At 39.8% G+C, this 72,089-nt stretch overlaps 1 protein-coding gene across 3 annotated transcripts; it reads right to left on the bottom strand.

Moving 5' to 3' along the window:
- Window positions 1-30,222: 30,222 nt before the first annotated feature.
- On the bottom strand, window positions 30,223-60,650 carry LOC148023112 (uncharacterized). 3 transcript variants are annotated; one of them, XM_087696106.1, is made up of 4 exons: window positions 60,257-60,650; window positions 57,958-59,541; window positions 31,130-31,584; window positions 30,223-30,871 (listed from the first exon to the last, which is right to left on the bottom strand). In XM_087696106.1, the coding sequence occupies exons 2-4, from the start codon at window positions 59,522-59,524 to the stop codon at window positions 30,449-30,451; spliced, it is 2,445 nt and encodes an 814-aa protein (XP_087552232.1). In that variant the 5' UTR covers window positions 59,525-59,541; window positions 60,257-60,650; the 3' UTR covers window positions 30,223-30,448. The 3 variants fall into 3 exon arrangements, with proteins under 3 accessions (XP_087552232.1, XP_087552233.1, XP_087552234.1); XM_087696107.1 differs by lacking the exon at window positions 60,257-60,650 and adding an exon at window positions 60,097-60,226; XM_087696108.1 differs by lacking the exon at window positions 60,257-60,650 and adding an exon at window positions 59,853-59,976.
- Window positions 60,651-72,089: the final 11,439 nt, after the last annotated feature.

Here is a 72,089-nt window from a genome sequence, read left to right as displayed (position 1 = left end):
CACAAAATGATGAAACAACATGCACAGTACTAGCAATACTGCAAATAAAGACCAAAATGAACTCAAATAAAAAATTGATGACATTGAGCTCTTATAGAATTGCAATAATATTTATTAACTTGCATGAACACTTGTCAATGAACACTTATCAAATCTCATCCCAATCAAAGTTAATCAAGTGAAGGGTATTAATGGCTCTACCCAAGAGGTCGAAGCCTATATTGATATCAATTGTTGGATCTTAGATAACATGAATACAAGTACACAACTTAGACAAGATGAAAATTGAGAGAGCACAAAAATTATATTGAGAGGTATCAATACATGAGATTTACAAGACTAACTACACCCTAAAAGTGAGTATACATGTATACAAGGTCAAGGGAAAAAACCTTGTAAGAGAGGGAAAAAGGTACCCCGGTGGTCCTAAGTGTATCTCCACACATCACTATCAAAATATAGTAACAATGATTGATTCTTTGACCAAAAAACTTTTTCTTTGAGGGCATGTTAGAGGAGATATCCTCTCTAATGCTATTATTATTGAGGATCTCCTTAGTCATATTGAGGAGGATCCCTATCCAATTCTTATTGATTGTTTAGTGGATTTATCTCTTACATGTTTATCTTCAAAGGGGTTATCCATATATAGCTCTTATTCATAGGTTTATTTTCTAGACAACATGCCTATCAATCTCAATGAGACATTCTAAGTCTACCATTCCGATCCCAATCAAAGTCAACCATCTTCTTCCATCAAGATCCATAAGGGCCACCTACCTTCAAGGTATTAAGCAAACTTCATACTCCCATATGGGTTTCTTAGCTTTTTGGACAAGATTTTTGTGTTCCTACAACTTCCAATGTTTACAAAGGCCAACTTTCCAACCATCATGGAGAATTCTCTTTATTTCATTCCACTTCTACTATTGGAGATTTTTCTTGTTCCATTTACTCATGTGGAGGTTTCCTAAGTATAGAGTTCATAATCAAGGTTCCCAAGATCATCCCAACATATACATACTCACAATATCATCTCATCAATACCTACATCCATAGTTTAGACCTAGCTTGGTATTGACATTTGCAATGAATGATCTCACCAAGGCTTTATTCTTTAGCAATTTTCCAAGAAGAGTACTACTGGCTTTTTAGTTGTTATGCCGAGCCTTGCCCATGACTTTCTATGTATCTGTGTGATGAAAAGATAAGCTCTCTTCGACAAAGTAAATGTTAAACATCTATGACTATACCATTTCATTAGTCAAAGGGGAAAAAAAAAATTCCCTTTCTTAAACTTTACATATTTGTTTGTGAACCTCAACTCATTTCAGATTCTTCTTCCTCAATAAATCATCGAGGCTATTGAGTTTTGGTTTCTAGCTCCATATTGGACATCCACTACATTGAGTACTATGCACAATTGGCCCATTTTTAGGCATTTTAAAACATGTCATTGCAATGCCACCATTTATGTCTAGTTGGATATATTTTCCATATACATGGCTACCAAGTTCCACTAGTGTGGCATATCTATATGGCCTCCTAGCTATATACAATTTATTTCATTTGGCCATTATGCATGCTTGAGGTCCACAACCTTGGGATTTCAATATGTTCTACCTCTCCTATGCATTCTCTCTTTCCTTGATACCTCACCTTCATTGCATCTATATTTTTAACAAATTATTTGCACTTACTTCCAAGAAGTTGTCTACATAGAATGGGTATTCTATGCTTAATTCAAAATTTTATTCTAGTTTAAAACTATGAATACAAGTCCTTAATGAGCTTAATTCAAAACTAAGGCTAGCTTACCTTTTTCTTTTTGCAATAAAATATATGGTTAAGTATATTGCTCGAAAAAATATTACAAAGAAGTACCTGTGCTCAACAATCTAGATGGAGCTAGCTCAAAATCACAAAACAGTCAAATGTATGAGCCTTTCAAAGTAGTCTAGGGGATATGGGAGAGAGAAGCCACGAAGGGGGAATATATTGCCACCTAAGGCTACCTACATGCATGATGAACCAACCGTGGCCACCCCACATGAGTAAGAACTACTTGTGAAGCTCTTGAAGATCCCAAGACTTGCCTAACACCTAGTTTAAATAACCCCAAAAAGTGAGCGGATGATGGAGACCCGAAACTCTACCAAGTTCGTGTATGCCAAGGGGCTCTCACCACCAAAAGTCACTTGGCAACATGCCTTAAAACTGATTATGATGTCATGGGCTCCAATACTTGGCAAATAGGAAATGCATCTAAGCCAACCACATCACAAGAACCTATCTTCATCATGATTGCATCATGCATATCTACCTTATACAACAAGTTCTGGCCTTGACTAATTGATTGCTAGCAGAAGGCTCCCTAGGATGTACGTCCTAGGCTAGGTACCACTCAAGTCCAGAGAAGATGGCAAACTCCTCTCCACACTAGTTGTGCTATCTCCCAGGACCAAAGATAGTGCTTTGGCATCTCCAAGAACTACTACATGTGGCACTTGCAAGCTCCCTCCTACATCTAGCTAGCCAATTTTGACTACCATACCCTCATGTGCAAGAAGCCATATGAGTATGATACTCTCCTCGAGCACCAACTATCCCACAAAATGTCTAGTGAAAAGCATCCATGATGATGTGTTTCTCCCAATGTCTACTATCTATTGGGTGCCCAATGCATCTCCTCCTACATCAAAACATATCGACATATCGAGGCTATGTATGACCAACTAGAGTCACTCTCATGGATCCCACTCCACTTCATCTAGACACAATTGCAATCTATCTATGCAACATAGAAAAAATTGGAGGAGACTATGATCTTTAGACAAGTTGTGAGTCACGCTCCATCTAGGGCGTAGCTTTGATATTGGCTCCACTCCACCTTGCAAATAAATAGCTCATGGGTTGGGGAGATAATGCTAATGGGCCAAGGCATCTTCATGGTTCACCTCACCTTGGCAGATGCGACATAGAAGCTCATTTCTAGCTTCTTGATAGTATCTTTGAGGGGTGTTATTTATTTGGTTCCTTGATATATAGGTTTCACAGTTTCGAACTTCGCTCTTCATACGAGGTTTCCTAGATATCCCATTACCCTCATCTTCTTTGGGATAGCAGTGGAGTACCAATAGTTGGTGGAAGACTTAACATAGTGGCCAAGGTCTTGAAGGTATGGATGCTAGTATTGGACCCCAAGAAGATTTCAAAGTTCCTAGAGATTGAGGTAGGAAGTCATGTGTTCCAACAGCAAATCATAGTGACAAGATGGTCTAGATAGTGTATTCATTGCTAAGTTTGGGCATCAAGCTTCTGAGATTACACTAGTGACACAGGGGCAAGAGGAAGACATGCCCCTAGCAAGCCACACAATTCCAACAACCTCAATTAAGGATAGGTGGGCCTTATTGGGGTACCTCAATAGCTAGTCCCCTCCATAGGAATAGCCACCCCAACCACAGGAGCACAACCATGGCCCTCCATGTTGAGACTTCAAGCTCGTGTGTGTGATCATAGAGTCTTAGTTGTGTCCAACTATATCAACAAGTGTGGGACATTAAATAAGTTGATGGATTAAGGCTATGTGTGAAGTCTTACAAACCTTAGAGTGTTGTATTCACTTTTAGATATATGGATTATGGAATAAGAGAAATAGTGTGAGTGTGAGCATACGGCTCCTCTCAGTTTCTCCAACCCTTCTCTCTGTCTCTTTCTCTTCTAACATGGTATCAAAGCCATGAATGGGCTCTCTGGAGCAGGAGGTTGTGAAGAAGACGTGAAGAACTTGAAGGCCAAAGTATCTAAGAAGAGAAGCAGCCTACCATTGTTTCTTTATAGGTATGCATTGAGACATTGAGTTTGCCATTGCTCAAAAATTGTATGTGGCTTGTTGTTTGAGAGTGCACCAAGGCTCCATAGAGGTTTTATAAGTTGTCAATGAGCACCATGCACTGTTGGTTTGCTATAAACACAACCTATCAGGCTGCGTGAACTATGCCTGTTGCAAGCTGAACCTCAATTATTGCAAAGACACCACACAAAGTGGCTAGTAAGTGGTAAATGTTGGCCCATACAGAGCTAAAAAAAATGCATTTAAAGTGTCTTGGCTGGTTACAAGCAACGAATGCAATCCATGACATTGCTTCTTGAAGACAAAGTGTTTATGGTTGTATGAATTGTCATGTATTGACCCTAACACACTTGATCAAATGTATGAACCGATTAGAAGACATTTTGGAGCTGGATAAACCTTGCTTTGCTAAATATTTGTTGAATGTAATCTGTGAACTGGATTTTTGACACTTGTACTTACTAGTTATCACTAATTTGTGTCTGTATGGTCATATTTGGACTGCTATATGTAGTGGCAAATGTCAAAGATTGCATTTAATCGATTAGACTTGTTGGCTTGCAGGTAGTCATGCATTGTTTGCAAATGCAGACAGAACTGACAATATAACCCAGATAGTGGGGGAAAAGCTTGATAGCAATAATTATGCCATATGGAAGTTCCACATGGAGAATTTCCTAATAGGAAAAGGATATTGGGACTTGGTGGCAGGTGTTGAAGCTTAACCTAAAATTTCAGAGAGGAATCCTATAGTTGATCAAAGATGAGCACACCAAGCTTGGTTGGAAAGAGCTCATAAGGTGCTACACTGGTTATCTTTGTGTATCTCGGATGCTATGGTAATGCAGATCATGAACTGCCAGTCACCATCAGATGCATGGAACATATTGATCAGGTACTATGGCACAACTACTAGTGCCAGGAAGATACAATTAAAGCAGAAATTCAACAACATGGAGAGAAAAGGCAGATCTATACAGGATTATGTCATAAAGATTAAGACTATTGCGGATCAGCTGGCATCCATTAGCACACACGTTGAGGATGAAGACATGGTTATAGTGGCATTAAATGGCTTGGGATCTGAATATAAGTCATTTGATACTTCCATCTCTGTGCGGGCTAAAATGTCAAATTTCAATGAGCTGGTTGCATTGCTTATTCATGAAGAGCTTAAACTTGGAACTTAGATTGGCTACAGGTTCCAGCAGCTCCAAGAACAAGGATGTTGTATTTTATTCGAATCAAGGCAATCGTGGCAGCCATGGTAGAGGTTATGGTTCTGGCAGAGGAGGCCAGCAATATGTATCCTATGGTCATAATAACTAGCAGGCTTCAACTGCACGAGGAGGTGGAAATTTCAGAGGCAGGGGGAGATCTAGCCCTACAAGCAGAGGCTCCTAGCAGCAGCTGTGTCCATCTGGAAATCCTAATAAGGATAAGGATTGTCACTATTGTGGAAATCATATGACACCTCATGGTGACTGGTTTATAGATATGGTGCCTGAGAAGAATGGCTATGTATGCACAGGGGATGACACGTAGCATAGCATAGAACATAAAGGCAAAGTACCTTTGGTAATCCATGATGACAGGAAGAAGAACTTACATGATGTATTGCATGTCCCATCAATTGCTAAAAATCTATTGTCTGTGGGTCAGATGATTGAGCAGAATTTTCAAGTTCTATTTAACAAGCATGGATACTTTATTGAGAAGTTTGGTAATTAGCAATGTTTACCCATGGCTCTGGCACAGTTAAAGACTTGGAAATATGGCATAAGAAAGTGGGACATGTTAATCTTCAACGGTTGCAAATGATGCAGAAGAAACAACTTGTGACAAGTTTACCCAAGTTTCAATGTACAGATATTGGTCGTGTCTATGATGCTTGTCAGTTTGGTAAACAGTCAAGGTTGCCATTTGTCATGCATGTAAGAAATAGTACACGACTGTTGCAGTTAGTTCACTCTGATGTGTGGGGGCCAGCCCATAATGCATCTATGGGAGGCTCCAAGTACTATGTGACATTCATTGATTACTTCAGTCACTATACTTGGTTTTATATACTAAAAACAAAGGATGAGGTGTTTGCTCTTTTTCAATAGGTTGAAAAGGAATTTGATTGTTACATCTCTTACTTGAGATCTGATAGTGGTGGGAAGCATGTGTCAAATGAGTTCAATAGTTTTTTGGCTGAAAATGGCATATATAGGCAGCTTACATGCAGCTACACTCCACACAGCAGAATGGGGTAGCTGAACGAAAGAACACGGTATTGATGGAAGCTGCTCGGGCAATGATGAATGAGAAGAGTATGCCACTCTATTATTGGGTTGAGGCTGTTATGACAGCCATGTATATCTTGAACATGACTCCCACTGTAGGTATTCATGAGATGACACCATTTGAGAAGCTGAATGGCTACAAGCCTGATGTCAATCACATGAAAGCATTTGGCTGTCTTGCTTATGTGCACATACCTGATGAGAAATGGAAAAAGCTAGATCCGAAAGCACATAAGTGTGTCTTTATTGGGTATTCACAGGAGAAGAAGGCATACAAATGTTCTACTCAGGATACATTAGTGAGCAAAGATGTCATCTTTGATGAGATGGCCTCTTGGTATGCATCATCGACTACAATGCCATCGAATATACCTTCTACGCATGTTTATATAGTTGATTCGTAGTAGAGGACTACAGTGACATGCCCTAGTGGTACGACGGTATCTCCACGGATAGGGATATTGAGGAGCTCTCGCTCACCGTCCACTGACACCACTATGTCAGTGAACGAGAAGATATGATGTGGTGGACAACAAAGGAAAATAAAAAGTCATTGATGATACATCAGGTATGATGACACCTAGCAGGATGACTTTAGGTTATGACTCAGCTGATAGTCTAGACAATGAGCTTGGTATTCCAACAGTGTATACACTTGGTACTAGGCAGAACATATACATTCCGCCTCATGAAAGAGGGGAATCGAGTAGTGCACCACAACTTAGACGGTCGCAGAGAGTTGGGTACCTTGTGGATAGGAAGACTTACGATGGTTACGCTGCAAAGCATTTTGCTTATATTTGCTATATTTGCTATATTTGCTAAAGTTGTAATGGATAAAATTTGGTGCACATCTATGGATGAGGAGATAGATGCTTTGGCTGAAAATGGTACTTGGGATCTTGTGCCACTGCCAGAAGGAAAGAAGACCATTGGCTGCAAATGGGTCTACAAAATTAAATGCAAGTCGGATGGTAGTGTAGAGAGGTATAAATCCAGGCTAGTTGCTAAAGGATATGCTCAATAGTATAGGTTAGACTATGAGGAAACATTTAGCCATGTTGCCAATATGGCAACCATATGAACAATGATCGCATTGGCTGTTGTTAAAGGCTAGAAATTGCAACAGATGGACGTGAAAAATGCTTTCCTCAATGGTAACTTGGAAGAGAATGTTTATATGGATCAGTTGAAGGGTATATACACCTTGATTTTCAGCATTATGTATGCAAAGTGAAAAAAGCATTGTATGGGCTGAAGCAGGCTCCGAGAGCCTGTCATGCAAGGATCAGTAGTTACTTGCAGAGTTTGGAATTTACTATTGGCAGGGCTGATCATAGTCTGTTGACGAAAAAGGCAAACAAATTTTTGGTAGTGTTGGTTATCTATGTTGATGATTTGATAATCATAGGTGATGATGACTTTGGGATATAGCATATTATGCAGATGCTGAAACTTGAATTTGACATAAAAGACTTAGGTGAATTGAAGTATTTATTGGGTATTGAGGTAATCAAGGCTAAAAATGGTTTATGGCTAATGCAAAAACACTATGCCATGGAAATGATAAAGAAATATGGCATGGTTGAATGTAAACCACTGGATACACCTCTTGATCAGAATGTCAAGTTGGACATTAGCACTGGAGCTGAAATTGATGATGTGACTATGTACAAGCAGATGGTTGGAAGCTTGATATACTTAACCATCACAAGGCCTAATTTGAGTTATGCAATTGGGCTCATAAGTCAGTTCATGTAGACGCCCAGGAAGCCACACCTAGATCCTGTTAGATGAATTATGTGGTATGTAAAGTCCATTGTAGATCATGGGTTGTTCTATGAGAAGGATAAGGTCCTGAAACTCATTGGTTACACAGATGCGGATTGGGCTCATATGATTGTAGATCTACAAGTGGTTATGCTTTTGGATTTGGAAGTGGAATGATCAATTCGAGCAGTAAGAAGCAACCAATGGTTGCATTGTCTAGCACTGAGGCAGAGTACAGGGGTGTTGCATTGGCAGCATGTGAGATTGCATGGTTGCTCAAGCTTATGGCTGATTTGGACATACAAATGGATGTTCTAGTAACTTTGTTATACGACAATCTCAGTAGTGTACTCCTGGCAACGAGTCCCGTATACCATGCCAGAACTAAACGCATTGAGGTACACTACCATTTCATTAAAGAGATGGTTCTTGTAGGGAAAGTAGACCTTATGCATGTGAAGATTGATGAACAGGTTACATATATCTTTACCAAGTCTTTGGGTAAAGATAAGTTCAGTGTTTTTCAACAGCTACTTGGTGTGTAGAGGCTGTTTTGAGCTTGAGGGGGAGTGTTGAGACTTCAAGCTCGTGTGTGTGACTGGCAGAGTCTTAGCTGTGTCCAACTGTATCAGCAAGTGTGGGACATTAAATAAGGCTATGTGTGAATGGTCTTACAAACCTTAGAGTGTTGTATTCACTTTTAGATATATGGATTATGGAATAAGAGAAATAGTGTGAGTGTGAGCATATAGCTCCTCTCAGTTGCTCCAACCCTTCTCTCTTTCTCTCTCTCTTCTAGCACTCCACCTTCCCACCCACATCCATAGACCACCCCACCCCCCCACCCCCATCATGGGAGGATTGTGTCTTTGCATAGGAGCCCACGATGCCTAAAACGACTTGGCTTTTTGCTAATGGGATGGCCCTTTAGACTTCTATTGAGGGTAAGGAGGTATCCTACTTGAGTAAGTGGATAGATTATATATAGGGGAGTGGGGCTACATATGGGGAGGGTAGGTGGGTCAATTTGTAAGGACCACTATTTTTGCATGGTCTAGTTGTCACACTAGATACCTCTATTTTAGTCCTTGATCCCCGCTCTTATGGCATTCCAAACATAACCTACAAGTGGGAGGAGGTAAGGAGACATTATACAACTATGGACTAGGAAATAGAATGGAGGGACCGCAAAGAAGGCAATAACACCCTTGGGAGAGTCAAGCAGGGCTTGTTAAGAGCCAACCCTTCAAGATTCATGTGAGTACTATGTTGAGATGTCAAGCTCTACATGAGTTGGCATCCACTATGTGCCTTGGTGATGTGGTAAGATATTATTCGTTGGCATGTTAGGTGACTGACATGAGGATATGCTATTGATTCTACATCTACACTACACCCATGTAGTCCATCCTTGGTTGTGTCACATTCATTGTGTCACCTCTTCTTTCCTAGCGGGTTCACACTTAGTGACCACATGTACATACATTGTAATACTTTCATATTAGTCTTTTATCATGTTGTAGACTCAATTCTTTTGTGTGGAAGAAGAAGAAAGAAAAAGAGGAAGATTTCATCCCTATCTCCCTGTGTTCTCAAGTCTCCATTACTTTTGTGTGTGTGTGTGTGTGTGTGTGTGTGTGTGTGTGTGTGTGTGTGTGTGTGTGTGTGTGTGTGTGTGTGTGTGTGTGTGTGTGTGTGTGCGTGTGTGTGCTCTTGGGTGTTTCGCCTCTCTCTCCTCTTGCCTAATTTCATAATATCAAGAGTTGTCCCATGATTGTGCAGAGCTCAATTGAAGGCTAAGGTGAAGACATTAGAGCACAAAAGTAAGCAAACAAGCAACAAGTAAGAAACTCTTCCACCTTGCTTGATTTACCTTAGATTATAGCCACATGAGGCTCTTGAGGTTGGTAGGGTTGCAATGTTTGATTGTAATAAACCTTGGTGAGTAGAAAGAACAGTGTATATATTGTGAGTTGGCCCTTAAGGGCTTTCTTGTTCTGATTTTCAACATCTAAGGTATTAGTGTGGTAGTTGATGATGATGTTATGCATGCATGCTTAGATGGACTTGGAGATGAATACAAGAGCTTCAAGACATCTATGAATACAAGGGATAATATCCTTGATTATGTAGACTTGATTTCTATACTAATACTTGAGGAAAAGAACCTTGGCTTGGATTCCTCTTCTTCTCAAACCAAAAACAAGTCAAAACATGTATTTTACTCTGCTATAGCAGAGGTAGAGATCATAGCAGAGCCCAAGGTGGTGGTCGTGGTCTTGGTTATGATGCACAACAAAATACAAGAGGACATTCCCAAGGAAGAGGGATTCAAAGAGAACAAATTGCATATTCTAATAAGCAACATAATTCTAGTGATAGCAGAGAGTATTGGCATTATGGTTAAAAGTAAGGATTGCAAGTTCGATTCACATATGATAGTTGTTATGTAGAAGATCTTAAAAATGATTGCAGGTTGATTGCAAAAGAGAAACGTATTGACAGATTGTTTACTATTTATATTTGCACAAGGTTCATGTGTTGTGGCTAGTATTGAAATTTGACATAAGAAAATTGATCACAAACATACATTCCAAACAAATTTTGGATAGCTTGCCCAAGTTTAGGGTTGATGGGATACATAAGTATGTGAAGCATATCAATTTAGAAAGCAAGGCATGTATTTTCACATGAAAAGCATGTATGCAAAAAGCCACTTAAATTGATACATTTTAATGTGTGGGATCCTACAAAGATTGCAACTTTGAGTGGTTGCAGGTATTATGTTTCCTTCATTGACGAACATATTCCCAAAGTATGGCTTTACTTTATGTGTGAGAAAAGTGAGGTGTTCTCTCACTTTCAAAGCTTTAAGGCTTTGGTTAAGGAGACAAGGCTGCATATTAAATGTCTAAGGTCGGATGGAGAGGAAGAATATTTCTCCAATGAGTTTTTTTATTTTTTGCAAAAATAATGATATGCAAAGACAATATACATGTAGATGTACTCCGTAGGCAAAATGGAGTACTAAGCAAAACAACAAGCATATTGCATAGGTGGCTCATGCGCTGATGTCGAAAAGAAACTTGCATCATTACTATTGGGCTGAAGCAGTTGCTACTCCTGTATACATTATGGACAGAACACCCACTACTATTGTACATGGTATGACACTTGAAGAGAAGCTTACGAGTAGAAAGCCAAATTTGTTCCATCTGAAAGTATTTGATGTATTGATTGTATGCATATTCTTCATGAGTTGCGTAGTAAATTGGATCCCAAAGCAAAAAAATGTGTATTTATTGGATATTCTCTTGAGCAAAAGGGATATAGATGTTATAACCCTATTATACCTAAGCTTAGAGTTAGCAAGGATATTATTTTTTATGAAATGAGTAGTTGGTATAGTGATATGCAAAATACAGTTGGAGTTGATGAGTATGAGAGTGTGGCTGTGTAGAAAATAGATTAGCAATCATAGATATTAACTGGACCACAAGAGTCTCTTTGTCATAGTTATGTTGATAGACCTTTGAGTGGCAGATTGAGATTGTCGGTTACTCTACAAAATACATCACACATATCAAGAAAAGGTAAAGAGAAAGTTGGGGACTCACCTATTGAAACAAATATATCATCAAGTTCCTCTCATATTGATATTGATTCAAATGACTTTGAGCAAAGCTTAGATTAGGAGTTTGGGATTTTTTCTATTAAAACACATGGTATATGGAAGGCACAAGAGGATGCTAAAGCACCTGGTAGTGATTCAGGTCCAGGCAGGTCAGGTACATTGGGAAAGCTAACATAGTGATTGACATATTATAGTTGTATAGCTCATCACTATGCATACATGGCTAAGGTTGTGCAAGATGTGAAACCCACTTATTTTGAGAATGCAGTGAGTAATGAGTATTGGGGTCATGCTATGGATAAAGAAATGGCTGCATTTATGGATAATGATACATGGGAGTTAGTGCTTCACCTGAAGGCAAGAAAGCTACTGGCTGCAAATGGGTTTACAAGATCGAGCATAAGTCAGATGGATCTATTGAGCACTATAAGACATGACTAGTTGTCACGGGGTATGTGTAGACTCATTGTATTGATTATGAGACCTTTGCTCCAATGGCTAAAATGGCTACTATAAGGGATGTCATAGAAGTGGTTACATAAAAAGGTTAGATCATGCATCAAACAGATATTAGGAATGTCGTCTTGTAGAAGGAGTTGCAAGAGGAAGGTAATTTGAAGCAACCACCTGGTTATGTGAATGAGAATCATCTAGATTATGTATACACACTTTGTAAGGCCTCGTATGGATTGAAGCAAGCACCTAAGGCATGGCATTACAAGATTGCAAAATATATTGTAAGCATTGGATTACGCAAAGCACAAGAAGCTGATCACTCATTCTATGTATATAAGAGTGACATAAGTATTGTGATCATTACTATACATGTGGATGATTTGGTCATTATGGGTGAGGGATTGACAATGTGAAGGGTCTTCTCAAGACCAAATTTAAGATAAAGGATTTAGAAGAGTTGCATTATTTTCTCGACATAGAGATAATTAGGACTCCAAAGGATATATGGTTATCACAAACAGTATGTGTTAGATATATTGAAGAAGTATGATATGGCTAATTACAAGTATGTTTCTATACATTTGGATGTTAATGCTAAGCTTAGTGTACATAAGGGTAACTTGATTGAGGATGTTACTATGTATCGAAAGATTGTGGACAACCTTATCTATTTGAAGATCATTGGGCCGGAAATTGCACAATTGGTGAGAGATTTTATGCAACTTCCATGAAAGTCACATTTGGATGCAATGTGGCACACATTGCACTATGTGCAAGTCCACATTACACTATGCCTTATTCTGCGATGCATGTGTACCATTAGACTTGCATGGTTATACAAATGCAGATTGAGCTAGTAGTATTTCAAACATGAGATCTATCAATGGTTTTATGTTTTCCTTTGGCAGTGGTGTTGTTACTTGGAGTAGCAAGAAACAACCGACAATTGCCTTGTCCAATATAGAGGCAGAGTACAAAGGTGTTGCAACTACAGCATGTGAGATAGCTTGATTATGCAAGCTACTTGGTGATTTGGGAATGTAGGTGGACAAGAAGGTTATCATCTATTGTGATAACCTTAGTAGCATTCAATTGGCTAGGAACCTAGTGTATCATGCACGAACCAAACAAATAGAGGTCCTTTACCATTTCATTCGAGAGTGGGTTCTAGTAGGTGATATTGATTTTGGTTTATATCAACACAAAGAATCAAGCTACTGACATTTTCACCAAGGCCTTTGGGAGCTGAGAAGCTTCAACCCTTCATGACTACGCTTGGAGTTCACGAGCTCATGCTCATGCTGAGCTCAAGGGGGAGTGTTGAGATATCGATCTCTACATGAGCTAGCATCCACACGTGCCTTGGTGATGTGACAATATATTATTCACTAGCATGTTAGGTGACCAACATGAGGATATACCAGTGATTCTACATATCAACTACACCCACGTAGTCCATCCTTGGTTAGGGTACATTGATTGTGCCAACTCTTCTTTCCTAACAAGTTTACACTTAGTGACCACGTATACATATGTTTGTGATACTTTCATATTAGTATTTTATCATGTTTAGACTTACATCTTTTGTATGGAAGAAGAAGAAAGAATAACAAGAAGATTTTAGCCATGTCTCTGAAACCAGCCTTTCTTCTTAGAATGGGTGGTGATAACCTGATTTAAGAGTTGATTACAGCAATAAATAAATGCACATAAAATGAAATACACACTTTACCATAACATTCTTGGACAGTAGACTCCTTATTGGCCCCAAAACTATGCCCCTTGTGGTATTTCTTTAGCTTCATTCAATTGGAAGGAGTACAACTTGAGATTCTTCAATCTCCTCCTGCTAACCAATTGCTCTTGCTATCATAAATGACCAACAAGCCTTTTGGGTCATTTGCCCCTTGATTCACCCAGGAGTTCTTCTCCAATTTGACCCTTGGCTCGTCAAATGCTGCCCCAAATCAATTTGGGATGGGCTGGCTCCTGAAATCCCTTGATAATCTTCAATTATCAACTGCTGATTTTAGTCCCTTAAGCCTTCAATCTCTGGCACAAATCCCAAGGTGACTGCTAAACCCTAATTTCTATTATAAATTAGGGTACACTGCAAAAATTACAGATCAACCCACCAAAAATGACTGAGATCTCCTCCGAATGGCTAAGAATTGCTGAGAATGGCTAAGCATAGGCTGAAGGAGATGAGAGAATGTTGTAGAGAGAAAATTCTGAGATTTGTCACAAAGAATTGATCAAAATTAGCTCTCCTGCCCTGCTGTACCAGCCCCAAACGGATGCACCAACAACAATAGGAGCATCACAAACTATGATCTTCAAGAGAAAGTGCATCAGCAGCAATTGCCAGCTTCTCAAGGTCAAGAATATGCAATCTCCATCACCAAAATGGTCTCCAATGGCTAGGAAATGGCCCCAAAAGCTGGCATCAACAATCCAACATCTCTTCCCAATAGCTCCCCAAATGAAAAAACAAGATTTCTCTCTTCCTTCAGCCCTATTTAGCCTTTCCCTCACTTGCATGGGAAAGTTTTGCCAAGCGGCAGCTTTCTTAATCCATTTTCAGTCATTTCCAGTCATTTAATTAATTTTCAAAATTAACTAATTGTGAAAATTAATTCAGCCCTTAATCCATGCCCAGAAAATTGACCTTGCCCATCCAAAAATTAATTGGCTTGGCCATTTGCAACCCAAAGTGGTCCCATGCATTAATTGACCTTTGGACAAGCATTAATCCATTAATTAATGCCTAGTCCCTAGTGTCACCACTGACACTTAATGGCCAATTAATGGTCCTAGGGCTAAACTGACACCAAAATTCACCTAGAATCTAACAAGTGTAACTTATTACAACTTTTGATTTTGACACCCATCTTTTTCATAGGGTCCTTGGGCCTTCAACTGTAAAAAATAAGCTTGCACCTCACATGTGCAACACATGTGCATCTTTTAATTGCACATTTGATTAATCCTTTAATCAAATGTCAATTAAACATAAGCAAAGCATTAAATTTTCACGTTCTCATGACAGACCACCCCCTTGAAATCCTTGCAATCATCCTCGATTGCATTGTAATGTATCAAAGCAAATAATATTGCATTGGAATTTTCACAAGGCATCATAGTCAACACAATATTGGCCACTACTGGCTAACTATCTTATATGCCCACCATTTGCTAAAAATTTCCAGCCAACACAGACATAGCATAAAGCTCAACAATAGTCCAGAACTATTTCCAGAAACTCATCAGATGCATCCCAAACTCTTTTTTCTCAATAGTGCTGACTACACAAGCATAGTAAAGTATAAACCAAGCCGAAACCATGGTTGAATTGTCAATGGCATTCAATACACATGCTGTTGTCCATAGAACTAGCTGAATACCACTGAAACTAATGATCATACACTGAAAACCAACACTCAATAATCAGTCTCTCATGATCATAACTGCAAATGTACAGTTTCAGAGTTGCAGTGAAAACCATACCCATCTGCATACATACCACAGTGACTAGTACACTGAATAGTGACCTCATGGCAAACATACTGTCAGCACAGTACCTTGGATGCATGCTGAATACATCCGAGATCCATTATACATGAGAGCAATCCATTCCTAGAGGAGTGGAAGTGCTACCTCCCCCTTGAGTATCAGGTGGTACTCTGGACCCTTGCCCTGTTGAACCTGAAAGAGCCCGATCCAAAGTCGGCTCTAACTGAAAGGCATCAAGGTAAAGCTGCAATAACTAAGGATGGACTGCCAAGTCATCCTCTTCCATCCATTAGTGAACAGTTGTGAAACTTCACCCAATAACTTATGGAAGCTTTACCTTTAACCTTTTCTCTTTATATGCCAAAATCTGCTTAGATACCAATATCTCATTCAGCTCCTCTACATTGGAGTGAATTTCAGCAGATACATCCTTAGGCACATCAGCATAAAAGGCCTTAATAAGCTCACATGAAAGGCATAGTGTATCCTCTAGTATAGAGGCAATTTCCATGATAGCTAGCATTAACCGGAGCATTTGCATGACCAGCACTTATTCCTTGAGCCCCAAAAGCACGACGGGGTACTGATGCTTACCCATATGCATTATTTTGCACATCAGGCATCATACCAATGCTGACATACATCGGATTATGCATTCCATGAGCCATACCCGAGTACATTGGGTTATGCAAGCCATGCATTGGTTGCTGAAAATTATGGGGAGGTGTGCCATACATTCCCACATTCGGTCGCTCACCCACCATAGCATGAAAAATTGTGCTACCACCAAAGTAAGCTAGCTGCCCTAAATTCTCATGCAAACCTTGATGTCCAAAAACCATAGGATTAGCATTTACATCATGAACTTGCATTTGCATTTCTTGCCCAACTGGCACCAACTGATTTTCACCATAAGCATCTTTAGGAGCATCTTGAGAAGACTTTGGCTTGTTCTTCGTCCCGAAGTTCTAGAAGAGGATTTTCTCTTCTTGCCCTTGTTGTCCTTCATAGGAGTGTTCAAAAACCGAGTAAACTAAGGATCTTTTGCCAATTCAGCAAAGATACTGGCTGCTTCCCTCATTTGATTCTTGAATGCATCATCAAATTCCATTTCCCCTTGTTGATCATCATGAGAGGCATCATTACTACTTGATTGCATCCCACTGTATGAAGACATCTTACTGTAATTTCTCAGCTGAGCAAAAAGATCAACACTAGCACAAAGCTTTGGCTTGCAATTAGGTGCCTCATGCCCACCAAATCAAGAGATTTGATATATCTCGACAATGGAACCTTGAAACCAGCCTTCTTCTTGGAATGGGTGGTGATAACCTGGTTTAAAAATCAATTACAGTAATAAATAAATGCACATAAAATGAAATACACACTTTACCATAACATTCTTGGACAGTAGACTCCCTGTTGGCCCCAAAACTGGTGCCCCTTGCGGTATTTCTTTAGCTTCATTCAATTGGAAGGAGTACAACTTGAGATTCTTCAATCTCCTCCTACTAACCAATTGCTCTTGCTGTCATAAATAACCAGCAACCCTTTTGGGTCATTTACCCCTTGATTCACCCAGGACTTCTTCCCTAATTTGACCCTTGGCTGATCAAATGCTACCCCAAATCAATTCGGGATGGGCTGGCTCCTGAAATCCCTTGATAATCTTCAATTATCAGCTGCTAATTTCAATCCCTTGAGCCTTCAATCTCTGACACAAATCCCAAGGTGGTTGCTAAATCCTAATTTATGCTGTAAATTAGAGTTTACTATAGAAATTACATATTAGCCTACCAAAAATGGCTGAGATCTCCTCCAAATGGCTAAGAATTGCTGAGAATGGCTTAGCATAGGCTGAAGGAGATGAGAGAATGCTGTAGAGAGAGAAAATTCTGAGATTTGTCGTGAAGAACTTATCAAAATCAGTTGCTTCCCTGCTGTACTAGCCCCAAATGGATGCACCAACAACAATAGGAGCATCAGAAAATGTAATCTTCAAGAGAAAGTGCATCAGCAACAATTGCCAGTTTCCCAAGGTCAAGAATATGCAATCTCCATCACCAAAATGGTCTCCAATGGCTAGGAAATGGCCCCAAAAGCTAGCAACAACAGTCCAACACCTCTTCCTAACAGCTCCCCAAATGAAAAAACGAGATTTCCCTCTCCCTTCAGCCCTATTTAGCCTTTCCCCCACTTACATGGGAAAGTTTTGCCAAGTGGCAGCTTTCTTGATCCATTTTTGATCACTTTTTCCATTTAATTAATTTTTAAAATTAATTCGACCCTTAATCCATGCCCAGAAAATTGACCTTGCCCATCCAAAAATTAATTGGCTAGGCCTTTTGCAACCCAAAGTGGTCCCATGCATTAATGGACCCTTGGACAAGCATTAATCCATTAATTAATGCCTAGTCCCTAGTGTCACCACTGACACTTAATGGTCAATTAATGGTCCTAGGGGTAAACTGACACCAAAATTCACCTAAAATCTAACAAGTGTAACTTATTACAACTTTTTCTTTTGACACCGATCTTTTTCACACAGTCCTTGGGCCTTCAACTGTAAAAAAGTAGCTTGCACCTCACATGTGCAACACATGTACATCTTTCAATTGCACATTTGATTAATCCTTTAATCAAATGTCAATTAAACATAAGCAAAGCATCAAATTTTCACGTCCTCATGACAGTCTCTCTGTGTTCTGAAGTCTCCATTGCTTTTGTGTGTGTGTGTGTGTGTGTGCTCTTGGGTGCTTCACCTCTCTCTCCTCTTTTCTATTTTCATGTTGGGAGGAGGCGACGGCCCTTACGTGAAACATGCCTCTTGGCAATCCCATCCTCTACATCCATGAGCTACAATCTTGGACTCCCCTACATCCATGAGCTACAATCCCCTTTACCTCTTCATACTCTTTGTGTGGGCAATATCCTACTCGTGTTCAAGAGTGAGTGGCCTACAAGGCCTCAGGGTATCAATGAGGATTGAGACAGAGCCCTTAGACTTGAGAGTATATTGCCAATGACATGACACTATGTGGAGGATGATGAGGTGATGTGAAAGTAAGACTAGCATTGTAGGTGTTTTACTTGGCAACAAGTGGAAAAATCAACTGGTGGAAATTTTGGTTTTCTTATAAACCCAAACTCTAGTAGTGAGTATGGTATCCACTCGTGTTTAGATGGTGAATAGGGGTCAAACTATCAAGTACCTCAATTTCCAAGTGGGACTTTACATCACACAAGCCCAATACCCAATAGTTCATTTCAATACTCGACTCCATCTAGCAGAAGCTAACCTATCACAACATAGTCCACCTCTCCTTGGCAAACACGGCCCTAGTTGTCAACTAGATCCTCTTGGTCACTTCTCGGTAGATTGCATGTTGGTGTTTCTATTTGTCATGTATGGTTCAACTTCATCGCCTAGTGCAGAATTTTATTTGGGCCAAGTAAGATGGATCCAAGGGTTCCCATGCCAAGGTGGCTTGGAAAACCATCATTCGTCACTAGTTCAAAGAAGCCTTGGGGATCATTGATCTAGATGTTTAGAGTCAAGCCCTGTTGGTCAAGGTGCTGGTTTGCATTAGGGCCAAAAACGCTTCAAAAAAGGCACTTGTAAGAAAATGATTAAGTTGCTAATTAGTTGAGATTTTGGAAGAATGAAAACGCCAAATTTAGTTACTCAGATGTGATTAATGAGAGAATATTGAATTCATCAAAGAGATTAGCCATTAATTGTCCCTCAAATTTAATTTATGACAGGGTCACCTTTTCGGCCATTTTTTGTCTTGGAACTTGGGAGAATTTGAATTTTTGAGAAATGTCCACCTATATCGCGAATTGTCTACTCCCGTGTCTTCGTTTCACACTCTCTTTCTCCATTCTCTTTTGCCAATCTCTTCTTTGTGCTCACTTTCTTATCACTGTGATCGTTGATCTACTAAAATGTTTAGCAACACCTCTGCAAGTGATACAGATGCGAGCACATGCAAATACAAACTTACCATCCAACTAGATCCAATTTATTCATCTTGGAGAAGTATACATCGTCGAGTACTAACAGATGAGATGGAGGCCAACAGATTGCGAACTCAAGGAAAGAAACATATAGATTTGTGGGTAGATGGAAATATTTATCCAAAGGATCCTTCAACATGTAAACTTCCTAGTTTTTTTAATATTCATGACTACGTGAGATATGTTGGGGAAGGTTATAATAGGATGCTTGGGTATTGTAAAAGGTTATACTCTACATCTTACACATACATAGCTCAGATGAATGAAATGAGAAAAGTATTATTTATTGCACAGACAAGCATTTCTGAGCTTACAAATAAGATTGACATTTTGGAAAATGCTAATAAGTCATTACAAGACGAGTTAGCACATTTAAAGAAAACTCCAATAGGATTAAGAAAGGTAAAGAGACCATTAAAAAATATAACTAGCTTGTGTGTGAGAGCAAAGAAAAGAAGATTGAATCTTGCAAAAAAATATGTCTCTAACATGTCGGGTATTAATATTCAAGAGAGTGAGGAGAGAATCAATTTTTTAAAAGAGACCATGAATAAGAATGATATTTTGAGGATTCTTAGGTCACCTCAAAATATGGATTTGAGAGGCCCAACTCTCAAAGAATTAGTGGAGGACTTAAAGGACACAGTAAAACCAAACGAAATTGTAGAGACATGTGATATTGTGGACATTACTCGAAAAGGTTATCGGGCTATCTCAAGATTATGATTTAAAAATCTAAAATGTAATAGAATAACTGCATTTGGGTTACCTCAAGCCCTAAGAGTATCGATTTCAAGGATTGCCATGAATCGTAAGATTCCACAAGTTTTTAGGGAATATGTTCATATTGAAGCATATATGCCATATGAAAAGACAAAAAGAAAATCTAGTTTTGAATACAATGTATTTAACAATATATGGGTTGATCTAAGAAGAGTGTAGATTGCAATGGTTCACATGTATAGACTCACGTTAGAGGAATGTCGCTATATTTTAAAGTTTGCCTTGAAGTTAGATGAAGCACAGATTCAAAAAGGACAAAAGATGGAAAGAGTCAACATTTGCATCATGAACAGGGCATTGGAATACAGCAATGGTGGGGGTCAAGCACCAGTGCATAAGTTCTAGTCTGAGATGGAGATTTGGTGGGTTGGTGCAGCTCAGGTACCAATTGAGAATCATCAAACACTGAAATGGTTGTTTACTCATACAGGTATTCCAAACATTATTAAGTCTCAAAGTGAAGGAGAAATATTGGTTGTTGATAGGATTGGTAATTTTAATGTGGAATGGCACATGAGCGCTGACTTGAAAACTATCAAATGTATGCTTGGAATATGTAATGGGACAAATGTAAAATATCCTTGTATTTATTGCATGGAAAGTGTTGGGCCTAAAAATTGGAGCAACTTGCACCCTGTAAGAAGAGCCCCAACTAGAAACTCTATAGATCTAAGTTTTTTAAAAAATAAGAAAGATATATGGGATCCAATTCTTTCAATTCCTCTTACTAATGTTCATATATGTACTTTGCATGCATAGATTAGAATTATTGATAAACTTCTCAGGTTGCATCTTGACTATGCATACTCAATTAAGCCTTTGTCTTTATCGAATGAGTGGATTGACAAATGTGAGGCATTACTCTCTAAAATGGGTTTTCATGGAGATCAAGTTCATTTAAGAAAAGATCCAACACTTTCAGGGAAAACAAGAGATGTCTTGGCTGATGTCTCAATGGGAGGCTCAAAAGATAGACGTTTTTTAGGTAACCATACAAGAAAACAGGTGAGCATTACTTGGGAGCATTTGAGAGAGTTGTGTGGGATAACGACAAACGTTGCAACCACACCATGACTTGGATTTTTAAGGATGGAGGTTTGGAGGCACATTGATGTCTTCCTAAAGCTCCTCACGCAACAAACGAAAACGTACACGTATCCAGAAGAGTTCAAATGTTCGATTACAAATCTTGTTCAGGCAATAAAGGAGGCATGGGGAGAAAAAGATATCACTTTTTATTTGGTAAGAGAGAATATTTAATCCAAGATTTCTTCGATAAAATTTCCATTGGCAGAAAATAATTATTACTCTTATGAATTTGCAGCATATCCTTCATATCCATGGGCCTTACTTTGTGGAGGAGCAAGACCCCCTCGCAACTTATAGCGGCCAAGGCATGGAAAAATCTCACTATCAAGCATGTACAAGTTTTTTTCGAAGCACAAGACATGGAGGTGGAGTTACAAAAAGCAATGCTCTTGAGGAGCTATTCAATTGGTTTTTTCAATGACAGCTTCAAAGAATGAATACTTCAACTTAAGAATTCATAGTATTTTTTTACGACAACTTCAAAGAATGAATACTTCAACTTGAGAATTCAAGAAAGGAAAGTACAAAGCTAGCTCTCAGAAGCCTTTACATCATCCTCCCTTTTCGGGATATTTCCTCTATAACGCAGAAATTTTCTTCTCTTGTAGACAACTATTGATTTTATATCAGTTCGGTTTGCTACCAAAGCATAAGATGAGAGGGCCAAAAAGTATCATGCTCTAGAAGCAGAGAAACCAGGACCATAACCAAAAATCCTAATTGCCGCAGTCTTCTCCAACAACATCACCTTGTGTGCATTGTATTATAACCCAGAGACACCAAGTAGCCTTGTAAGTGCCTTGATACATAGTATAGGCCATGTTGCTTCCTCTGAGAAGATATTATGAAATACCAAGAAAACATGCGGATCAATCCTTGCTAAGTAATGGCCAAGTGCAACATCTTTCAATGAACTAATACCAACTCTTGTCCCTTTACCCTCCCAAGAAGTTATCAAAATCTTCAATCTCCAATTGTAAAAAAAGATAAATGTCAAATGAATGTTGAAATCAAACATATTAATGTATATACATCTTAAAAATTTTGAGATAATAGTACCAATTGATTTTCATCATTTTCTAGCTTAGTTGGATTCCATATGTTAATTGATGATTGTGCCTCATTGGTACCTTCCAATTATTTAACATATTGCGACTCTTCTCTTCCAAAATGGAAAATTCCAAGTCAATCTTGAAGGCCGTGGAACTCCTCTTCAGTAATCCCATACTCTTCCTCAGCATTCTTTGCCTTACGAAAACAAAGAGAAAGGGCATCCCCTGCTTCAATAAACTTGTCGTCCGTAATTTCGGTGTCAAGTTTAAGTAACTCTTCTTTCGATTCATTTTCAACGTCAACAATGTCATTTGCAGCATTAGAAGCCTCTGCAATGATGGCTAAACAATAATCCTCCCTAAGGTTGAAGAGCCTTTGAATGTCTACTAGCAATATGTATTCCTTGTCCTTGATAGGGAAAGTCGGAAGTGAAGCAACAATATAAAAAGAAGAGTCACATACAAGATCTGTATTTACATGGTTTTCTTCAATAATGGTCTCAGCTTTGAGTTGGGCAACATCTAGTTTGCTAGCAATATTTGCTTCTTGCTCAGGGTCCAAACATTCCTCTGCATCCTTGTCATTTGCTATCTTGTCCAAAAGGCAAAAGCTGAAACATTGTGGACCTTCTAATTGTTTTTCATCAAATTTCACAGGATATTTAACAAGAGAAAATGTAATGAATACAGTTGTTTTGGACATCAGCCTGCATTTCCTAGAATGAGCAAAACAAAACAAATCTGAGGTACAAAACTGGTCAAGAGAATGAGATGTACACTTTCTTGAAAACAAAGCCTTCTCTGAAGGTGAGCTCCCAATAGGTATGTGAACATATTCCTTTGCATCCTTTTCAACTACCGAAAATGCAAGACTTTCAAACTCAGCAAACTCCTCCAGGAAAAACTTCTTACATGAGTTCAATACATGGTCAATATCCCAGTCAGGGTTGAAAATATCCTTTGCAATTTTGTAATAAGATAACTCCATACCATTCTGAAGAAGAAAGTCTAGGAGCCTTTCAGATGGAGAAACCTCTATGATCTGAGACAATCCAGAAACCCTCAATGGTGATTTGCCTTTGATTGGAGACTTCTTAGGCATTCCCACACTTGATACTGAACAAGGGGAGGAAGCTGTGGGAATTTCAGGGGAGAAGGCAGCAAAACTAGAAGCTCTTGTTGACCCTGATGACAACCTTCTTCTTTTTTTAGAAGGGGTTACATGGTCTTGGAAGCCTGCAAAATCCTTACGTTCAGACATGAGGGAAAGTACGATACGGCACGAAAGTGTGCACCCACTTCACGAGTGATGCCTTCTCGCTTCGTATTTGCGAATCTACGATACGATGTGAAACTGGCCAAGCAACCTCAAGAACAATATCTCCTCACTTCGTATCAAGGGGTACACAAAATGGCGCAAATTCACATAAGAAAGACTGAAAGTGGACCTCAACTCTAAACAAGCTTGTAAATTTGTAAAAAAAGTCATAAATGCATGACCACAGTGTTTATATAGACCAAAAAATATTTGCCACATGTGAAGCCACGTGTCAACAGCCACATGGATGGCCCGTGCAAAACCTAGCCAATTAAACACTGCCACGTGTCGCGTACCTCGCAGGTATAAAAGATCGATGGTAGCTTACATGGCTCACTTTTCAAATCCAGAGTGTGAATACATAGCCACGTCGAGATCAACTTCGCCCTATATCGATCACCGCAATCACGGCGCGAGCAGGTGTTTTTTTAACCTGCGCTTCAACAGATTCGCGTCGTATTAGTCACCGCAAATATGCCACGAGCAGGTGCTTTTTAAACATGCGCTTCATTGTATTCACGTCGTATCGGTCACTGCAAATACGACGCGGGCAGGTGCTTTTAAATCTGTGCTTCACTGCTTTCGCACCGTATCGGTCACCACAAATACGGCGTGAGAAGTTGCTTCTTAAAACTACACTTCACTTTATTCGCGTCATATCATTCTACGGCTCGAGAAGTTAAACTGTGCTTTAGTCCTATCGCAAATACAACACGAGGAGTAATATTTTAGACCCACGGTTTTCTCCTATCGCGCTATATCAGTCATCCACAAATACGGCATGAGGAGCTTCATTTCAAACCCGGTCTTTTTCTCCTATCGCATCGTATTTGTTGTTTCTGTTTGGATAACTTATGGTTTTTAAATATTCTAACTAGTCTCATTTTTTACTCATGGTTTTTAAATGTTCTAACAAGTCTCATTTTTATGCAGGTTCATGGCTAGGACAAAGCAGACTAAAAGGAAGGTATATATAGACAGCAAAGAAAATGAGGAGGAGACAAGGCTTTCAGCTTCTCAATCTTTCCATCCTGAGATCCCACCTACTCCTGGTTGCCCTTAGTCTCCTGCCATGGAATCTAAGCAATCTAGTGCAAAGACAATGTCTTCTCCTGCCCAAAGTAAGCTTCATCATGTACAGTCCCCTACAACAATTGCTAAGTTTCCAACCTCCCTTAGAGCCCCTATTCAACAGACAAAGCAAATTGGACCCTCTTATACCCATGGAGAAGAAGACCCTTCCAAGTCGAAGAGAAAGAGAAAGTCTAGATTTTTTTATGTTCAGAAATGTTTTAGTGAGATAAGGAAGGCACAAAGAGCTACACAACATATGATTCCAAAGACAGCATTTATCAGAGTTGTCAAAGATATTTATTTTAGATTATCAAGGGTGTCCACTGAAGTTGGCATGCAAAAAAAATGGCAACTTGTAGCCATTATTTGCCTTCAGGAGGCTGCTAAAGACTTCGTTATTGATTTTATGAATGATACTTACATTGCTACTGCCCACGCTCATAGAATGACTTTGATGAACAAAGACTTTAGTATGGTCAGTAGAATCATGTATAGTTTCGACAAGGTATTGAGACCCTTGTCCACTACTGATAAAAAAGCATTTGAGATCCTTAACATTCCTCCAAAATTGTCTAAGAGAGCGAAACGGCCAGTGATTGAGGACGTGACACATTTACACCCTACAAAGACCACCTCCGAACAAGTGTCTGCCTATCAAGAACCTGAAGCAAACGCCCATCAAGAACGACCACAAGAGACTATAGAGTCAAAGGATGAAGTTTGCAAGAGAAAAATCGATGTCCTTGGTCCTGTCAATCTGAAGAGAATGGGGGAGGTATACGGGCAAATGGTTGTGAATGTCTCTTGCACTTCTTCAGAAGACTATCTTAGTATTTCCCCTGAGGACAAAAGAATGTTTGTTAAGAAAGATATTCAATTGTCAGATTCAATAGTCTTTTATTGCATAAGGTAAGGATTTTTTGCTCAAATTTTTTTAATGAAATGATAGTGTTGTTTTGTTCATTGCAATTGACATTCATTTGGTTTTGCTATTGGTTTTAGTGCGTTGATTTCTTCTCTTAGCCAAGAAATCTCTAAAACTATATTTATTGTTGATCCACTGTTATCAATGGAATTGTTTTCAAAATTTCGTTCAAACATAGAATTATTTTTCAAATCGTTGGATCCAATTACAAACTACCATATTTTTTTTACTTACGTTGAAAGGTATGCAATTTTACAAAGGGTTTAACATATATAGTATGCATTTCTTACTAACATTTTACTTTGCAGAGGACATTAGAGCTTAATATATATTGATATTCTCACTCGAGAAATTATCCTTATGAACTCTCTCAGGGGTATCCACAGTCAAGCAAAAATGTGCGTTGAATACAAATCCTCACTTTTTTGTTTATTGTTTATTTTATTTATTGTCATTTTTTTATAACATGTTTGCATTTACAATGCTGGAAGGTTGGTGGTAACCTTTTTGGACACTACATATGAGGATATTGTTGATCCTCAAAAACCATATAGCTTTCTCTTACAAGAAGTGCCCTTACAAAATAATGTGTATTCTTGTGGATGGAGAGTAATTTCAAAAGTTTGTAGGACAATAGATTCAAAGATTCTCAAGGTAGATGGGGTTAATGTATCTTTCACATTCTGTTTTGAGCAATGTTATTAGTTTTTTTAGCAACAATATTATTATCAAATTTTATCATCATTCCATTTCTTTGTTTTTACTCCCTACAAGTACGAACTATCACTACCCTAACAACTTATTACAATTTTTCTTGTAGTGCCAAGATTACCCCAATTCATACACATGGTGGATAAGAGAGAGATGTATTAAGTTAATTTTGGACATGGCAATCACGCCAGTCGACCCCGACTCTCCTCCACTTAAATCATTAACTAAGAGTAAGGCAAAAGGCAAGTCGTCTGGAAAGACAAGTAAGGCAAACTCCAAAAAGACAGAAATGCCAACACTTTCTCATCCATCTTCTCATCTACCCCCTCAAGAGAAGAGTGCCCCTGTCCAAGTTAAATTCTTTAACCAACCAAAAAAAAAAGCCACTGCAACTGCAAGATCTATCTTTTCAAAAAGTGACGAAGTTACAATGATGAAAGAAGACAAATAGATACAAATGGCAAGATCTTTGTATATCTACACTTCAATTTTATAACTCTTCATTCAATGAAAAGCTTTTTGTCCAATGTAATGTTTTCAATTTTATGGCTCGAAGCTTACAATTAAAGGAGGCAAGCAACTCATACAAGAGAAAGAGCGTTTAGCTCTTTTCCCTACTATTTTACCGTTTACTTTGAACTTATATTCTGGGAATGTACAATCTAGCATCTCCAAGGTATCCCTTACATCTTTAAGATTCCAATTGGAAGTGATATTTACCTCCTTTTCTATAACTTGCACCTTAAGATTGAAGGGCGTGCAATCTGTATCTGAAGCCAAGGGAATCCGCATCCCTAGTTTAAGTTTGTATCTCCTATAATCAAAACCTAAAGCAAGAGTTTGTCATGCTATATTATAACACAGAGACAAGGATTGGAGACATACAATACACCTCATGGTATCGCCCTTATGGTCAACATCTCTAGATTTCCAAAGCTTCCCTATAATGTTATCTAGTTCTGCACTTGCAAATTTCTTCTTAGCCAAGATACTTTTGCTATTTTGAAGCAACCCACAAAGATATGTAAGGGGATAAACCATAACATGCGTATTCTTCTTGAGATCCTTCCAACTGTCATGGACTTTTGAATATCTTAACATATTTTGAATTTAAAACTATGCATGGTTGCCTTATCAAAAACCTCCCAAATAAGAGAAAAGAGACTTGGCAATGGCAAATCCTCGATATATCCATATATATCCTCTTCAGATGAAACCACATATTGTGTGTAATATATAAAAATTCTTCTCACTGAAAGAACCGACAGTCCCATCAGCATATATAATATCTGCAAACGTCTTATGAATCACATTCAAAGTTCGACTCAAACTCTCCACAGGTTGCCATTCACTACTTGATGGAAATATATCTACAACAAAGAATTCAATATTAATACTTGCTTAAATTTTAAAAAATCATATATGTTATCAACTTAAGACTTACAATATGTTTGCTGGCAAACACGTTCATTAGGAGATAAGTGCATATCCTTGGCCATGTAAACATGTTACACTTTGACTAACCACCCTTCATACGTAATTTTGAAAGCAATGATACATCCTTTCTAGTGATGTTTTATATCCTCTCTTTTTCTTCTTTTGACCTTGTGAGAGCCTTTGCAAGAGGGCAACATGGTCACCCAATCATTTATGCGAAAGGTTTTGGGCTCCCAATTTCCATCTACTCCTTGGCCATAGACAGTGCAGGAGTTTATTAAACGAGACGGACGCCTTTTGGACGCCATACTTAGATTGAAATCGCAGAGAAAAACGCTCACTGAGAAAGGCAAATGAGCAAAGAAAGAAGCTCACCAAGAAAGGCCAATGAACAAAGAAGAAATATTGAAAAGACTATTGAAAATATAGTGGGGGCACCAAGAGCTCCCAACTTTCGAAAAAGTTATTATTAACTTCACAACATCGTTATCATGACCGGTTTTGTCAGATTTTATAAGTAAATAAGGACTTCGGGATAGAGTTTGGAGATTTTGGCTAAAAGAGAGAAGAGAACCACAGAGTTAACTCTACTATCCCCAAAAAGGAGGAGACAAAAATACCATATTCTTGCACACGTGGCAAACTCTCTTTGGCCCTTTCCTTAATCCTATGATTAACAAAAGTGTATTTTTTGAAGCGTTTTTGGCTCTAATGAGGGCTCATCCCAAGTGGACAAACATGGAGAGTTCTCCTTTAAAAGGGCTTTCAAGAGTGCCAACCTTGGCTTGGTGGTGAGTGGAGACCATCCTTGAGGTGCGTCTTCACTTCATGACAAACCACACTACCCAGATCTTTCATTTGCAACTTGCTATGGGTACATAGTGTTTTTGTACGACCTTGGATTAGCAATCCCCGGTTTGCCAAGAGGGATTGACGTAATTTGAAACCCACGGATTACAAATCATGAAATGCTACAACTAGGAGAGTGCTCTCATGTCAAGTATGTTTGTTGGGAGGTGGGCCTACACACTCATTAAGGTTTGGAGAGAAGTTTACATGATGGAAAATTGGGAGCCTTATAGCAAGCTATAGATGCAATGATCTTGGAGGAGTGGCTAGATCCTTCTCTAAGAGACCCAATGCCATGTGAGCTATGGGCAGCTTAGTTCTCTTCATTGATGGACATCCCCTTGCAAGTAGCAAGCTGACTTGGGGGAAACCCCCCAGGTACTTTCTTCACAATTCAAGAAGGTGGCTGACTAGTTGTCAATAAATGACAATAAGATGTGATGTTATCGCTTGGAGGATCCATTGGCCTCCAAGGAAAGACTTGATGGCTGGACCCCTACATGCCCTAGTGTGAGATTCCGCAATGGCACCTTTGGATGTGGAAGAGTCAAAGGATGATACACAAGGCATTTAATTGGGGGGCACCCGTAAGTGCTCCAACATCGAACCGAAGGTTTCCATTGCATGTCTTTACCTAGGGCCTTCCACACATGTTGTTTGTCCAAGGGTGAAAGCTGCCGCAGAGGGGACAGCTGATAAAAAAACCTGTTATAGCTGGGAAGGGGAGAGTGACTGAAAATGTTGATTGTTTTTTTCTGTGCGTGTGCTTTTTTTAAGGGGGCTCTTTTTTGTTTTTGGGGTTTTTGGAAGGGCCCATGGGGGGCGCAAGCAGACGACTGTTGGGGGAGAAAACCAAAGCATTGTGCACAGCGGTGGGGAACCAGCACAATAAGAGGTGCACCCAGGTGCGGAACACCAGCAATGAGGGTGGTTTTGGCGGGGCAGGTTGGGGTGGGGTGGGTCTGGATGGGTAGGGGATGATGGCAGGAGCAGAGGTGGCATCTCAGGGGGCCTCAGCTGCAGCCACTGACGCACGGAAGGAGGGGCTCATCATGTCCCACCCCATAATTTAATTGGAGTGGCTAGCTCATTTAGTAGAGCAAGTCCTCCAAATAGGCATTTCCCCTTTGTACTATAAGCTCTTGAAGACTTCATCAAGATTTGTATAACATGTGGTATAGGAGAAAAAGAATAATATATGCACAAGGAAATTGGTCAAGCAGAAATCAATAAGCATAAAAACACTTGAAAGGATGTACAAGTTGCAGATTACAGACTTCATGATATCCACAAATCTTTGGATCCAAAAGATATTTCAACACTTGATCTTCCCTCGGTTGGTAGTGGGACGTGATGTTCTGTTGCATGTGATATGCATGCCTTCTGAAGAAACACGCGAACTAATGGCCTAGAGGGCATTCCTGGGCAATCTGCTTCAACAATGATAAAAGCCAGCAACGAGAAGATCCCTAATTCAACAGATTGTATAGTATCGCAACGAAAGCATTCTTCTATCTGCCACATAACCAAGAAGATTTATGTTGCCATTGTAAAACATGCTCATCCTGCAATCATAGATCGAGCTTATGGGCCATTTACAATGTCAACAGCATTTGAAACTCCCTGTCGAACCAAATTGCAGTCATAACTGCCAAATTAGCATGTGATCAGCTTCAGACCTTTGCATCCACTGTGGGCCTATCAACCATGGATATCCTAGGGTGTTGGGAACCTGAATTATCACCTAATGAGGCCTCCATTAGCCACAATACTCGATCTTTCCACCACTGAACCTCCCTTTCTTTTGACAACAATTTGGTATTTGTCAATTGGAGAACATTTTCTAGTTCAGATATATGTTCCAGCTGTCTTTCCTCTAACACAGGCCATAATCTCCTTTCCAAATCCCTGGGAGAAACAGGGTAGTTGCATTCATAAAGCTCGTCATCAACCACCCGATCTCCAGCTTTATCATGGAGATCAATCTGGATGTCATCATCATCGTCATCTAAATAATTGTCTGAATCAGACTCTGCCAGAAATTGTAAATCTAAATGCCCTTCACTATACATATCTGCCGATTCATCCAGAACAAGCTGCAGATCAACAATAAACCAAGGTATGAGGTTGAATGTTCTGCAATAGAGTAGCTGAACTGTTTCTGTAAACAAAACCCTTTCCCTCCGTGTGTGTGTGTGTGTGTGTGTGTGTGTGTGTGTGTGTGTGTGTGTGTGAACAGCACAACTTCATTAGCAAGGTGATTCAACACCAACTCGAGAACTAGGAGAAAATTCAGCTCCAGAGTTGATTATTGTACATGACATAGAATACCTAAAGGAATGTGATCAACTTACTTCTTCAGCAGATGTCTTTTCTTTTTCACAATAGAAAGGAGCAGTACTACTCATGCTGAGTTCCATTCGTTGAAGTTCTGCCTCAAGCTCGGCTTCCAGATCAGCCATGCCATTTGTGTGGTCCATCGTAATAATACTCTCAGATGTCTCATTAGCTAGATCAAAGAGTTTCAGAGGGCTTTTACTTACTACAGAAGTAAGTTCCTCGACTTGATGTGATTGACAAGTTTCACCAGGTACTTCTGAATTTAAGAGCATCATTTTATCATCAAAACTTTCTTTACATGAGTTCTGCAGAACCACTTCAGCAGCTTTCACTTGCTTTTTGAATTCATGGATCAAAGCCTCTGTTTCCCTCAATAAGCTTCTGAAGTTCCCAAGCTCATTCTGGTTGTTGGCCGACATAAGCACAACCCCGACCCCAACGCCCAGCCCAAAAGCAGAAACAGTGCCCTCTGTGGCAGATAAGAGCAGAGACAAATGATATAACATTAACACTAGGAACTACACTTTTCTGTTTCTTCTTTTTTCAGTGTACTTCTTTTCAAGCTACTCTGTATGGCAAATGCAAGATTAAAATTGCTAGTACTACAGCACAAAACCATTATGATCAACATGATTTTTTATCTGAATAATACAATGATCTCAAAAAATCAGGTGCATGGAAGCATGTTGAGCACATTAAAAGGACTTCTTAAATTACACCTGTTTCTGTCTCAATTCCGAAATGTCAATACCATTTCAGTCTAAGATAAAAGCACTTATCCAAGAAGAAATATCTAAACCACCCAGTAGCATGAAGTCAACATTTCAAGAGGACTCTTTGTTCCTATTAGCATCTAGATCCTAAGAGACCAATTGTACACTGACCCCTAAGAGACCAAGGCATTAGACCGCTGCCCTAGATCCCAGCGTGATCAGCAAAAGCCACGGTTATCTTCTTTTGGGTACTTCTGGTTTGGATCTCTCATATGTAAAATCTTTTAATGTCATACAAAGAGAATTGTCGTGTATCCATCCCCGAAGGGTAGCGGTGATGCAGTAATGTGTGGAAAACAGTGACTGGCTTCAAGAGCAAGCCTTCACACTCATCAAAGAAGTAGGGTTCAACTGGGAGACAACATGGGACCCCAAGGTATTGGCGAAAGATTCATGGCTCCCATCCAATTGAAACCAATAGATCCCTGGAATGTTAGTCCATAGTTGACATACAAGACAGCATGCAAGTACCATAAGAAAACTTGTCCCATATTTGGTGCAAAGTTGAGGATACAAGGTAAACCCAAAGAAAGCACAATGGAGATAGTAAATGCAAGCCTACGTGCTGCATAGCAAAACATTCTACTTCGCCTATCCTAAAGGCTTGTCTAGAAAAGGACCCTAAATAGAGTAGCCTAACTAGCCTTCTACAGGATGACTAGACCAACTAGCCTAAGGGCCCTAATGGACAACTAGCATAAGGATAGGGTCATCATCAGACTTCATAGTCCAGTTCTTATAGCCAATGACTGCAAGAGGAGGTTTGTGTGTGTCTATATTCAGGGGACAAAGGATACATCAGGAATCCTGCCCCTTGATGTGCACAAGGTATGGTTACCAATTAAAGTTAGGCTAGTTGTGGACTGTCTAGCCTTCATACAACATGCATTGTCAACATGGCTAGGATTTTGGCAATGTGTGCAAAATCAAGTAAACTTGGAGATTGACCTGAAGCTGTCCACTATGCAAAATAGGGATTCCTTGCATGGTGGATCCATGTGCAGCATGAAGCTAGAATTTACAGGCAAGTTAGTATTGGGTAGACGTAATGAAGCCAACTCAGCATAGATGTGTGTGAATTAAATTGGGCAAGTGAGAGGTAGAAGGGGAGCACACGGCATGAGAATGGAATGCTTGCACTTGAGGTCCTCGAGGCTGTGCAATGTGCATGAGTGGGATTCGAAATTTAGGGGCTGAAAAGGTACTACCATGAGTCAAAATAGTATTCATTAGAGAATAGAAGGGTGCAAGACCCACATGAGCATCTAGACTCAAGGTCCAAGATTGTGGGTTATATAGTGCACAAGTGGCATTCTCAGGGATAAAGCACAACAACATAGAGTGGTACTCACCAGTAAATAGCATTGGGAAACTCAAAACCTACAAGGACATAATTGTATTTTTAATATGGAATTGATTGAGAAGATGCAAAAGAGCCAATATAAAAGAATGGATGTACATTTAAAATTAAGAGTAGGAGATGCATTTGATCCTAATATGGAAGGGCCAAATGAATCAGGGATTTCAGAGTAGGTGGGATCTTCAGCTTTTAAATCCTCTTGTTCTTGAAGTTTACATACTGGTATGCATCAGGGTCTCTATGGGGACTTTGGACAAAAATCTCAATATCAAAAGGAGTAACAAAATAAAAACTTTACCCATACAAATCACAAGTTGTAGACAACCTGCCATCACACCTGGCTAAAATGAAGAAATCTGATCGTTGATCATTCCCTGGTCTCTAAGTTGAGAGTTGGCCATCCTCACTAGCTGGCCCCCTAAATGAGATGCGCCTTCCAAAGTTCTTGGGTGTGTGAGTACACAACAGAAGAGGAACACAAACATGAAGAGAAAAGGAGAAGAGAGAAGCCAGCAGGAAAGAAAGAGAAATCTGCACTGAATCTGGAAAGAATGCCAAACACAATGATGGATTGATCAGTCCCTACCAGGTTATGAGCTCCATCAAAGTCCAACAGAGACAAAGGAGCTCTGACTATTTCAGCCCATTCTGTTTGTGTGAATTTCTTTTTCAGTGAGTTTTGAGTATGTTCATGTTGCGGAGGTTGTGTGCGAGCTGAGCTGAGAGTGAAGGGAGTTGAGAGCAGTAGAGTGAGCACAACACTTGATTTTTGGTACAATGACTTGTGTACCACATTTTTAAGTTTTGAATATATATAAAGTACAAAGTGTAAGGGTGCGTTCACACCCGAACACGGTAAAAAGGCACAGTAAACCTTTATTCCCAACAACCTCCCACCTAAAGCTTGAAGGTAGAGAAAAGAATCAGCTAAGTGTATGTATGTACAAAGCTGAAAGACGCATATCTGGCGGCAATGAGCAAACCGCTCGGCTAAAAGACCTTTCGTGAGAAGGTCTGCATGATTATCATCTGTATGTACCTTGACAAGCTCAATGCCTTTGTTGTCAAGTACATTCCTGATAAAGTGATACTTCACCTACGTGAAAGACAGGATTCCGTGCTAGCATGATAGCACTGTGACTGTCATAGTGGAGGATAGGAATCTCTGTAATCCCAAGCTCTCTTACCAAGCGTGAAAGCCATAAAGCCTCTTTGCATGCCTCTGTGGCAACAACATATTCTGCCTCTGTAGTAGACACTGCAACACACTTTTGCAGCCTAGATATCCAAGAGATTGTTCCTTCTATGAACATAAACACATATCCTGAAGTAGACTTCCTGTAGTCACGATGGCGAGCATAGTCTGCATCCGTGAAACCAACAACAAATGACTTCTGCTTACTAAAGCATGTACACAAATCCTTGCCCTTAAGGTGTCTCATGATACCCTTCACTACTTTCCAATGCTTTTTGCCACGATATGCCATGTATCTACTAACCACTCCCACCGCAAATGCAATGTTAGGACATGTAGCAACCATAGCATACATCAAGCTACCAACAGCTGAAACATAAGGTATCTTGGCGATTTCAACCTTACCATCATCTGATGTAGGGTTGTCGTCTGCACTAAGTTTCACATATGGAGGCAATGGTACACTAATAGCTTTTTCCCCCTCCATATTGAAGCGTTGCAAAACTTTCATAATATACACCTGTTGTGACAGATAAAGAAGACCCTTTGATCTGTCTCTGAGTATACGCATGCCAAGAATGTGATTTTCCTCACCAAGATCTTTCATATCAAAGTTATTGTGTAGACTCTGTTTCAAGGAGTCCAAGGCATGAACATCCTTGCCTACAATTAGCATGTCATTCACATACAATAACAAGAGAATAGGACTGCCATCTGCTGCCTTCTTGGTATATAAGCAGTGATCAACTTGAGAACGATGAAATCCCTAAGATTACATGAATGTATCAAATTTGTGATACCATTCGCATGGTGCCTGCTTCAGCTGATACAGACTTTTGTTGAGTTTACATACCATGTGCTCTTTTCCCTTTGCAACAAAACCGTCAGGCTACTGCATATAGATTTCCTCATACACATCACCATGTAAGAAGGCGGTTTTACATCCATTTGTATGAGTTCCATGTCCTCAGATGCAAGCCTAAGATGGTTCGCAAAGTAGTCATTTTGACTACAAGATAAAAGATTTCATCAAAATCAATTCCATGTTCTTGCTTGTACCCTTTAGCAACCAAGCGTGCCTTGTACTTGGGCAAAGAACTAGAGGTGACTTTCATTTTATAAACCCCTTTGCAAGGTAGCACTTTTTGTCCTTTTGGCAAATGTACCAGATCCCAAGTGCCATTCTTCTCATGAGAGATTCCATTTCTAATAGCATTGTTTTTTTGCCATTTCTTACTATCTTGTCTGTCCATTGCTTCCTGGAAGCATGACGGTTCACCACAATCTATTAATATGACATAATCAGGCACATCGTTTACTCCAAAAACAAAACTATTTGGCTGTTTTTGCACTCTGGTCGATCTACGGACCCAGTGGTCAATATTTACTGGTTGTTCATCCTATAAATCTGCATTAACAACTTGCTCTCATGCAAGTACAGGACCACATTTCTTGGGAAACTCCCCTTCCCTCCCCCCCCCCCCAAAAGACCTGTTTGGTGACCAATTAATCAAGTGTACGACTGTCATAACAGCCTCTGCCCAAAAACCATAGAGTAAAGCAACATGTGACAGCATTGTACGGACCTTGTCTTGAATGGTCCGATTCATACGCTCTGCAACACCATTTTGGGGTGGATTATGAGGAGCAGTAAGCTCCCTCTTAATCCCTTTACTGTCACAAAAGTCTTGAAAGGCTTTGAACACATATTCCCCACCATTGTCAAAGCGAAGACATTTTAATGTCTTGCTGGTCTGATTTTCAGTAACTGCGTGGAATTTTTTTAATTCATCCAAGGCCTAGTCTTCGCGACGAATTGGATAAACCCAAACTTTGCATGTGGCATCATCAACAAAGATACTAAAATACTTCTTTTCCCCTAGAGATAATCCTAGCATTTGACATATATCTAAATGTACTAACTCTAAGGGTGAAGACTTTAGAGAAAGAGATTTTTTGTGCGACGTTTGAGCATGTTTACCATAAATACAATGATCAAATTATTCAAAATCAGCATACCTCAAAGACGGTAAATAACCCAAACAAAAGAGCACTTTCATTCCAAATTGATTCATTTGTCCCAACCAGCTATGCCACAAAGAAACACTTGGTTGCTTAGTTATGGCGACTACATGGTCACACACATTAGATACATGCAAAGTATACAAGATATTACTTTTGGACCCCTTGGCAACAATGTGAGCGCCCTTATAGATTTTCCATTTGCTATCCCTAAAGGTGGTGTGATAGCCTTTATCATCTAGTTGTCTTATGCTTATCAAGCTCTTCTTGAGCTGAGGTACATGTCTCACATTATGCAAAACAAACACGGAGCTGTGCTGAAATTCCGGTTTCACACTACCAATGCCTGCAATTTTACATGTATAACTAGTTATCCCCCAAGTGGACAACACCACATACACCACCATTGTAATCAGAGAGCCACTCATGATGTGGTGTGGCGTGAAAAGACCTGAATCAAGTATCCAAGTGTACATATTATCCTCAAAATCTGCAATCAATGCATGTGCACTCAAAGAAGAAGCAAGAAGTACATCACCATCACAATTAGTATCATGAGTGACTACATTAACCTCTTCTATCTTCACATTGCTCTTCTTTGCCGGCTAGCTATCCTTTCTTTCAGCCTTGTCATCTTCAGTGTTTATGTTTTTGCGCTTCTCTTTCTTCAATTGAAAACAATCCCGTTCGTAGTGCCCTTTTTTGCCACAATGATGGCACTCCACATTTTTTCCACAAGACTCATGCTCTGTTTTCAAAACTGTTGTCACCAGTTTACTAAGCATACAATTTATCAAGCCTTTGCTACATTGCATATGCTGAATTCAGCTTCTCAATGTTGAAGAGCAAGTTGTCTGACACTTAGAGCTCAATGGTAGAGCGAGCAAGCTCATCCAAGTCATCCCACTCGTCTTGTTCCATGTTCTGTTGGTTTGATTCCCTTTGTTTCGATGGGCTTTACATGTTTCTTCTGCACCAAGACATTATAGCATTGTTTTTGCCAGATTGGAAAATTATAGGCACCCTCAAGCTTCTTAATGTGCAAAAGATTACTGCTGTCACTGTTTCCAGCCATAATTTGCAATCCCAAATTGACTAACCAATCACCAAAGGCAAGCCCAAATATGACACAAGTGACCATAGTGCCCAAGAGTACCAATCAGCAATGAAAAAACTCAAGATTGCAGAAATTTTCAGATCTGCAAATGAGTTTTCAGAATTAAAAATGTCGTTTGATGCACTCCTCAAGCAATTTTTGACACAATTAGAGACCAAGCCAACAATTACATGTGAAATCCCCAAAATTTCACTGCAATTTTTGCTCCAAAGGCATTCTCGAGCATAAATTTGACCATTTGGGTAAAAGGCCTCAAATTTTTTTAGGATAATCTATTCAAAATTGCATCAATTCAAGTGCCCAAGTGCATATACCAAACAATTCTTGCACAAATTGATGAAATTCTGCAAAAGCCCCAAATTATTCGGGTCCGATGTGCACAAATTTTACTGAAATGGAATAAATTTCACTAAAATGTGAAAAGCCCCAAAATTTTACGAGCAATTGTGCACTAACTTCGCAATTTCTGAGTCAAATTGTCCACTTCTGCATTAAAATCCCCAAATCCGAGAAAAGCCCCAAATTTCTGGGTCAAATTTGCACATTGTGCTTGTACATATAAACACCCAGCAAAGGGGAGAATGGAAAAATTTCAGGAATTTCACAAAAAATTGACAAAAAAGAAGACGTTCGTCAAATCTCGAACTCGACGTGTTGACCTGTACGAGTGTCGTCAACTCCGCCTGCCCGTGTGTGCCTTCAACACATCACGTCAACATTGTTCGTCCCATCTACCCATTTCATCACGTTGCAATTCACATTTCAAGTGCAGATCTTGATGAGGCTGGTCACTCCAACCTATCGCCTGTGCGACTCTCTCTCCTGCACCTACCAAACATTGACGACTGGTGCCTGAAGCTCTTGCTCGCCTATCACATGGCCTGACGACCGTCACTTGCTTCGCGAAACGTGCACAGCCTATGCACTCTAATACCAGTTTGTTGCGGAGGTTGTGTGCGAGCTGAGCTGAGAGTGAAGGGAGTTGAGAGCAGTAGAGTGAGAAGAGTGAGCACGACACTTGATGTTTGGTACAAAGACTTGTGTACCACATTTTAGGTTTTGAATATATATAAAGTACAGAGTGTAAGGGTGCGTTCACACCCAAACACAGTAAAAAAGGCACAATAAGACTTTATTCCCAACAGTTCACACTATCATCAGCCATCTGCATTTCTCTTTCAGCTGCTAGGCAGCCTATTTTTTGTGCCCAACAGGGAACAAACAGTTCTTCGGATTTGTGCCAGGTTTTTCCCCATTATTGCAGGCTGATCGGCCAGTTTTGATTGGCCAACTACACCAGCATTTATTGCTCATACCTAGTTGTCCAATTTTTGGCTTCTATTGCTATATACATGCAGCTCCCCCAACTGGCAGACTCATTCATCTTTCTTCTACAGGTTGAGCACACACTATCTTCGACATTCTCCATACCCAGCATAGCCACCATCATCAACCTGATCTGGTGCCCTTGCTAACACCTTAGGCTCTGTGCAAGGACTGATCAATCCACTGTCGTATTCAGCCTTCCATTCAGATTCTGTGCAGATTATCCATTCATTATCTTCTCTCTTGTTGTCACTCTCTCCTCTCCATATTTGTGTGTCTCTTCCATTGTGCACTCTCAGATGGTATCCTCACCTAAATGAGGATATGGAGGCTTTCACAAGAGGAGACCACATCTAGGTTGCTATTTGGAGCAGATTTGTTGCAAAGAGAATGAGCTTGCTACTTTTTCAGGGCCTTCTATCAACTGCCTGAGATTCTATAATCTTCCTCTACAAGGTGTAGCTGATTTTCCCTACATTCAAGTATCGCAACACCAAAACACAAATATCTTAGTGTGATTGCAGGTTTATTACAGAGATGGAGTACTGCCAATTCAATGTGTTTGATGTCTAGGAACCCATCTTTTCCTTTGAAGATAGGTATTCTAACCAATCAGAACGTTGCGAAGAGCAACGCAAAGAATAGAGATTGAACATCATTCTGAGAGATCCTATAGATCAGAGTGGCTTTCTCCTCCTCCCACTTCTTTACATGTCTCACATAGAGCCCATCCTTCTAGCCCTCATATTGCCATGATGGCACCCTTTGTGAAGATGTGGATAAAACTCTCTTCTCTCTATCATAAAAAGACCTTTGCCCACCATATTATGCTTAAGAAAAAACTCGGAATGCTTTCAAATTGATGACTCTACTTCTATGAATGACCACATCAACAAGATGGAAGATATGCGGGATGACCTTGCATCCCTAGGTCAAACAATATCTTCACACGACATGGCAATGGTTCTTACCCAATTCTAAGTACAATGTCTTCTACATTAGTCCACTTACCTCCAAGATACATGAAACTCTTCTTTGGGAGAAGTTCGCTTTGCTTGTCTTGGAGTATGACAAGCGACTCAAAGATATCGGAGCCGATGGATCACGCTCTACCAAGGCCTTTACCGCAAGTGCAAGAGGGAAAAACAAGAAGGCAAACAACAACAAGAAGCAAGATGATAAGAAGGATAATAAAATGTCACAAAGATGTGAAAATTTGAGATGCTTTAATCTTGCTAATAACATTTGATTAAGTTATTAATCAAATATGCAAGGTTGTTTAGCACATGTGATGCACATGGCAGTTATTTTATGGTAACAGGCCAAGGATTCCAAGGATGCAATGGGTGTAAAGGCAAAAGCTGTGATAAGTTATGCAAGTTGGGCTTTGGGGATCAGTTGGTGTCGGTTTTAACCCTAGGACAATTATTTGGCCAATAAGTGTTGGTGGTGATACTAGGGACTAGTGTTAATTACTTAATGTCAATCTAAGGGTCAACAAAGGTTGAGGACCAGCTAGGTTGTAAATAGCCTAGCCAATTTAATTATGAATGGACACCTTTAATTTTGAGCAAGGTCAGGAAGGCTGAAATTAATTTTCAAGATTATTAAATTCTAAAAATAAGTAAATGGCAAGATAATACTGAAAATCGGTTTAGAAGGCTGCCACTTGGCAAAATGTACATGCAAGCTGAGAAAACGTTTTTGGGGGTTACGTCTCAACCATTTAGTTAGATTACAGCTTGAAAGGGGGAGAGAGAGAGTTGTTGGTCCACTTTCAAATTAAAGAACAGCAATTTGCTACAGAAGACAGCCATCTGGGAGCCTCATTACACAAGGGACAGCAGGGAGTCACCTTCCTTGGGATGGCAACAACATTGTTGATCAAGTGACAACATTTTGGAGGTGCCTGGCAATAGATGATTGCATTAAATGCAAGCTGGGGCAATAGGTCGAATTTAGGGTTTTCGTGCAAAGAAAATCAGATTTCTCTCTCATCTTGGCTTTCTCTCACCTTCTCCAATCCATTCTCAAAAGATCTCAGCATTTTTCAACCATTTTGAGCATATCTCAACCAAATTTGGTGAACAAAATAGAGATCTTTGTTGTAAACCCTAAATTTCTACAAAAATTAGGATTTGACCACCACCTTGGAACCCATGCCAATTAATGAAAGCGTCGTACACTAAATTCAACATCTAAATTTTGTGTAATTGTTAGGGAATTTAGATGCCAGCCCATTCATTGTGACTTGTAGTAACATTTGGCCAATTGGTGGTTCCTTTTGTGCAAGTCCTGGGTGAAAAATTTACTGTCCCAAGGTCAAAACTGACACTAACTAACCCCCAAAGCCCAATTGGCATAACTTATCACAACTTTTGCCTTTGAGATCCACTGCATTTACCATGAAATAGTTGCCATGTGCATTACATGTGCTAAACAACCTTGCACATTTGATTAATAGCTTAATCAAATGTTATCAACAAGATTAAAGCATCTCAAAATTTCACATCCCCGTGATAGACCTCCCCCTTGAAACCCCTGCAATCATTCTCGATTGCATTACATTGTGCCAAAGGAAAAGCATACTACACTAGAATTTCCATAAGGCATCACAATCACAACATTGCACACTGTTGTCCAACCATGCTACATGCCCCAAACCTATTGAAAATTTCCAGCCAGCATATACATAACATAAAACTGAAAATCAATCTAAAATTGTTGCTAGAAACTCATTGAATGCATCTATAACTCATGTTTCTCAATTGTTCTAATCAACCATAGAAAAGCATCAATTCAGCATAAACTATGGCTGAAACTATCAATAGCATTCACTAACATGTTGTTGTCTATGAAAGGAGTTGTAAACCAGTTAAAACCGATCATAGTTTGATCATAAACTGATCACTTGCTGATCTGAGAACTAATCACAAACTGCTGCAAAATGTGACCCCAAACTGATCACAAACTCATTGCAAAAACTGACCAACAATCAATGCAAAGATTAATGCAAAATTGATCCCAAAAGTGACCATAAATAGTTCTCATACCGATCAAAATTTCAATCTCAAAATTGAGGCAAAATTCATGTCAAACTGATCATAAGCTGATACAAAAGTATAGTTTCAGTGCTTGGGTGAAACTCATACTCATCTATATACATCTCACAATGACTAGTACACTAAGTAGTGACCTCATGGCAAACATACTGTTAGCACAATACCTTGGATGCATGCTGAATACATCTAAGATCCACTACATACAAGAGTTGTCCATAACTGGAAGAGTGGAAGTGCTACCTCCCCCTTGGGCACTAGGCAATATACTGAACCCCTGCTCTGTTGAACCTGACAAAGCCCGAACTAAAGTCACGGCTCTAACTGTGTTCGGAATAAAGACTCACCGTGCTTTTTACAATGTTCGGGTGTGAACGCACCCTTACACTCTTGTACCTTATATATTATCAAAACCTAAACAATGGTACACTCATCTTTGTGCCGAACATCCATTGTGTCGTGCTCGCACTCCTCTCTATTGCTCTCTCCTCTCTGTGCAATATCTGACACGCTCACCCTCAGCTCACTCAATCCAGATCCGTCAAGCTCTAACAAACTAGTATCAGAGCCAGTGACGGGCGTCAAGCCATAGGGATAGGGAAGCATCACCACACTGACACGTGGCATGCAGACTAGTCGGTAGGCAGCAGACTGTCAGGAGAGCAGACTCGTGTAGTCGACACGTGTCGCAGGCGGGCTCAACAAGCAGGGGCACACAACGGGTAGCACGTGACAAGTTTCAGATGCCCTAGGGGACACAACAAGTAGTAAGTGACAGGTCGCAGCCCACACAACACTTTCTACAAGCAGTCGATAGGATACAGGTACACAGACAGGCAACGGGACAATCCGATGAGAAGTCGCAGGCCAGGCGTCAAATTTGACGGAACCTAGTCAACACCAGGACAGACCCATCACGTCTTCTTTTCCTTTTCAAAATTTTCTCCTTAAATTCTGCAATTATTTTACCAGACGCTCACACACAAAGGCACAACGTGAAATTTTGCCCAAGAAAATTAGGGCTTTTCTCCGATTTGGATACTTAAGCACGAGACAAAACAATAAGACTCAAAAATTGCACATTTGGTGCACATCTGCCCGAGAATTTTGGGGGATTTTTACATTTTAGTGGAATTTTTTCAATTTCACTAAAATTTGTGCACTCTGAACCCAATAAATTTGGGGCTTTTGCAAAATCCCTTCAATCTATGTAACAAATGTTTGGTACATGCACTTGGGTACATGTATTGATTTAATCTGGACAGATTACCCTCTAAAAATTTGGGGCTTTTGATCAAAATTGTCAAATTCGTGCCCAGGAATGCCTTTGAAGCAAATATTGCAATGAAATTTTGGGGATTTCAAATGTAACTTGTGGCTTGGTCCCTAAATATGTCAGTAATTGCTTGAGAAGTGCAGCAATAGACACCTTTATTCTGAAATTCTATTTGCAGATCTGAAATTTCTGCAATCCCGAGATTTTTTCATTGCTGGTTGGTACTTTTGTGTACCGTGTGTTACTTGTGTCACATTTGGGCTTGCCTTTGGTGACTGCTTAGTCAATTTGGGACTGCAAATTATGGCTGGAAACAGTGAAGCAGTAATCTTTTGCATATTAAGAAGCTTGAGGGTGTCCATAATTTTGCAATCTAACAGAAACAATGCTACAATGTCTTGGTGCAGAAGAAACATGTAAAGCCCATCAAAACAAAGGGAATCAAACCAGCAAACATGGAACAAGACGAGTGGGATGACTTGGACGAGCTTGCTCACTCTACCATTGAGCTCTCAATGTCAGACAACTTGCTCTTCAACATTAAGAAGCTAAATTCAACATATGCAATGTGGCAAAGGCTTGAAGAATTGTATGCTCAAAAAAGTGTAGCCAGCAAAGTTTTTTGGCTGGAAAAACTGATGGACTTTCGCATGAAAGAGGGTACAGCCATGTCTGTATATTTGAATGAGTTTAACTCAAATTTCAGTCAACCGATTGCTTTGGATTTTCATATTGATGAAGAGTTCAAAGCTACCTTCTTGCTATGCACTCTACCTGAAAGTTGAGATACTTTCAAAACAACTTTGAGTAATTCGAATGCTCAGCTGTTATACTTTGATGTGGAGACTTCTTTGCTGATGGAAGAACTCAATAGGCAGAATAACTCAGCAAACAAGTCTTCAAATGCATTACACACTAGAGGCAAATTCCAGCATAAGAGCAGTTCTAAAAACAAAGCACGAGTCTCGTGGAAAAAATGCGGAGTGCCATCATTGTGGCAAACAAGGACACTACAAACGTGATTGTTTTCAATTGAAGAAAAAGAAGGGCAAAAACATAAACACTGAAGATGACAAGGCTGAAAAAAAGGACAGCCAGCTAAGAAGAGCAATGTGAAGATAGAAGAGGTTAATGTAGTCACTCATGATACTAACAGTGATGGTGATACACTTCTTGCTTCTTCTTTGAGTGCACATGCATTGATTGCAGATTTTGAGGATGATATGCACACTTGGATACAAGTGCGTCCTTTCACATCAAACCGCATCATGAGTGGTTCTCTGACTACAATGGTGGTGTACGTGGTGTTATCCACTTGGGGGATAACTATGCATGTAAAATTGCAGGCATTGGTAGTGTAAAACTGGAATTTCAGCATGGCTTCGTGTTTGTTTTGCATAATGTGAAACATGTATCTGAGCTCAAGAAGAGCTTGATAAGCACAGGGCAACTAGATGATGAAGGCTATCCCACCACCTCTGGGGATAGCAAATGGAAAATCTATAAGGGCGCTCGCATTGTTGCCAAGGGGTCCAAAAGTGATACCTTGTATCCTTTGCATGTATCTAATGTGCGTGACCATGTAGTCACCATAACTGAGCAGCCAAGTGTTTCTTTGTGGCATAGCCGGTTGGGACACATGAGTCAATCTAAAATGAAAGTGCTCTCTCGTTTGGGTTATTTACTGTCTTTGATTTTGAACAGTGCAATCATTGTATTTATGGTAAACATGCCCAAAAGTCACATAAAAAATCTCTCTATATAAAGTCTTCACCCTTAGAGTTGGTACATTCAAATGTAAAAAATTCTTGGCACTTGCTGAAAATCAGACCAGCAAGACATTCAAATGCCTTCACTCTGACAATGGTGGAAAATAAGTGTCCAAAGCCTTTCAGGACTTTTGTGACAGCAAAGGGATTAAAAGGAAGCTTATTGCCCCTCATAATCTGCCCCAAAGGTATTGCAGAGCGTATGAACAAGACCATTCAAGACAAGGTCCGCACAATACTGTCACATGCTGCTTTAACCCATGGATTCTAGACAAAGGTTGTTATAATAGCCATACACTTGATTAATCGATCACCAAACAAGTATTTGGGAGGGGAAGTCCCTCAAGAAGAGTGGTCGGGCAAGCCACGTTCGTATACTCACTTAAGAGTGTTTGGCTACGAGGCAATTGTACACATTTGCAAGGAAGAACGCGTCAAACTTGAGCCAAAGTCCTGTAAATGTATTTTCCTAGGATATGATGACGAAGGTGAGATAGGGTATCAATAATGGGATCCCGATAAAAGAAAAGTAGTACACAACAACGATGTTATCTTCCGGGAAGATCGCATGCATAAACAGCCCGAAAGAATAGAGGAGGTCAGAAGGGTTGTATTCCGGGAGGATGTACCAATAGGACAGCAAAGAATGCCCAATAGACAGCAGCAAATACCTGCTGTAAATGTCCTTGAAAATGCAGGGAATGATGCTGAAAATGATCAGCAAGATCTTGCCCATGATGTCCCACAAATTCAGTAAGAACATGTGCCTTTGGAACAACCTGAACCAGTTGTATAGCACGCTGAACCTGCAAAACAGCAAGTTGTTACTGCAGATTTGCAAGCCGAACAACCAGCAAAACTTGACCATTGGGCCCGTAGCTCGACCAGAGTGCAAAAACAGTCAAATATGTTTATTCCTAGTGTAAACTATGTGGCTGATCCATCAAGGCTATGAAGATGGAGGTTACATTGAAAATGCTCAACAAGGAGAAGGATGATAACAAATTGCTTGCATTGCAAGAGACATGAGAGGAGGATGAGGATATTGTAGGCTCACTTTCACACATGGGTCAAGCACAAGTGATGTTCCTGGCCTAAGTTCTCTTGATCTGTATCACAAAGATGATGATGATGATGATGATGATGATGATGCGACAACGATGAGAAGGAGGAGGAGGAGGAGGAGATAGAAGAATCCCCTTTTAAGAATGATGAAGATGATGACTAGACTAGTGAAATTTGGTCATCCCCTGGATGGGCACAGGTAGTATACAATCAATTAGGGCATATATAGGCATTTCCAAATCAGGTTGGACAAACTTGTGCAGCTGCCAATTGATCGCAGTATTTTTGGGGCGGTTCAGGCAATGCATGCAGTATGCCACACGGTAGGCAGCATTTTCACTGCATCATTTTTCTTTTAAATTGTTTATTGCAATTGGCCCACGTTTTACTAGCAACCTACATTATTTTATTCATTTCTTTCAACCTATTTATTGGTTGGTTTGCCAAGCATCACATATCAGGTCAGTTTGGGTGTGTGCAAGTGAGAGAGCTTTCACAATGTCATGGGGACATGAAATTTTAAGATGCTTTAATCTTGCAAATAACATTTGATTAAGTTATTAATCAAATGTGCAAGGTTGTTTGGCACATGCTGCACATGGTAGCTATTTCATGGTAACAGGCCACGGACCCAAAGAATGCAGTGGATATGAAAGGAAAAAGCTATGATAAGTCATACCACCTGGGCTTTGGGGGTCAATTGGTGTCAGTTTTGACCCTAGGACAATTGTTTGGCCAATAAATATTAGTAGTGACACTAGAGACCAACACTAATTAATTAATGCTAGTCTAAGGGTCAACAAAGGTTGAAGACCACCCCTTGCAAATGGCCTAGCCAATTTCATTATGGATGGACACATTTAACCTTGGGCAGGGTCAAAAGGGCTGAAATTAATTTTCAATAATATTTAATTATGAAAATCAATTCAACGACTGGATAATGCCAAAAAATGGGTTTACAAGGCTGCCACTTGGCAAAAATGCACAAGAAAATTGGAAAAACATTTTTGGAGGACTAAGTCTCAGCCATTCAGTTAGTTTATAGCTTGGGAGAGGGAGAGAGAGAGAGCTGTTGGTCCATTTTTTGATCAAAGAACAGCAATTTGTTGCAAAAGACAGCCATATGGGGGTCTTAGCAAGCACGGGACAGTAAGGAGTCACCTTCCAAGGACTAGCAACAGCATTGTTGATCAAGTGACAGCATTTTGGAGATGTCTGGCAACACATGACTGCATAAAATGCAAACTGAAGCAGGTAACGAGCAGATTTTAGGGTTTACTCGCGAAGAAAATCAGACCTCTCTCTCATCTTGGCTCTCTCTCACCTCCAATAATTTCTTAGAAGATCTCAGCATTTCTCAACCATTTGGAGTAGATCTCAGCCATATTTTTGGACATCATGAGGATTTCTGCTATAAACCCTAAATTTTTGCAAAAATTAGGGTTTGGTAGTCAGCTCCGAACCCATGACAATAAAAGAAGGCATCTCACATAGAATTCAGCACCTGAAATTTGTGTAATTGTCAAGGAATTCAAATACCAGCCCATTCATTGTAAATTGGGGCAGCATTTGGCCTGTTTGTGGTTCCAATTGTGCAAATCCTCAGTGAAAAGTCAAAGGGCAAATGGCCCGAATTGCTTGATGATTGTTATTACAACAAGGGGCTTTTGGAACAACAAAGGAGAATGTGAAATCTCAGCTTGTACTCATTCCATTAGCAATCAAAGTTAAAGAAATACCAAAAGGGATGCCAATTTTGGGGCCAACACGGTGTCCAATGTCCAAGATTATTAAGGTAAATTGTGCATTTCAATTTATGTTTATTTGTTGATTGCTGTAATTAAGTGCTTAATCAAGGAATTACCACCCTCTCCAAGAAGGAGGCCTGGTTTCAAACAGATACATTTGGCAGCCCGTTGTACAAACCTGCTCCCTTTATTCAACATTCATTCACTGTAGATTTATACATTCTATTATTTCTCTCTCTCTCTCTCCCCCTCTTTTCTCCGTGTTCATTTTCTTTCGGTTCGGTCATACACTTCCGCATTCACTGCACTCTGGCATGGTATCAAAGCAATATAGAAGGGTTGATTGATCATGGGCAAACATAAAGAGGAGATTTCAACGCCATAAAAGGCTGTGTTTTCAACATTCAAGGGCAAGCAAGAGGGCTGCATATCGACACAAGGCTAAGACGAGCAAAGAAGCACAAAAGATGCAAGGTTGTTGATTTTTTGCAAGTTTTTGCTATTTGTAAAGGAGAAAAGGCTGCATTTTCAGCCTTTTGCTATAGATTTTGAGTCTTCATTACCTCTAGCAATTGAAACAAGTTTGGGGCAAGCAGAGGAAACCCTAGCAAGCTGCATTTTGGAGTCAGAGGGGACTTCCCTCATTTTTGTGCAGGTTATTCAATTGCCAATGTTTTCCAAGCTTGATGTGGAGTTCCAAGCTATTATGGACCGTAACGTCCTATGTTACCAACTCTTTCTCCAGATTAGAAACTCGATGGGGAGAATTACTCTGCTTGCCATCTTGGAGTCCTATGATCTGGCGGAGCTTATGACTGAGGCCATAGACCGTCCTACAACTCGTGATTTATCCAAGCTTTCTTCAAATGAGAAAGCTGAGTTGGCTAAGGTGAGTTGGCTAAGGTACAAGCACATTGGGACAAGTTAAATGCCCGCATCCAATTGTTCCTCTCTCTCTCTCATGCACACAGGCAGTGATAGCCCACACAGAGCATTTGATCGTTGCGGAAGAGATATGGCTGGAATTGGTAAGTTGTAAAATTGGATAACCGTCACAAAGCGGATATCTCTAGAGATAGACATGAAGAATTTTGAAATCTGTCCAAGTCCTCTTCCATGCAGGAGCATGTCAATATGGAAATTGCACATGCAAGTCCAAAACGCAAGGAAGGCGATTACATCAAAGGACATGGTATTAACTCTTCTCTCGTAGTTATCACCCCAATTCAATACATTCTACTCTGCCCTTATTGCTTCAGGGCGGACGAACACCTAAAGTGGAAGGAGTTGATTCTGATGGTATTGGATCAAGAGGGATGACTCAAAGGTCAAAACGCTACCGAGATGGAGGCGTTGACAAGTCGATCTTCTCCACAGAAGGGAAATAAGAACTAGAAGAAAAATGACAAAAAGACCAAGTAAGACGAAGCCACAAAGTCTACTTGTCACATTTGTGGCAAGACAGGTCATTAGAAGAAGGATTGCCTCAACAAGGACCAAAAGGACAAGCAAGAAGGAAACTGCGAAGGAATCAGGAGTAGTGAGAGTAAAGATGATCCATAGCTTACAATATGAGCAATCTAGGTGAGAGCTACGTGAATCAATTGATACTGTAGAATGCATAAAGATATATGTCTACAATCATCTAGCTAGATTGAAACAACAGTCTCATTTGCTAGTTCCCACAAGAGTCAATAATTTACCACCACAAAATAAAGATCCTCTCTACATCTTCATAAATTGTATCCCTAATATCCATATAAATACTTTCTCTAGGGATATGTAATGTTTGACCTCTCCAACATTTCAACATGCCTATCCAAGGGGGAAATTTTTTAATAAATAGTATGAGCAAAGAGAGAATATGTTCCACTTCATGGATGCACTTTGGCAATCATCCTAGCCAAAACACTCGTGAACATGCACCTTTTTATAATAGGGTGTGAAGGATAACACAGCACTATCCTTACCCTTCCTTCCACCAATTCTAAATATCTAAATAAGATCATACTTTGCTATAGGAGCGGTGACTACTCCTTCATTAACCGTCTTTCTCCATTTGGAGGTGATTAAGAATTTAACACCAGCAACTTCTGATGCAACAATGATAGCCCCAAAGCCTCGTGAGTGCAGTGTGGATAGTGGCGTTTCCCGATACATAACTTCTACTGATGCTATTGTCTATATGCATTCAATGCATGGGCAATTTCTCATTGGTGACAGCTCTTCGGTCCCTATCAAAGGCAATTTCTCATTGGTGACAAATCTTTCATCCCTATCAAAGGCAAAGGTGATATGCAACTAATTCTCAATGAGCATCATGGATCATGGTGCTTACATATTACATATCACAAGTTCTCTGTGCCAGGTTTGGGATATCATCTCCTTTCAATGAGCAAGATTTGTGCACTGGCCTTATGGTCAAGTTCAAGGACTTCTTTCCAGCTCTTGATGGATATTTGAAATTGGTTTTTTGTGCAAGTCACGAGAAGTGTCTTATTTTAGGGTGTTCAAGTGTGATGCCTATGTTTACATCCCAAAGAAACAAAGAGAAATTCGAATTGGCTTCCCAAAGATATGTGTTCAATGGATATAGCTCACAATCACAAGGCTACAGGCTTTATGATCGTGTTTCATGGGAGGTCTATAAAAGTCAAGATGTTCACTTGGTAGACTAACCAGCAAAAGAGTGGAATAGTGAGCAACCCATACTTGGCGATCCGGGTGACAAATGGACACCTAAGCCAATGCATTTCGAGCCTATGCCTCTTAAGGCTCTACCATCAGTGAAAGATGAGATTGCTTCACCACCCAATTCACCCATTAAGATGGCACCGATGGATGTTCCAAAGACTTCATCAAAGGCAAAGCAACCAAGAAAGTACCAACATCCTCCTCATTGGGCACATAATACACTGTGATGCAAGGATTGAGGGAGCTCCTTAGAAGTGGCAATCACAAGATGGCTCATGACGACCTTGGAGAAACCAAGCACATTCCACCAAGCTTGTTTGTACTAACTATTGTTTGATGACTCGCACCATATAGAACAGAGAGCCCACCTTCGTGAAGGAGGCTAGGCAATCATAGCATTGGTGGAAGGCGACGAAGCAAGAGTGGGACGTATTGAGTGGAATGGCTGGGATCTGTGCCACAACCCATTCATAGAAAGGTAAATGGAATCAAGTGAAGTAAACAAAGGAGGCACTGCATGAGATATTCAAGATGATGAATAAGGAACTTCTCCATTTCTTTCAAAGTCATGAGATTTAACAAACTCTAAGGGGGGATTTTCATCTCTCAAGAGCAGTATATGCAATAGCTTTTGACCACCTTTGAGATGGAAGAACCATGGATCCAAACACAAAGGTTGTGGCCCATGCAAATGTACCACCGGCAGATACTACCCACTACAAGCAATTGACTAGGTCGTTGATACGGCTCAATGCTCGGATTGATCTATGCTTCCCTGTTGGTTTGCTTGCAGGATTTATGTGCAAATCCAAGCTCGTTCATTGGCAAGCAACTATGAGGATTTAGCAGTTCCTAAGAGAGACACCCAACCTGCATATTTATTATCTAGTAGGTATAGGAGATTCAGTCTTTGTTCTACACGATTGGACGGATTTAGAGTGGCCTAGAGATGTTGACCGCAAGGGGTAAACGACCAATTATTGCTCTACTTTGAGTGCACGTACTATCTCTAGGAATAGTAACAAGCAACCCATAGTTGCCTTATAATCTACAAAGGCAATGTAAAGTAGCATCTTCTACCACTTGTGAGACAATGTGGCTTTGGACATTGTTAGGAAAACTTAGTTGTCCTCAAACCGGTCCTACTACACTTCCTTGCGACAATGAGAGTTGCATTGCTTTGGCATAGAATCCCATATTCCATGCCAAGTCAAAGCACATTGAGATACAATACCATTTCATTCAAGAGAAGATCTTGGATGGAACTATTGATGTGGTATATTGTAAGACAGAGGATAACTTGGCAGATTTGTTTATGAAGGCTCTTCTTCAAGCCATTCTTTGCTAGCACTCAGGATCCCTGAGCCTTATGCTTTGTCTAGGATCATAGAGGGGATATTCAAGATTTGGTCATGGACACTATGAGAGTATACAACGGAAGAGGAATACGAGCGTGTAGAGAAAAGGAGAAAAGAAGAAAACATGAATGAAAAAGTAATCTACATTGAATCTAGAAAGAATGTTGACACAATGATAAATTAATCAATCCATGCACGTAACCCAAAGCACCGATGAGAGCACCGAATCAAGCTGAAAAAAAATGACAACACCAAAGACAATGACAGAGATGAAGTGTGCTAGCCAATTGTCCATACCAAAGATAAAGACGAATGCTACAGTCTGAGTGTGTGCCAACTTGCAAAAGGAAGATAATAATCTATCCAACTAGTGGGGAGACTAGCCAATCGGCCTTAAATCTAGCCGACTGCCAAAAATGGCCCCTAAGAATAGCAATTGTCGGTGACCTTGAAAAGGGTGGTAATAACCTGATTAATCAATAATTACAACAAGTAAATAAATCATATAAACTGTAATGAACACTTTTACCACTTTAATCTTGGGCAATGGAGGGCCTGTTTACCCCAAAACTGACATCCCTTGCGGTATTTCTTTATCTTCAATTGCAAGTGGATGGAGTACAACTAAGATTCTCTAACCTCATTCTTTATTCCAAGGGCCGCTTACTATCATAAATGACCGGCAAGCCTTCAAACCAAATTGGCCCTTGGCTTGCTCAAGGATTGGCCTTCACCCTGCTTCTTGAGAGACAAATTTAGTCCCAAATTTGAGATTTGCTAGCTGGCCTCTTAAATCTCCTTGAGATTCTTCAATTTCATATGCTAGAATTCAAGTCCTAGGCCTTCAATTCTGAGCAAGCATCCGAAGGCAACTGTCAAACCCTAATTTAGGAATTGCAGCAAAGATTGACCAAAGTCTCCTCCTTTGGTACTCAAATGGCTAGATTTTTGCTGAGATAACTTGAGAGATGGCTAGAGGATGAGAGAGAATGATGTAGAGAGAGAAAATTCAGAGTTTCAAAGCAAAAAGAGATTATCTAATCCTTCCCTATCCCAAACAGCTATGAAAGTTGTCATCTACAGCTTAGGACCTCCCAAAATGAAACGAGAAAAGGATTCATCCTAGGCTGCTTCATTTTGTTGCCATCCCTGCCCTAGCATGCATCTTGACATCATAGTTTCTTTGTGCGTGAATCAAACATCAAAAGTAAACATCTATAAATGTTAAATATATGATTCACCCGGCGGAATCATACCTAACCACCTTGCAAAAATATACAATGAATGAATACCGAATAAAGGGAGCAGATCTATACAATGGGTTGTCGAATGTATCCACCAGAGTGCTCTCATCTGCACACACCAAAATTGAACTAATACGTGACCCCATGTAAGCTAGCCAATAAAAAGGTTGAAAGAAATTAATAAAATGATGCAAGTTGGCCAATACAATATTGGTCGATTGCAGCAAACAATAAAATAAGAATAAAAATGTTGCAACAAAAATGCTACATGGCACGTGGCATACTATCTGCAATGCCTAGACTGCCCCTAAAATGTTGCAATCAATTGGCAACTACATAAATCTGTCCGACCTGATCTGAAAATGCATAAATTGATTGTACATTATCTATGCTTGTTAGTAGTCATATTTGTTATGCATTGTCATCTCCTACTTGTGAGCCTTAGTCTAAGTCTCACAAGGATATTAGGAGCTTTGACATGTCTATCATATTTGATGAAGGAGGTAGCTCTATTCAGAGCATGTATTTTTTGCTTTTGCAAGTGTTAGGAGTGTTCAAATAGTGAGTTTAGCCAATGACCAGCTTGTACAGTGTCTGTCATGAGGACATGTATTTTTGAAACCTCACTTAACATGTGGATTAATTTTTATAATCATATAATTAAGTAAATGATGCACGTGTGAGGTGCAACTGGGGTTAAAGTAAATTTACGAGCTCGGGACCCGAAGAAATCACGGGATGTCAAAGGTAAAAGTTGCTATAAGTTATGCCGCACAGATACTTGGTGGTATCTAGTGCCAGTTGTTTGCCTAGGTCATCCATTTGGCCATAAATGTCAGTTGGTGACACTAGAGAAGTAGCGTTTAATAGTACCTAACCCCAATCCGATGGTCAAAGATGGCACAAAGGCACTTGGGAATGAAAGTTGCCTAGCCAATTTAATTATTGGCTAATCATATTATTTTTCAAGGCACCGGAATAATTATTAGATTAATTTTCAGTATTTTAAGGCTGAAAATTAATATTTAGTCATGAAAATTGCTAGAAAAACCATTTGAGAAGGCTGCCACTTGTGAAAAATGCCCATGCAAGATTGAAAAACGTCTTTAGAGGTTGGAGAGAGGCATTTCTATAAAATTTAGCCTGCAAGAGAGAGGGAGGGAAGGTTGCTGGTCTAATTTGCAACCATTGGAGGACCTTCCGAGGTAGCCAGGGGCAAAAGAAGACCAATCAACAACAGGAGACAGCATCTATAGGCTATTGAGGCAGAGCAGTAGCAGTAAATGACTGATTTTCTTCAGTTCTTTGCATCTACATGCTGTTGTGGCAGAATTTGGGGCATTTCCATCATCTATGAAGTGGGTAAAGGCCAATTGAGTGCCCGAATCAAGAGACAAAATAGATTGAAGACTTGCTAGCGACTTTAGACAGCAAGGGGAGTTGAAATACCAAAAGGGATTGGGAGAATCCCATTGTAAGTCAACTTTTTCTTCAATAAAGCTAAAGAAATACCTAAAGGGGTGCCAATTTTGGGGCCAATCGGGTGTGCATTGTCCAAGATCAGTAGGTAAATTTGTATTTTCGGATTTGCATTTATTGTTTGCTGCTGTAATTAAGTTGTAATCAGGGATGTACCACCCTATCCGAGGAGGAAGGCTAGTTTCAGTATCCACGCTACTTTTTTCCTGTTGCGACAAGCCCCCAAATGCCTTGTCAACACTTTTGCAGAACGGGACTAGGACCTCTGATATTTGCGATAATCACGCCACCTCTCAAAGGAAATATGAATAGACTCCTCATCTGAGTTATCAAAGCCTTGGAACCAATGATGTTCCAAGTCTACAAACACACTAAATCTATTGCGTTTGGTTGTAAAAGAGTCCGAAAAGAGAGAATAAGTAGCCAACAATCCCTACCAAAGATGGAGACAAATGCTACAGTTTGAGTCTACACCAACTTACAAAAGGAAGCTAATAATCTACCCAACCGGTTAAGTACCTTGAAGATGAATAAGCTATGGATGTATAAGACAAGATTAATGTATTAGATTACTATAGGTTTTGCATATGAAAATAATTTTCACTTTTCTTGAAGTGAGGTCCCTCAATCTATCATACTATTTTATATTTAAATACACTAGCTCACACTAGTATACTCAATAGTTTATGTTTAAATATTATAGTTTTTATATATTTTTTAAATGTAGTGTATCGTGAAAAATATCGATGTCTCTCTTAGATTTATTAACTCATACTAGGATTTAAAAAGTTAGTTTTTATATTTTTTCATACAAGATTGTTGTATAGATGTTAATTTCTATTTGATAATCAAAAGCTTTACTTATGCAAAAGCAAGTTGACAGTATATTTCTTAAATGATAGCATGTTAATGGTCTTTTTTATTAATCAAAGATATGAATTCGTTAATGACTATACACTTTGGTAAATAACTATAAAAAGATCTTTCTTTTGTTAATTAAGCATCAAAGTTTTATTGATTAGATTTTTCAGGCTTCAAGATAATTATCCCATTTGCCAATGTGAAAGTATTGACAAGGCAATTGGGGATTTGTCGCAACAAGGAAAAAGCAACCTGGACATTGTACAAGCTAGTCACTAGCTAAACTCGCTATGTGAACACTCCTAACACTCACCAAAGCAAAAAATACATGCTCTAAATAGAGTTGCCTCCTCTGTCAAGTATGATAAACATGTTAAAGCTCCTAATATCCTTGTTAGAGTCAAACTGAGGCTCACAAGCAGGAGATGACAATGCATGACAAACATAACTACTAACAAGCACAGGTAATGTACAATCAATTTATGCATTTCCAGATCAGGTCGGACAGATTTATGCAGTTGCCAAAACTGACCACAGCATTTTAGGGGAAATCTAGGCATTGCAAATAGTATGCCACATGCCATGTAGCATTTTTGTTGCAGCATTTTTATTTTTATTTTATTGTTTGCTACAGTCGACCAATATTGTACTGGCCGACCTGCATCATTTTATTAATTTCTTTCAACCTATTTATTGGCTAGCCTGCTTGAGGTCACGTATCAGTTCAGTTTTGGTGTGTGCAGATGAGTGCTCCAGTGTATACAGTTGACAACCCATTGTACAGATCTGCTCCCTTTATTCAATATTCATCCACTGCAGATTTCTGCATTCTACTGTCTCTCTCTCTCTCACTCTTCTCTCCATGTTCATTTTCTTTCAGTTCAGTCATTCGCTTCTGTATTAGCTGCACTCTGACTCTGTAGATTGTGGCCTATAGCCATGTTACAATTTACTTTTGGTCCTTTAGATGTTTCATTTGAGCTTTAAATCTCCACTTTTAAGTACATAGTACCTACTCTACAGTTGACATGCCTCTATTGTCATTCGCTACAGTTGACATTTTCTTTCAGTTCAGTCATTTGCTTCTGTATTCGCTGCATTCTGACTCTGTAGATTGTGGCCTATAGCCATGTTACAATTTACTTTGGTCCTTTAGATGTTTCATATGAGCTTTAAATCTCCACTTTTAAGTACATAGTACCTACTCTACAGTTGACATGCCTCTATTGTCTATTACTGTCTTGTTGGCTTTATGTCAGTTTCTTTTATATTGACTCAAACTTCAAGATTGTAATTTGTGCATTGTGCACTTTTATTCTTTGTGCATATCCTTTCATAGGAAAATCGGAACATGATATCTATTATGATTTATCCCAAAGTTTATTTTGAAGATGCTTATAAGTTTAGTACTTTTCTCATAATTTGTTAAAATATGTTTTAAAATTAGGGTCAGGTATGATTCCGGTCCAAGGTTGAATCATACATTGAACATTCATAGATGTTTGCATTTGACGTTTGATTCACGCACAAAGAATCTATGATGTCAAGATGCATGTTAGGGCAGGGAGGGCAGCAGTCCTGGCAGCAAAATGAAACAGTGTGGGTCTCTATGGGCAGCAACCAGCATTGACCAGCTCCATGTCCACTCTAGGTGGCTGTAGACCAGCAAAGCACAAGAGCAGGATGCTTCTGGAGCTATCATCAAGCTTCCAATCTTTGTGTTTGGAGCAAATGTCTAGCAGCAGCAGTCACCTTGATCTCTTAGGCAGTCATGGGCTTGTGCAGAAGAAAACCACAGCTTCAAGGATGGCAATGATGACTGAAGCTGAGCAAGATAAGATGGTTGTGGCTCTGGTGAGAAAAGTGATAGCACAATAATGCAGGACAAATGCGTGGTCTACCCATGATCCCAACTTTTGGAGCCAATTTTCCTATCAAATCTTCTAGGATCTCGTCTTTGAAAATCATTGATTGAATCCCAAGTTCGGTTTGGGGCTGTAAGAGAGCCAATATCTGGGATTCGGTTTGGACCTGTAAGAGAGCCAAAGATATTAGCCAGCAGTATAAGGCTATCTTAGGCCAAGATCTTTGGTAGCTTAACAATGGGAGATTTCCAGCTTGCAGATTTACTAGCTAAGTTCTGGAAATCAAGAATCTTTTAACCATCTTTTTGAGCTCCCCCAAACCTCAGCCAAACCTTAAACTATAAGTTTCTGTTCACACAATCTTAGCAAGGGATTTTCTTCATTTTATTATTGAAGAAAAGCAGTTCCCAACATGCCAAATGAGATTGATAAAAGTCTTTTAGAACATAAACTCTCATTACATTGACTGTTTCTAACTTACAAATTTAGGACAAACACCCTATAAACACACGTACACACATGCAAAAAGCAAGTCTAAACATGATGGCCTTCTTAGACAAATCAAAAAATCTAGTGTGAAGGTTGCTGTGATGTACAGGTAACTCAAGATTCAACAGACAAACACTGTTACCTCTAGAACAAAGGCACTTTCTTTTGTTTTTGGAACAAAAAGCAGAAGGTTCAGCAGCCATTGTGTCTTCATCTTTGCAAGCATTTGCACAGTAGATTCCATCCAACCCAGTTTTCAAAGGTGTACTGCAGAACTCAGTAAAACCAGCATCACAATATCCCAGTTCTTTAGAAGCTGACCATTTTAAAGAATAGGATTTGCTCATCTGATGCCTTTCATCATCAATGCATGAATGAAGATTGCAACGTTCCAGATCAGGTAGAGCATTCGCAAGGCTGAGATGTACCATACATGGACTGGGAAACATCTTGCTATGTGAGAGCTTAGAACAATTTCCTGAGCACGGTACAACCTTGAAAGTGTTTCTGTAAAAAATTCCTCGACGGAGTGATCCTTTCCTCATTGACTGTGATAGATTGATGAAATCTTTGTTCCGGGTAAACTTTTGAAAACTATTCGTCTTCTGTTCACTTATGTAGTCCAGTTTTTTCTGGCGATTCCAGGTTCCTCTAAACCATCCCACCAATCCTTTACACAGATTTCTTTCAGGCATCCTGCTACAACAGGATACTGGAATAAGATCAGTAATTCCCTCCACATCTGAATGCACGAATAGATTATCCTTAGTCTCCAGGGATGAAGCTACCAAATCATGGTCCTCCCCAGCACTAGTTTTTCCCTCAGATTCTTTACAATCATATACAGACTGCTTGCTATCAGTAACTAAAAGATTGCTCCCAACATGAAATGGTTCTTGAGAACTGGATTTTGCAAGCTTTAGGCAAGATTTTTTTGCTGGTCTGATATTGGGATTTTCAAGCCAACCTGCTATTACGCTCTGTGTTGGTCCATGACAAACTTTTCCAGGAATCTGACCCGGAAAACCCTGCAAGTTGACCTCAAGCAACTTATTGTTAGTTAAGACCCCATCACTGAAAATGTTTAGCATCTTGTCCTCTAGAAATCTTTGAGACCATGCACTGTCTGTAACAGCAGAATTTGGGGTTCCTCTCATTTCAGTCATTGGAGTGACTGATGAGGACTTTATATTTAACAAAGAAAGCTCCTTCCACCAGTCTTGAATACACTCATTAGATCCACAGTTTTTGGTGCCAAAGATCCTCTTACTGGAGGAAAATCTGCTGAAAGGTAGGAATTGCTTTGTGGTACCTTCATCTCGACAGAAAGATTGCCCCGGCTCAGCAGAATCAATCAGCTGGCATGTGCATACATCCTCACCAAACCCCGTATCATCTGTCATTTTGGCTTGGCCCCCCTGACTTTCACCAGAGTTGTTATGCTGAATGCTGACACCATCTTCTCTCTTGCCATGGAAAACACGTCTGCTTGCTGATTTTGCAGAGTGTGAACGCTTGCGTCGACTATGCCTGCCTGATATAGTAGAACGGCCTCTCTTTGGTGTGCAAGAAGGAGATCTTTGTGCAGAGTATATTCTGGCATGATGCCTGCACCTATGAGCTTCAAGTTTTGGCTTGCAAGATTTTTGCCAGCATCTAGCAATGTATCCAGTACCTGCAACTAACAGTAGGAGCCACATGTTGCTCATTCACCTTCTTTCCAGGCCTGCAATAAAGTAAGGGATTACCACAAGGCATTTGTATTATAAGCTGCACTAACATTGTTCCGTTAAACATGTTGCAGAAATCTAGTTGTAACGCGTAGCATAGCAGTATATGATAGAGTCAGAGATGACAAATTGCAAGAATATGGCTTTTACTAGAGAGTCTGAAATAAGATGACAGAATTGATCAACTGCTCTGATTCAAACTCACTAGAAGCTTGTATATCAATTTGTCAATTTCACACAATGATTCACAAACACAGGCATAAATATGTGATAGTCTCACAGGCATCACCGGATTTGCTTCTCTTACATGGCATGTGTAGCAAAAACAATCATTCCGTCAAAGCTTTCCAGATGGCAATAGACGTTGCAACTGTAAGAATGACGTTTCAATACAAATTTAACAGATTGCAATCAAAACTACAGCTCTGAGCACACCTCCTAGAGCAGCAAGGGAATAAGCAATTCATGGAAGCATGTGGCATTCTTCTTAGAGCGGGTCACTATCAAGAAGGCAGCCGTGCAATCAGGCTATTGAGTTACTATCGCTGTACCTTGTGGTAGGATCGGTTTCAGATACTGTCAAACTCAAACACGCTCATACTAGGCCAGAAGACGGGAGAAAGAACACTCTATTGACCTCCGAAGGTCATATCCAGTTGTCAAAAATGCAGGACAGAAACAAGGCACAAAAAGGATGTAGAGAGCACTCACTCGAACGGCAGAAGTGGATGCCAGACCATGCAGCAGAAACGGACTCTGGTATTCCCCACAGCCATGATGGCTTCCTCGATTCCTTTTGAGGAAATTTTTAAAGGTATTCTCTTTACTCTCATGGAGTCTGTCTCTCTCTTCCTTTCTTTCATTCTTTCTTCTCTCTTTCGTGCAACCCGAAGGCTGAGAATCATGGTCGAGGTCATCATCTCTGCATCTGGTGGCTGTCTCGTTCGCAACTCCTGTTTCGCACAAAGAGCTTCGATGCTCTCGATTATGAAAGCTTCTCCAATCATGATGGGAATGAATAGATTATAGACCAGTTACGGAAGCTCTCTCTCGTTGGATGGGAAGAATAAGCAGGATCACAAGGGAGCACCGCGGCCCAAGGTAAAAAGGGAATTGGAGTTTGGGTGACATTTTTCCTTAGCCCATCCATTAAGAGAATATATTTTAAATTTTTATTACTGCAATAATAGAATTTCTCTCATTAGTTTCTTTGGAGGAATCTCTATCTCTTTACAAAGTGACGTTGATAATTTTAGCTATATATACTATGGTTGATTTATCAAGGCCACAAGAAAGGGAGATTTTGTGACGTGTGTGTGTGTGTGTAAACAAAGATTCCCATCTTTGGCATAGAGTTCATTGGTGGTCTCAATGTGGTGCCCTAATATCATGTCAAGTGCCTCTTTACCAATGTCCAACTAGAGATCAATGAGATAACCTCAATTGCATTCATATCTAGAATGGCCCGCTCGTGTGGTTTTTCGTATATCCTACCTCTAAACTACATTAACTTGATTATTTATTGTAATAAAGCTACATGTATAACTAATGAGACACGTGCAATTAGGTTTAATTAATGACATTTTGTATCCACATTCTCTAAGTACTTATTTTTTAATATTTCACTGGATTTTTGTTTACATTCCATTGCTTAAAAATAATCGATCCACATAAAGTTTACATTCTTTTAAGGTGCATATATATTGTCTAAAAGGCATTTACAAACAATGGAAGTTAGGAAACTTATTTTTTTATTGAAGTAGACTAGTGTTGTGAGAACGGAGTTTTGATGCCAAGAAGTGCTTAAAAATAGCTAAAAATTACGAATATCAAGGGAAAAATATTCAACATCGAAGGCGGCGGCTCGATCTAGGACGATTTTAAGTGTCAAAGTGCTTTAAAGGCGCCCGAGCGACACTTGTTGATTTTTGATAAATTTTCAAACTGACGTGCGGGTTGTCAAGAGTTACTATCAATGCGGGATGTCAAGCCGGACGTGCAGAAATTTACAGCACTCGATTTGGACACCGAACGGGGAAATGGCCAAGGAAACAGTCAAGATGCGAAGGGGTGGACCAAAGTTTGGCCAAATGGGTAAGTGACCCTTGGGAGCCCAAATTGAAGATGTTACATGAAATGTAGGAGGAAAAAACGTGGGGAAGAAGGAGAAGCATGGCGGCAGCACGCTAGCAAAAATTGCGCCCACATCTTAATGAATCCATCCTCCTGCCTCTGTGAACAACCACCCCTAATGATCATCGGCCTTGATTCCCCTCTGGATGCTGACTCTATCGCCGCGCTTCGCCCGTCAAATGGTGGCCTCAATGGAAATCTCTGATTTCAGTCTTTCTCTCTCCTCCTTCTCTCTCCCTTAAGGGGTTGTTCTTGTGTGGAAGAAGGCAATGAAGAATGATGGAGGAAAGCTTGTCCGGATGAGACCGGATTGCTTCCGGACGGATGAAGACATGAAGAGTGCTGTTCTTGAAGATGCTGAGCATTAAATGCATGCTGGAAATCAGTCCCGTAATCAAAACCAAGAAACCGAGACCTGAAAATAAGCGGTAATACTATTTTTATGAAGAAAAATGATCTTTTTATGCTATTTGCTTTATGAAATCTCGTTCATATGGGATGAAAGTTCATTATAATATTGTTTGCCATGAGTTTCAACTGTTTGCAACCTGAAAATCAAAAAATATAAGGCTACATGGCCGGAATTAGTGCTAAAATGTATGAAAAACACACGTTTTAAGGGTAAAATGGGGGTTTTTGCTATATAAATGAGAAATATGATATGTCACACCAACTAAATCTGAGTTTTTTCTGTCAATGAACCTAAGGGCTACATCCCACAATCAACCTTCATTTTTAAACATTATTTATTAGAGAAAAATAGAGAAAAATGCCTAAAAATAGAAAAAATAGGTTTAAAATTAGGGGAAAATGGAAAATGGACTGAGAAAAATTAGGGAAAATTATACCTATGTTTGTGCAATGTATAACGATGGCAAAGCATGAGGTTGGCCTCGGTTTGTCCCCGTTTCTATATTTTGTACATATTTATTGTTCTTTTAAAAGGAAAAAATGCATAGAAACCCTATCTAACTGATCAATGATGCGAAATGGTAAGAGTTGGATGAAAAGGGACTGAAACACTGAAAGATAAAGAAAAGATATGATTTATGCATTGCACTTGGCATATAGGAACCGGTTTAAATAAAGAGGATGGTAGCATGAGCACGTGGCTCGGTGCCTCCTTTCAGCGCAGCACGCATTAGTGAAATTCATGGAAAGAATGCTTTATGCACCATTCACGGTGCTGATCTTTCTTTTATTTGAGCACATAGCCATACACGATTTGCATTAAGCATAATAATTAAAATATATCAGAAAAACCTCTTGGATGCATGGCACATGTCTTCCTTAGGTTGAGACCAACGACGAGTGTGAGAGGACGTCCTAAGCTGTAGATTAGTCGTTGGGTCCTAAAGGAAAATTGTTGTGAGGAATGGTACATCCTGGAACGTAAAATATTGGTGCCTTGAGAGAAGTTCGTGCTCGTATGTGTTATATGTCTAGCAGTGCATCAAAGGGCCAATCCTTGCGATGTAGGAGAGCTGCAGTGGGGCTCCGACTATTAGTCGGTGGAGTGCCTCCATATGTGTGTGATCGTGGCATTGCCAACGTATAAGGGATCTCCCTCTGAGGAGTTTTAGGAAAATGTTGGACTATAAACTATAAACACAGGAATTAAGCTTTAGGGCAGTTTGTCCTTCAGCATTAGATTGATGCTTTTGGTTCGCGAGGCCGTGAGGGTATTTGTGTGTCATGAGCATGAGGTCCGGCTAGTGCTATAGCCAGTGCCGGCCCATTTCAGGTCCCATCAGTGGTGCGTCTGCCGGGAGCCACGTATAAGTGGTGGTTTTCGGATCTAGGGTTTCTAGGGACCAAAAGGAAGTTGGTTTATGTCCTCTAACAAGGACCGTCAAGCCGAAATCCAAAAAGCAGAACGTGTTGAGAGGGCTAGACGGCGGTTAGAGATCGTAAGCCGTTATTCTCCTCAAAGGAGTAGCCTAGTACGTATACGAAGAAGTGGTCTTAGTAACCCAATTGCTCTACATAGTCTGATAGGTGTAAGAGGAAGCATAAGTTCTTCCTCTCCTCCACCAAGTCTACCCACTTCAAGTGGGGGGGTGAATTCACCCGTTCAAGCTCCTATTGCTAATCTGATTGTCACCATGGCACAGCCTATTGCGATTCCTATAGGGATGCTAGATTTACCAGCCTTAGGAGTTCCCTTGCCCATTTTTAATGGGTTAGCGGAAGAGGATGCAGAATTTCACATTTGTGAATTTCAGAGATTGATGTTTAATTATCGCATCCAAGACGAGGGACATCTCATGATGTTCTTCAATATGACGTTAAAAGGAAGGGCTGCGGTATGGTATCACAGCATAGAGTTTGGAACCATAACCACCATTGATCAATTCTATGCAGCTTTTCGAGCGGAATATGCCCCTGAAAGAGGTGGCCAATATTGGTTGCGGGTCTTGGATGTAACACGCCAAGATCCTCACGAGAATGTGAAAGCATATGCCAAGAAGTTGAAGGAAGTATTTCGTAAGCTGCAGACTTACATTCCCATTCTGTCGGCTGCCCAATTGCAATACTTTTTGCATGGGTTGGATTTTAATATGCAAGTACAATTGAGCAGTGTGGCCTTGGCAGACATAGACACCGCTATTACGCGGGTAGAGGAAGTAGAGGTACGATTACAAACGGCCTACTCCTCTCGAATGAATGTTAATGGAGGGTTAGTACCTAGCGGCAATCCATCATTGACAAATGGAAGTCAAGGGATGCCTATGACTAACCCTATTGGGAGAGGGAGTATGGTTCAGAATGTACCTTTATTGTCAGCTCCTCCCAGTGTGACTATGCCTATGGCAAGTCAGTTGGCTCCACCAAATGTTGGAGGCCAAGTTTCAAATTCTAACGTTGTTCCTGTGGGTCAACAGTCAATGCCAAATTAGATTGTTAGGCCAATGGAACGACGAGTTGACGATCGAGGCTACGAGTTGAGTGCATCTAATGTCCTTGGTGAAGTTAAGGACATGATGAAGCATTATACCGATATGATTTCCGAACAATATCGACAAATAGCTGTCGACGTTAATTTCTTGAAAAAGCAACAATATCTGATAGGGAGTCGACGCCCTGAAGAGGGTGGACCCTTTAGATTCAGTTGTAAATGGTGTGGTGGACAGCACTTCCCCAAAAACTGTCCAAATGTGAAGTGTGACATTTGTGGGAAGTCGGGCCATCTAGCTGCTAATTGTTGGAGTAAGATTAGTTCTCTCCAACAAGGGAGTAAACATCTGGGCCCAGTGAATCATAGAGTGCAAGGAAATAACTTGCAGCAGAATGATGCACCAAGGCAAATATTGCAGAGGGGAAAAACAAATATAGAAGAGTTGCCACAAGGCAACGGAGTCAGCCTTATTGAGGCTGTACGAGTCCATGATGCTAAAACCTCTAACTTAAGAGCTGTGACAAGAGGCCAAAAGGCTAAAGAGGTTGACAAAAATAATGCAAAACCGGTTGAGGCAAACCCTAAACAAGGGGATAAGGGGATGCAAGTCCAGAATTCTAGCATAGAAGGGGGACCGCTAAGTCTGGTTGACAGAAAAGGCGACCCTAAGAAGGATGAGGAAGTGCCAAGAAAGAAGGCAAGAGCCAAGAAAGAAGCACCAAAACCGGTCCAAAGACCAAAAGAGAGAATGGTTTGGCGAGAAGAGAGCTTTGGCTACTTACCATGACTTTGATTTAGAAGTGGAGTTTTGATGCCAAGAAGTACTTAAAAATAGCTAAAAATTACGAATATCAAGGGAAAAATATTCAACGTCGAAGGCGGTGGCTCGATCTAGGACGATTTTAAGTGTCAAAGTGCTTTAAAGGCGCCCGAGCGACACTTGTTGATTTTTGATAAATTTTCAAACTGACGTGCGGGTTGTCAAGAGTTACTATCAATGCGGGATGTCAAGCCGGACGCGCAGAAATTTACAGCACTCGATTTGGACACAGAACGGGGAAATGGCCAAGGAAACAGTCAAGATGCGAAGGGGTGGACCAAAGTTTGGCCAAATGGGTAAGTGACCCTTGGGAGCCCAAATTGAAGATGTTACATGAAATGTAGGAGGAAAAAACGTGGGGAAGAAGGAGAAGCATGGCGGCAGCACGCTAGCGAAAATTGCGCCCACATCTTGATGAATCCATCCTCCTGCCTCTGTGAACAACCACCCCCAATGATCATGGGCCTGGATTCCCCTCTGGATGTTGACTCTATCGCTACGCTTCGCCCGTCAAATGGTGGCCTCAATGGAGATCTCTAATTTCAGTCTTTCTCTCTCCTCCCTCTCTCTCCCTTAAGGGGTTGTTCTTGTGTGGAAGAAGGCAATAAAGAATGATGGAGGAAAGCTTGTCCGGATGAGACCAGATTGCTTCCGGATGGATGAAGACATGAAGAGTGCTGTTCTTGAAGATGCTGAGCATTAAATGCATGCTAGAAATCAGTCGTGTAATCAAAACCAAGAAATCGAGACTTGAAAATAAGCGGTAATGATATTTTTATGAAGAAAAATGATCTTTTTATGCTATTTGCTTTATGAAATCTCGTTCATATGGGATGAAAGTTCATTATAATATTGTTTGCCATGAGTTTCAACTGTTTGCAACCTGAAAATCAAAAAATATAAGGCTACATGGCCGGAATTAGTGTTAAAATGTATGAAAAACACGCGTTTTAAGGATAAAATTGGAGTTTTTGCTATATAAATGAGAAATATGATATGTCACACCAACTAAATCTGAGTTTTTTCTGCCAATGAACCTAAGGGCCACAACCCACAATCAACCTTCATTTTCAAACATTATTTATTAGAGAAAATTGCCTAAAATGGAAAAAATGGGTTTAAAATTAGGGAAAAATGGAAAATGGGTTGAGGAAAATTAGGAAAAATTATACCTATGTTTGTGCAATGTATAACGATGGCAAAGCAGGAGGTTGGCCTTAGTTTGTCCCCGTTTCTATGTTTTGAGCGTATTTATTGTTCTTTTAAAAGGGAAAAATGCATAGAAACCCTATCTAATTGATCAATGATGCGAAATGCTAAGAGTTGGATGAAAAGGGGCTGAAACACTGAAAGATAAAGAAAAGATCTGATTTATGCATTGCACTTGGCATATAGGAACCGGTTTAAATAAAGAGGATGGTAGCATGAGCACGTGGCTCGGTGCCTCCTTTCAATGCAGCATGCATTAGTGAAATTCATGGAAAGAATGCTTTATGCACCATTCACGGTGCTGATCTTTCTTTTATCTGAGCACATAGCCATACACGATTTGCATTAAGCATAATGATTAAAAGGTATCAGAAAAACCTCCTGGATGCATGGCACATGTCTTCCTTAGGTTGAGACCAACGACGAGTGTGAGAGGACGTCCTAAGCTGTAGGTTAGTCGTTGGGTCCTAAAGGAAAATTGTTGTGAGGAATGGTACATCCTGGAATGTAAAATATTGATACCTTGAGAGGAGTTTGTGCTCGTATGTGTTATATGTCTAGCAGTACATCAAAGGGCCAATCCCTGCGATGTAGGAGAGCTGCAGTGGGGCTCTAACTATTAGTCGGTGGAGTGCCTCCATATGTGTGTGATCGTGGCATTGCCAACGCATAAGGGATCTTCCTCTGAGGAGTTTTAGGGAAATGTTGGACTATAAACTATAAACACAGGAATTAAGCTTTAGGGCAGTTTGTCCTTTAGCATTAGATTGACGCTCCTGGTCCGCGAGGCCGTGAGGGTGTTTGTGTGTCATGAGCATGAGGTCGGGCTAGTGTTATAGCCAGTGCCGGCCCATTTCAAGTCCCATCATGTTGCTCAAATCGAACACAATTGATTCATGTATTATATTAAGTTTCTTCGCTTCAAGAAGTAATATCTTTTACTTATTATTGGGTGTCTGTGCATGTTATTATAATTTGCATCATTTAGTTGTCCCCCAGATTATTCCAATTTGTATATATCATACCAACTTGCTAAGTATGGTTTCAATTATGTTTTTCTAGAAGCCATTGTTTTCCCTTTCCTAAAAGATATTGATGAGGTTGGGGGTTTAAGCTTGCCTATGCCTAGCCACCTATATTTATTATATGCACCACCCACACACATGTACACTCTAGGTGGCGAGGACTCATTGTTGTCACTTTTATAATTTATTATTTTAGTGCTAAATAGAATAAGGAAAGGCAAGTCGCACATTGTGATTGTTGGAGTTCCCATATAGTGTCTCTCTCTCTCTCTTGCTCTCTTACTCCATCTACCATAACTCTTGCTAACCCTTACTTTTGCTTGTGTGCTTACAGGCTCTACCTTTCAACTAGTATTAGAGCTTGGACTCAAGGAGCTTCACTAAGTATTGCTTTATCATGTGACAAAGTTTCATTCACTTACTCAATGGCAATCATTGCTTCAGCCTTTCAAGATATGCATTGTACTTCCACTTCCTCCCAGCTTACTCCTAGTTGTTGAGGCTCTGAGGGATTCTATAAACTTCATTGACTATTGTTTGAGGCTCAATAACAACTAGCAAGACCAACAAACACCTCAGCACAAGCAGCATGAATCATGCTTGATTTTTGGTCCTTCTTCTCTAATTAGTAGCCACCATCAAACACTCCCTGTTCCTCTCTAGTATTGACAAGCACTTGGCAACTTCCCCAGACATTGGACGCTTCCTCTTGGGTATCACTTGAGCTCTCATGTTTTCATTATCTATTGTCATTTATAGCAGACTTGCTACTATAGGTTTGGAACAGTGATCTCTTTAGTGTTTGGAGCTCATGTATGCTTCTATTGATGCCTATTTGGTGTTTGGATCACTGATGGATGTCATGACGATGTATTGAGGTGCTTATTGACTTCAATTAAGCTTGAATAGCTCAATGTTTACATGGTTTTACTGCTATGCACTGTTTGGGCAACAAGTAGTTAACTAGAAAACCTTTATATATTAAAATTTACATACTTTTGGGATATGTCACATACTTATGACAGTGCTTGGCACTAATGTATATGCTCAAACATGTCTATGGTGACATTTGAGGCCTAGCTTTGAGCTACATTGAATGTATTTGGATACTTGCCTCTTGATTTCATGCTTACTCACTTACAAGTATGGAAGCTTTATTGGACACTTATACTCCCATATATATTTGTGATGCACTTGGGCTTCCCAAATGCTTTGATGTATATGTCTTAAGCTTTGCTCACTTTGTATTCTCGATTCACTTCTAATGGGAGACACTTGTACTTGGCAAAGCTTGGTTCTTTGAGACAATGGGACTCTTAGTTTATGTATATGCACCCTTGTATACTATTGGATGCAATGATCTCCACTTGTGGGCTGATTTAGTTTCATATGCTATGGACATTGGCACTAACGTATGTTAACAATTTGTTATTGACATATACATGCATATTGGTTATGTATTGAGCATCATTGATCTTTGTTCTCAACCAGTTGTGCATTTAGCAAATCTTTGTAATTGCTCTTGAGATCTTCTACATGCATGATGCACATGCTTCCAAGATGTATGGTTTACTAACACTTTGAGTTCATGACAATCTTTGGCACTAGTGGTCTATGCTCAGTTTCGCTGCTAGTTGTATTCTTTGTATCCTGATTGCTACCCAAATATGCTTGGTAGTGGGAGCTTGCTTTCTTAGCTATTTGCCCACAATTGGACCGAAATATACTACTGACTTTATTTTAGCATTGTTGTAATTATATTTTAAGTATTCTTTTGGAGAGTAGACAATTTGTTTTCTCACTCTTTTGATTGCAATTTGTGAATAGCTATACCTTAATTGTTTTTACCCTTTTGCTTGCCCTTTCGGATAAGTTTTGGGGTTGTTTTGCAGAATTTATAATAGCCCGTATCCTTTTCATTTGCAGACATTTGTAGTCATTATGGTAGGCTCATTAGCCAATAGTGTTATTTGCAATATTGAAAAACTTGATGGCAATAACTTCCAATATTAGAAGACACAAATATGGCAAGTTTTGATGTAGAAGAGGTAAGTTAAACCCTTGAAATTAGAGGGCATAAAGCTTGAGCTTTATGATGCAGAGAATTGGGTAGAGCTTGATGAGCTATGCAAGTCTCTTATCATTATGTCATTATCAAAGCAAATGTATTTTAATGCCATTGATATTAAGGTTGGTGCTTATGCATTATGGAAAAAGATTTGTGATCTTTATGATAAGCAAAATCTTGCATCTCAATTGTATTGTGGCTGAAGAAGCTTGCAGAGCTTCGTAACATGGAGGGTATTCATTTTGAAGATAATATCAAGTCTTTGTTCTTGCTTGTTACACTACATGAGTCATGGGACACCTTTTGTAATGCTATGAGTGTTGATCCCCATATGGATGTTTTTCAATGTAATGATGTAGAGAGTGCTCTACTAACAAAAGAGGTAAATAGGAAGAACATTGATGTAGCCCACACTTCTCGTGCGTTGACTGCTAGAGGTAATAATAATGGTAGTAATATCAATAATAGCCATAGTAGTAGAGACACATAGCCATGGACGTAAGTCCTCTTTGACATGTCATTATTGTGGACAACAGAGCCATATTAAGTTGTAGTGCTATAAAATACACAATGATAGGTGCTATGAGAGAGGCAAGGGGAAAGCACATGATAATGCAAAGTTTGATGATCGTAGCATTGTCCCTAATAATTCCATCATGAATATTGAAGAGTTAAATGTAGTGCAGCCTAAGTCTGATGATTTCTATATCTTAGTTGCTTCATCTATTGATGCTACTTAGTTGACCGATGCTTCATTTACTTACTCTCAATGTTGGCTGCTTGACTCGTAGGGCTTGTTTCCATGTTACATATCTATCACAACATTAGAGGTTCAATGAAACTAGGAAATGACGTTACATTGGATATCATTGGCATTAGGGATGTTGGACTTCATTTTGCTTCAACCAACTCTTTTGCTTTGCATAATATATATCATATACCAGCTTTGGCCAAAAGTCTTCTCTCTACTAGACAGTTGGATGATGTAGGATATCATGTCTCGTTTAGTGATGCTGCATGGAAGATTACGCATGGACGCTTGTTTGCTCAAGGTACCAAGGCTGGTAGCCTCTATCATTTGTTTGTATCTAGGTTTGTTTACCATGTATTGGCTATGACTAATTTATTGCATGTATCTTTATGGTATTGTCACCTTGGGCACACATCTTTGAAAGGAATGAAAGTATTTACTCATTTACAGTATCTTCCACCTCTTAATTACTCATATTTTCACTTGTGATTATTGTCTTTATGGCCGGCAACACGTAATGCTCGTAAAAAGTTTGCTCTACGTGCATGGGTGAGCCTTTGGCTCTTGTGCATTCTAATATATGTGGTTCCATGCACTCTTAGTCATTGGTGGCGCAAAGTAGTTTATGATATTATAGATGATTACTCACGTAAGGTTCGGGCTTATCCTATCAAGCAAAAATAAGATATTCTAGCTACATTTTAGCGCTTTGTTACTCTTTTGGAGAACTAGTCTAGGTATAGTGTAAAATACCTAAGGTTTAGCTAATAATGGGGGTGGGTAAAATATATCTCTAAGGTAGTTGAGCAATTTTGTAATGAATGGGATATTAAACATCAATTGATCGCCCTATATACCCCAGCCTAGAATAATATTGTAGAGTGCATGAATAGGATTATTCAAGAAAGAGTCTATAGTATACTTAGTCAACTAGGCTTACCATAGTACTTTTGGATTGAGGCAGTTACTACTATTGTGCATCTCATTAAGAGATCCCCATGCACTGCTCTTAGTTGTTAGGCCACAAAGGAGGTATAACCTGTAAAACCTCCCTCATATGTCCATTTGAGGGTCTTTGGATATGATGCTTTTTTGCCATTTCCCAAAGACAAGCACAATGAATTAGATTCGAAGTTTGTCAAATGTATCTTTCTTAGATATGGTAATACAGGTGAGATGGACTATTGCCTTTAGGATCTGCATGCTCGAAAGGTTATCTATAGCCATGATATTGTATTTCATGAAGAGAATATGCATAAACAGCCTAAGTAGGTAGTTGAGGTATGATAAGGTGGTATCCCCAACTAGACAACTTGCAATTGATGATATAGTGGCCCAAGATCTACCTGTTGTGTAGGATCATGCTATTAGATAGAGAGGACATGTTGTGCATGCACCATAGCCAACTTTGAGGCACTTTGCTAGAGCTTCACATCCTCTAGATTGTTATGAGCCCTCTATGGATTATGTCATGCTAATAGACTATATTAAGCCACTTTATTATGAGGAGGTTATGTGCAGAGGTGATTTTCATTCTTGGGAGAGGGATATGCAATCTAAGTTTGATTCGCTCTGTAAAAGAACCGTACATGGGACTTAGTTTCCTTACCTGATGGGAATATGCATTGCCATGCAAGTG

The sequence above is a fragment of the Lygodium microphyllum genome, chromosome 16, assembly GCF_053477565.2.
Source record: "Lygodium microphyllum isolate KBCC chromosome 16, Lygodium_microphyllum_v1.1.10, whole genome shotgun sequence".
Taxonomy (NCBI): domain Eukaryota; kingdom Viridiplantae; phylum Streptophyta; class Polypodiopsida; order Schizaeales; family Lygodiaceae; genus Lygodium; species Lygodium microphyllum.
Note: the sequence above shows the minus strand (reverse complement) of the source record. Positions and strands in the feature narration are given on the sequence as shown.

What these genes read in the sequence shown, in the direction of transcription:
- LOC148023112 (XM_087696106.1), bottom strand. Translation starts at nt 59,524, where the DNA reads ATGAGCAACATGTGGCTCCTACTGTTAGTTGCAGGTACTGGATACATT. An exon ending in AAAGTGCCTTTGTTCTAGAG is followed by an intron (nt 31,585 to 57,957) that starts GTAACAGTGTTT and finishes TATCTGCCACAG; the next exon opens with AGGGCACTGTTTCTGCTTTT. An exon ending in AAAAGACATCTGCTGAAGAA is followed by an intron (nt 30,872 to 31,129) that starts GTAAGTTGATCA and finishes GTTGATCTGCAG; the next exon opens with CTTGTTCTGGATGAATCGGC.